This window comes from Apus apus, chromosome 2 (genome assembly GCF_020740795.1).
Source record: "Apus apus isolate bApuApu2 chromosome 2, bApuApu2.pri.cur, whole genome shotgun sequence".
In the NCBI taxonomy this organism is placed as follows: Eukaryota; Metazoa; Chordata; class Aves; order Apodiformes; family Apodidae; genus Apus; species Apus apus.
The window spans coordinates 148,998,400-149,069,939 of record NC_067283.1 but is presented as its reverse complement, the minus strand read 5'-3'; the positions used below and the strand labels follow the sequence as shown (position 1 = coordinate 149,069,939).

Below are 71,540 nucleotides of genomic sequence, written 5' to 3'. Positions count from 1 at the left end.
AATCACAGAATTGCTGGAGTTGGAAGGGACCTTTAGAGATCACCTAGTCCAACTCTCCCACTGAAGCAGGATAACTTAGGGCACTTTACACAGGACTGTATCCAGGCTGGTTTTGAATATCTTCAGAGAAGGGGACTCCACAAACTCCCTGGGCAGCCTGTCCCAGGGCTCTGTCACCCTCACTGAAAAGAAGTTTTTCTCATATTTAAATGGAACTTCCTATGTTCCAACTTGTGCCTGTTGCTCTTTGTTCTGATGATATCCCTCACAGAGGGACCCTGGCACAAGTGCCTGAGTGAGGATTCTTCTGTATGTCTGCATTGTGGAGGACACCTGCAAAGTTAATGATCTCAACAACCAGCCAACTCCATGCCAAGCCAGTCTGATGGCACTGGAGACTCTTTGACCAACATTTCCATGGACTTTCTATACCTATAAGCAAGGACATTGTCACAGGCAAAAATCAAGAAGTATGGAATCTGAAAATTTGGTTTGGAAAATAAATCATCTGGCAATAAAACAGGGCATTTCTCATCTTCAAGCCAAAACACTTTGCATTCTCCTCTCAGCTCCATGATGAACCTGACAGGAAGAGAAACAGTAGGCACAGACTAAAATGCAGGACACCCTATATGAACATCAAGAAGCACATTTTGCTGTGACGGTGAGCAAGCACTGGCACAGGTTTCCCAGGGAGGTGCTGGAGTTTCCCTCCTGTGAGATATAAAACCAAAACAACCCAACTAGACACAGTCGTGGGCAACTGTCTGTAGGTGGATCCACTTGAGCAGTGGGATTGGACCAGTGGGACCTCCAGAGGTCCATTCCAACCTGAACCATTACCTGTGATTCTGTGAATCCACTGGAAAGGTCCCTTCCCAGGTATCTTCCTGCATGCGGTGTGGTAGCAGGAGAGTGGTTGCTGGAGAGCTCAAGGTTAGCAGCAGCCCCTTTAGCAGTCTCTTAGGATGGAGACAGTTTTATGTGACCCAGTATGACTCACTGGACTTGCAGGTCAATGGCCAAATTCTTCTTTTTGTTACACCCATTTAATCTCGTGGGCTTCAGCGAGTGGGAGGGCAGTGGAATTGCTCCAGATCCATTTTATAAAGCAAAAACGCATTTTGGTCCAAGATATTTCAAAAGTGCTCACTAAACCAAGCACACTTTAAAATGTTGCCCTGAGAAGGTCACCCAAGTCTTACCCCTTTAGGAAGAGAATTAATTTTAAAAAGACTTTGTTAAGGAATAATACCATCCTAAGGAGGATTTTTCTTTTTCTTTCTTTTTTTTTTTTTTAGGCAGTATAGTGGCCATCAGTTGCTGAAGCCTTCCTTGCTTGCTCTATTTAATGATAAAAACAAAAAAAGCTATTATGTACTGGGCACTATTTACTCTGCTAATTCTTCTGAAATGAGGTTGTTATGCTAAGTGCTTCCACACTTCACTGGCGCTCTGTTTTTAAGAATTTAAATGTGAAGGCCTTTTTCTTCACCTCAGTTTTGATGATTTTATTTTATGTTATTTGCAGGTCATGAGCACTGCACTTATTAGGCCTGATGCAATATTAAAAAGCTTCTTCAGACCAACTTAAAACACCCTGAACAATTTTCCACATTTTAATTATATCCTTTGAAGGGTCTATGATGAATATTTTCCAGATTGAGAAAACAGTACATACAAAATACCCTCATCCCTCTCAAATAAAAACTCCAACCAAACAAAAAACCTGTATGGAAAGGAAGTTTCATTGTATGGTCTTTATTAAACTTTTCATAAAGAGGCAAGATACACGAATGACAGCAGATGAGTCTGAGCTGTAGTGTAGCTGGACTCTACTCTGTAAAGCACCAACATGGTAGGAAGAAGTGTCATTATTGTTACAAATGTTGCTACAAATTAACAAAAGTTAATTCCAAGCAGTAGTTTGTTATAATTGACTCTTTTTACGTGGAACTATTCTAGGGTGTTGCTGATTTTTTACAACCAATCTTATTTTTGAGAGTAAAAAAGAATATATTTGTGATTTGCAATTTTGATTGTATGAAGTGGACTATTCACACTGTTTAGATTTCTGATTTCTACTACCAAAGGGAAATCCTCCACTTTTAGAAAATAATAAAACATCCAGCTGCATTTATACAGAACCTAGACAACAATTCCATTTTTTTTTTTTTTGTCTGTTGGTTTTGTTGGTTGTGGGGTTTTTTTTTGTCTTTTGTTTTGTTTTGGTTTTTGTTTTTGGTTTTGGTTTTTTTTTTTGTTTTGTTTTGTTTTTTTGTTGTTGTTGTTTTTTTTTTTCTGGCTTATTCCTACCTGCTGCATAGTCTTCTTTGTCTACCAGCCCTGATTGCTGGGATTGTGTCTGGCATTAAAGACTTAACAGAGAGCTTTTGTTACTGACTGCATGTTTAGGACAAATAGCAGATTGTTAAAGAAGGAGCTGTGTTATCAAAAGTCAACCAAGAGTGTGCCGAAAGCTCTGGCTCCTTATGCAGAATTCAAATGTGGAACACATACCTCTGGCTTGGAGAAAGGGAAAATTCATAAATACCAACTAAATGCAAAACTTAGAACAGACTAGGAACACAAGGATGCAATTGGAACCAGCAAATGTGCCACCAAGTTTCTTCTTGTGTACTTGTTTTTGCTGGAAAAATCCTTACAAGATGAAAACTTTATAAGCTGAGCACAGTGAAGTGAGCCCTGAAGACACAGGGAGGGTGAGTGTCTGTCCACTTTTCACAGAATCACAGAATCTTAGGGGTTGGAAGGGACCTCGAAAGATCATCCAGTCCAACCCCCCCGCCAGAGCAGGATCACCCAGAGCACATCACACAGGAACGTGTCCAGGCGGGTTTGGAATGTCTCCAGAGAAGGAGACTCCACAGCCTCTCTGGGCAGCCTGTCCCAGGGCTCTGTCACTCTCACAGGAAAGAAGCTTTTTCTGATATTCACCTTTAAGAAGGTGGAAATGAAAAAGCAGAACAGATCCTAGGAATTCAGCTGAAATCTAAAGCTAATAGAACAACTTATGAAATGACCCCTGAGCACCTGGAAGATAATAGGGTGCTAAGAAATGGCCAGCAGAGTTTTGTCAAGGGTAAAGCTTGTTAAGGGAATTTAATTTCTTCTCTGACATGGTAGCTCATTGTACAAGGTCCATGTGGCAAGGTTTTGTTGGGGGGGGAGCTACAACAGTGGCTTCTGTGAGAAGATGCCAGAAGCTTCCCCCATGTCTGGTAGAGCCAATCCCATCTGGTTTCAAGACGAACCCACTAGTGGCCAAGACTGAGCCCATCAGCAGCAGTGGTGGCACCTCTTTGATAATATATTTAAGAAGGAGAGAAACTGCTGTGCAACAGCAGCAGGCAGAGAAGAGTAAGAAAATATGAGAGAAAAAGCCCTGCAGACACCAAGATCAGTGAAGAAGGAGGAGAAGGAGGTACTTCAGGCTCAGGAGGACAAATTCCTCTGCAGTCCATAGTAAAGACCATAGTGAATCAGGTTGTCTCCCTGAAGCAAATGAAGGTCCACAGTGGAGCAGATATCCTCATGCAGTCCATGGACTAACTCATGCAGTAGTAGGTGGTTTTGCCCTGAAGGAAGCTGCAGACCATGAAAAGCCCATGTTGGAGCAGACTCTGGTAGGATCTGTGGCCCATGGAGAGTAACCCACATAGGAGCAGGTTTTCTGGCAGGATCTGTGCCCTAGGTGAGACCCACAACAGAGCAGTCCATTCCTGAAGGACTGCAACCCATGGAAAGGACCCATGCTGAATCATTTAATGAAAGATGGTGTCATGTCCTGTGGCTGAGGTCCCATGCTGGAGCAGGGCAAAGGTGTAAGGAGGAAGCAGAGGTAGAGACAATGTGTGATGAACTGACCACAACCCCCATTTCCCTGCACTGCTTGAAGGGTGGACATAGAGGAGCTAAGAGTGAAGTTGAGTCTGGCAAGAACGGAGGATGGGGTGAAGGTGTTTTTAGTTTTGCTTTTATTTCTCACTGTTCTACTCTGTTACTAAATAGCAATACATTAAATTAATCTTCCCCAAGTTGAGTCTCTTTTGCCCATGGTGGTAACTGGTGAGTCATTTCCCTGTTCTCTCCACCCACAAGCTTTTCATCTCACTTTCTCTCCAAGTCCTGCTGAGAAGAGAGAGTGAAAGAGCATCTTGGTGGGCACCTGGCAGCCCACCAAGGTCAACCCACCACACTCACCCAGCTGATGACAGGGAAGTGACCAACATAATTTACTGCATTTTTAATAAAACTTTAGGTGACACTTTGCTAATACATTCACATAAGGAAAGCAGGGATATATGGTCTACCCAAAGAATTGCAAAGTAACCCCAAAATTCATTGTTATGGCTCAGAGCAGGTTGCAAAAACTACTCCCTGACAGGGATGATGCACAAAGAGCCCCTTTCAGTTTCTGATTTATATCACTGCAAAATAGAATTCAAATTTACACAAGCAACTGGCATCAACAGGCAGGTTCAACATTCAAAATGATAGAATTAAAGAGAAGACTTAATTAATTTATTTATTAAAAAAAAAGTAGAAATAGGAAAACATAGACCAAGTAGGAAAAGGAGAGGAGCTCACAAGGCAGCAATAGCACAGAATAGGCTCTACAAACTGAATATGAAAAAGTAACCTAAGGCAACTAATCACATGTCACCTTGGAATATATTAGTATGAAAACTCTAAGTCAAACTCAAGAGATAAACTTGACCACTCATTTAGCCCTGTTTGAGTAACAAATCTACAGCGAGACCCTCCAGCATCTCTGACTTCCAGGTTGCACTTCCAGCTTTGGATACTCCGTCTTGAAAAAGATGTAAAGAAAATAGAGACACTTGAGGGAAGAACTATGAACCTGGCAAGCACTTTAGGATACAAGATTTATGAGGACAAGTTTTAAAAATAAAATTTGTTTTGCTTTTCAAAAGACTAAAAGGGGAGGACAACCAGTAGAAGTGACACAGAAGCACACAGATAAGGAAAAGCCCAAAACTGTCAGCCTTCCTGTACATGGAAATGTTATCAAGATTGTTACCTATTAAAAAGAAAAATCATTCTCCAAATGTCTTCAGTCTATGATAAGGAAGAATTAACAGGAATAAAAAATATAATTTCTAAAATCAATGTATCTCAACATTACCTAGAAAACCCCTAAACTCTATTGCAGGACATTTTTAAAACAGGTTAAAAAAATTTGATAAGATATGCCTACATTGACTTATTTTTTCCAAAGAGGCAGAAAAAAATCCATTTTGAGTCCCCTTCAACTTTAATGGTCTATAATTTTGTATGAAAATACAGGTTCTGTTCTTTCCACTAGAAGCTGCTTGGCAGCCTTCTCACTTTAAGGGGAAAAAAAAGCAATATTTGGAAAATGCTGTGAAATTCTTTCCAGCTCTGGTTTCCTGTCAATAAAGCCTTGATTCTTTCTCCAAGCCTTGAGGCTAGTAGCCTCTTTTCTTAAATGGATCCAGTCAGTCAGAGCTTCCACTAGTATTTTCATCTAGTATCTTTTTTTACTCCCTTTTTATGCAGCACTGCAGTGCTTTAAGTACATCTTCTTTTGAAGTGTTGTACATTTAAATGTTTACAAGTACAAGAAACTGCCTGAGCTTCTCTAATCTTTCTTTAGGAAGCTGACTCAAAAACTTTCTTCTAGACTCTTGCAGGGTCACATCCGCTGCTTTCCAGGATGTCTGTGCCTCCCTCCTCCACGTGCTCCTGTGGTGTTTATGCTGACTTTTTCTCCAAATATTTACACCATCAGTAGACTGAGCACAAAACAGTAAACAGAAAAAGACATTGTTCAGTTTCCAGAGTTACTCAGCTTGTGTCTGCTTTGTACAGCAATATATACCCATCTTGAGCCCAAATTCTTTGTCATCTTGGCTACCTGCTTTCGCAGGAGAGTTTCCTAGGCTTAAAACCACCTTAAGTGTAGCTAAACTTTCTCAAATATAGCAGCTTCCATTGCATTTATGTTTTCAGCGGGAAAGAGTCCGAACAACAAAAAGTTGAATTCTGTGGTAGCTACCAAATCCTCCCTTCCCCTTTTTCTTTTGCTTCCTGCTACTACCAGTTCCGTCCCACTCTCCCCCTGGCTTGTGATCAAGAAAACAGGGAGCTGTCCCCATCCAGAATAAAGAAGGATTGAACAAAGTACCTGATGCAGTGTTCAGATTCTCCTCCTAACTGTAAGCACCTCAGGTATCTGGTAAATAATTCTGACTAATACAGATGTGTTGCTCCTGATTTACATTTAAACATTTAAACAGAAACAGATATCAATGAACACGATGAATCATTATTGTTATTTAACTCCAGGGTTAAACAGGATTTTAAAAGGGGAGTATTTTTGGTGTCAAAACATGACTGAATGTTTATCGTCCAAAGGTGTTTTAAAATAGTGGCTAATTCTAACCTTAAATATTTACCAGCTCTGCAGCTCAGTATCACACCCCTGTGCCCTAGCTCAGTGCTTCAGCAGTACCAGGGAACACACTGACTGAGGCCCCTTAAGATTATTCCAGGGAGGTTTGATACTTTGCCAGGAAAACTCTTGAGTACATAGTTGCTGGATGTTGGCAATGGGTATGCAGATAGTGTGGCTCTAAAAATGTCTTGTTCAGTGCTCTGCAGTTGCTGGGAAAAAAAAAAAATAAAAGACACTTCCCCTTTTGGTGAAGAAACTGTTTTCAGAAACTTCTAAGAAGAGGCACTGGCAGCTGCTGAACCTGGGACACATTTGGTACCAGGAGTTATAATGAGTTATTTTTAGGGTTTTAGGGTGCTGATGGCTCTGTGTGATCATCCAAGCAGACAGTACAAGTTACTCTGCAACACTGACAGTGGCTGGTCCCCAACAGCCAGACACTCCTTTGAAGCCACTGGAATGGTGGGGATTCATTTTCTGAAGCACCTTCACTAGACCAGCAATTCTGATAAACTGCTTTTGAGTATTCTTATGAAGGGTCCAAGTCAAGGCTTTGGATTCTTTTCTCTAGAAGAAACCCTGAAGGCTTTAACTTCACTATGACACTATTTTCCTGTAGCCAAGGTTTCAAATCTTGTCTTTTGGGAACAGAATCCACCACACTCCTCCATCACCCAACCAGTTAGCACCCAAGCTAGTCATTACATGAGCTCTTGCCAGAGTTTATGAAGAGGTGGTAGATCAGAACTGTCTGGGCTCCCTGCAGACAGTCCTTGGGAACCTTCCTGGAAAATCACCACACCCAAAAAAAGAAGGTCTGAGGTCTGGCACCAATAGGATGAGGGGTAATGGTTTTAAACTGGAGGAAGGTAGGTTTAAGTTAGACACTAGGAAGGCATTCTTTTCTGTGAGGATGGTGAGACATTGGCACAGGTTGCCCAGGGAAGTTGTGGTTGCCCCCTCCCTGGAAGTGCTCAAGGCCAGGCTGGAAGAAACTTTGAGCTACCTGGTCTAGTGGGAGGAAACCCTGTTCATGCAGGGGGGTTGGAACTAGGTTATCTTTAAGGTCCCTTCCAACCCAAACCATTTTATGATACTATGTCTACATCTGGAGCTTTCAGCTTGACCAAGAATGGAGTTAAGCTAAAAACACTGACTTGATGAAATGTCAATAAATAATGGATCTCAGGCAGCTCACATCTGCTTTCAGCCTTTGAATTGAGTTTCTAATAGTGACAGACAGAAAGGACCTAGAAAAACTTATTTCACCATTGAAAATTGCAGTAAAATAGCTCCACAGCTGCTGGGGGGGGGGGATGGAAATTTGTCCCTTCTCCCTGCCTACATCAAATGCTACAGTTAGAACATGAGGGGAAATTTGGCTCCTGAGGGTTTTTGTGTTTTGGAACTAATGACAGTGATGACCCAGCTGGAAGAATCAGATATGCCAATGGTTTTGTAGACAAGGAATCTACTTCAAAGTGGTTTGTTTTTTCCATGTTACCTAATACTGGTTTTTAAAACATTCCCTTATTTACTGCAATTCAGAGTTTTAAATACTGCTGCAGACAGGGTTTTGTGCTTTTCACAATGTGTTAACTAGTTGTAGTTAAGGCTTCCTTTCTAAGTTAATAATTATTATTTTTTTCAGGACCAATTTAAGTTTCTAACAAGATGGCTTTGAAGTTCTGTCCAAATAGGGCTCGAGATACAATATTTGAAAATTGATCATAAAAGCTGCAACAGATTTTTGTCCTCTTTTAAATTCTGATCGTCATGAAAGAGTTTCTTTTGAGATGAAAATAACCTATGACACGTGGGACAAACAAAGCAATAAATGCATTCCCATAGGGAAAGCATGCTAAACAGGAAATCTTACATTCAGTAACAAATGTTCTTCATCTCATCTCTTATCAGTTTGCTCAGGGCCTTTCAGAGCTGATGAGACACAAAGTGTTGTACAGGCAATCTTCTGAGATATGGAGCCACAGAGTTCAAAATGTTTTATTTCAGTACGTTCATAGTAGTGTCCCAGGGGGAAGTCAGTATTAATCACCCTGCTCACATTTCTGATCTGGTGGGTCAGATGTGCTTCTCACCAAAGGTGAAGCAATCCAGTGAAATCTTCATGGCACAGGATGCTGTTTACTGGTGGTTGGATTCTCCCTTGTTGCTGGGTACCACAGGCCATGCCCAGGGAGTTTACTACATTCAGGCCTTTCTACGAAGTGTGCACTTAAAATCTACTTATCCCACAAAACTAATATTTGGAGTTAGCTCCAAAACTTGTCATTACCAATAACTTTGAAGGGCTCAAGACTAAAACACTCGCCTTGGTCCTCTATGTAGAAGATGATAGGAAATGTCCTCACCATTTCAATAATCAACATTTTTTGCCACAAATTGTCTCTCAAGATTAATTTTTAACAAACTGTAGCAAAGTAGGGTTCCTAGCCTTAGCTCTAGCCATCAATGTAAAAATAATTGCCCACATTTGGAAAGCTTTGCAACCTGCTATTAAACACCTGTGGCTTTTCATCCATAGATGTTGTATCTCAGTGCAGGGTGATGAAAAGCTAAATTAAATCCTCAGTTATGCTGGCAGGCACTTAGAGAGTTCAAAGACATAACATGGCTAAACACAACCTTGCTGCCCAGCTTTTCTGAAAAGCTTCTTTTTCAATTTGATACTGCTGGTGATCAGCCCATCAGACTGAGGATATGGAAAGCAGCAGCCACAGGTGTATTTCACTGCAAGCTTTGGGATCTCATGTCCACAGAGCTGTCATCACTGCTGTGAATTACCAGCTCTGTGATGACCAAGTACTCTGGTGTCTACCACGGCTTTTTTAGGATAGAAACTAGAAGGACTTATGCATTCTAGCTAATAAACATAGCTAGACATTTAAGTTGCATTTTTTTTCCAGCTACTGTTAACAGTGGTTTTGATTGTTCTTTCTTACTCTGCTTGGCTTGTACTTTTTGTAAAAGTGGCAAGTCTTAGGATTTCTTGCAATCCCCATTCATTGTCCCAAGACAGCCTTCAAAGTCTTCAATGGTTGTGACATCCTTATCCTCAGCATATTCACCTAAATTCCTTCCTGCACCAGCTGGTGTTTCCTAGTCTGCTGCCTCTGACTCAAGTTCTCTTCACCAGTGAGCTCTTCCCTTTCCAATGACAACCGAAGCTGGAAATAGGCTGTGCAGCCACCCCCTACCAATAACTTTAATCAATGTTTTCTGATCTAAAGCCCACCCCTAGCTACAGCTCTGCCAATATTGATCACCTATTTGTCCAAAACAAAATACAATGTTTGCAGGTTTTAAGTGTGGTTGACTTTGTCACGTTAAATTTCAGGTGTTTGCTGTGTTAAATACTTGTGCTAAGCATTAAGATGTGTGTCAGCAATGACCGTTTTTGTTCCAGAATTACTTTTGATTTTTAATCCTGAAAATTATTCTCTGTATTTTTTGGCAGGGTCTAGTTCATTCAGCCTAGCAATGACAGTAAATGTCACACATAGTAGTTTCCTGCAGACAAAATCCTGGAATTTTCCACACCCAGAACTAAACCTAGATCATCCCTCTCTCATACTACCAAAACGCCATTTGTTCTTGCAAGATACAGCTTTGAGCATTTCTTTGAAGAGCACTAAATCAATCTGCCCTTTGGGCATGGAATAAATCCATTTACTGCTAACTGAAATACGATAGTAACTCAGATCTTATGCATCTTTAATTTCTGCCTTGGGTTTTTAAAACTCTCGGCCTACTTTCCGTATCTAGGGGACATGTTGCACAGTAGAATTTCAGACCAGCAACTGATTATTTTGGCTAGTTAGATGAAGTCTCCAGAGATCACTTTTTTAATCAGTCTGGCAACCTTTGTTGTCCACTCTGGTTTATGGTGGCAATCTGAAAGTTGCTGTGATTAACTCTATACCTTCCTATGTTGGTTTTCCTTCGGGCCTTCTGCTTCCACTGAGCAGAACTTACTTTTGTTTCCCTAGTTTTATGTTAGTGCCTTAAATTTCCATCTAATCTCAACTTCCCAAGCCACAGTTTGCAGCTGTTGTGCCATTATGTTCTCTGCTGCTCCTGAAAAGGGTTTGGCTTCATCATCCTTCTGATTTCCTTTCAAATAGACACAGGCTGCTATCAGACCACCCCAGAGTCTCTCCTTGCCAAGAACAAACAAGCCCAGCTCCCTTACCTTGTCCTTGAATATCATGTGTCCAACTCACATCTTTGAAGCTCTTTGCTGAGCTTTTTAACATTTTTGATAGTCCCCTGGATCTGCTGACCATGCTTCTCCTGATGTAAATCAATGTACATTTTGCTCTGCCTGTGATGAGAGGAGACCATTGTCTCTTACTCATTCTGGCATCAGCCACAAGCCCCAGATTCCCTTTCATCTACTCGAAGCTGATCAGTTCCCAACCTGTGTTGATGTGTGGGGTTCTTCTCTCCACTTCTTCCTGCTAAATTTCAAGAAGTTCTTGTTGGCACAGTTCTTGTGTTAATCAGTCCTCCTGGGTTACAGTCTTGTCACTTGATATATCAATCACTTTCCCTCACTGAGCATAATTTTCAATTTGCTGCAGGGTGCACACCCCTGGTCTCATCATCCAAATCACTGGTGAAGACACTGAACAACACCAGACCACTGGGGCACTGCACTTGTTCCTGGCAGCCAGCTGGATTGATTAACCAATCATCAATCACCAATCAATAATCAGTGTTGGTCAGCCATTGGTTATTGCACACTTGAACCCCATTTTTCAAGCCACACTCATGCATCCCATACTTTCTCAACTTTAACATCTCTGTTAAAAATACAATAGTTATGTTTTATTTAGGGGATTGTCTGTATATTACAAAAAGATAAACATCTTTCAGAGTTGCTCTTGAGTTAACTGAAAGCTGTTTGACACACCAAAAAATTCAGCTGATGAGAAAGAAGGCTACTGTCTTCATTTTGGCACCCAATTTCAGACAAAGAGAAGCTGAAATTTTGCAGTGTTTTCCAACTACCCAGACGTTTACAGTGGAGGTGGATCTTCACCTGCTACAATTCTTCACTTGTGTGAAGGTTTTGAGGAGCACTGAGGGCTTTCTATGTTTGCAGGGGATTTCCTCTGTTCAGTGTCTAACTCCAGTTGGATGCAGGTGATGATAAAATCTACAGTTCCTCTGGATATAGAATCACAGAATCATGGAATTGTTTTCATTGGAAAAAGACCTAAGATCTTCAAGTCCAACAGTTAACCCTTATGTGTAGGCTAAAAGGGGACAGGGTATGAGCAAGACACCCAGACCCTTGACTGTGCATGCACTTCATTGTTATTTTGCTCCCTGGCTCTGGTATGGCCTCCTTTCAGGTGCTGTCATTGGGCAGGATGGAGAAGACCACACTCCAGCCTACACAGTCCCCTAAGGCTGTCCCATCAAACTGCATCTTCCTGCATGCTCATACTCCTCATGCATACCCTGGGGTATACAACCTATCCCTTCAGCTTCATGCCATAAACACATCAGTCTTATGGGTTGCAACACCACCCTTAGAGTACATCAAAGCCTTTGAACTCAAAAACACATTAACAAAATCATTATCATATCTTAGGGCCACAGGGACAGCCCTTGTAGCCAAAGCCAGGGCCAAGTGCAACACGATGTGTGTGGGGTCAGTCTGATGCAGAGGGATGGTCCTAAAACATGAAGACTGAGCCAGGCCATGACACTTAGTGTTGGAGCCAGAGACTGGGTTTTGGCCCTTTTATATTTAGCTGTATGGACCCAGCATCTGTTTGAGATACAACTTGTACAGGCCAAAAATTAACACCAAAGTAGAATTTTTGTATGACTCATTTGATTTGCTAATCTGAAACAGATTTACCATGTCTTGTTTAACAGGGAACAGCCTTTAAAGCTATTAAATGAATGAATTGCTGATTTAGAGCTGGCTGCTTGATTCTGAGCAACTGTTTTGAAATGGCTGGCAAAAAGAGCATGTCCAGCTTTGCTGCAAGAGCTGTCATCACTTTACCTATTGTTCTCTTCTCTTGTTCCTACTCCCTCCATTATTTCATCTTAGGCTACACACACTGTGTTTGTCAAGTGATGTCTCAAGTGACCCCTTAACCCCACTGCAAAGACTGTTGTGTCCTACCTCCTCTGTGGCACCCTCTTCTTTAAAACTTCTGTAAGAAGTGAGACAACCTCCATCTTACCTGCTTGGACACAAGACAGGGGACAAACCTGAGCTATTTGTTTTATAGGAGTTTGTATTTTACACCTAGGAGCCCAAGACCATGAACAAGGGTCCAAGTGGTCCCAGGGCTGCTGGTGTGGTCAGCTCTGAGTACATGGTGCCAACCAGCAAAATCACTTTGTGCTTCTTTGATGGTGGGTTCAAAGCTGTAAGAGCAGCATTTACAACCAAAACAAATTTAGAAAACAGCAGTAACCATCTAAGTGATGGTTAGATGTCATTTAGTGTCTTGCAGAACCAGACTTTTTTTCAGTTAATTGCTTGGCTGTGTTATAGCTATGTAAATGTGTGTTCAGGGCAAAAGGACATACCTTTTTAAGTGCATTTTCAAGCACAGGGCACATGACATTATCACATTAGTAAAATTAGACAACGATCAGGCCTTTTACCAGCTTTTCCTTATCAGACATAATTGAGGACAGAGTTCTGACTTGTACTCACTTAGTTGCTTCTCAAACCGATAGGCACTCACCAGCCTATTTTACTTGAATTTAAGCTATCTCAGCCTTGGTGGGTTCAAAAGTTCAGCTGAGATGTGAGTTGGATGTTCCTTCTGAGAGGCTGTGAAAAAGGGAGAGGCTGTGAGAAAGGGAATGGGAAGGATTCTGGTACACACACATGTCCTTGTGCGTATGTACTTGTGTATATAGCAATGCCTCAGCCAGACTGAGTGGGAGGAAGAGGTGAGGGGGAGAGAAGTACTTTCCAGTTTCTTAGCTAGAAAAGGAACTTCTTTAAAATAAAAGAAGTAAAGATGGGGACTAAAGGGAGAGAGTGGAGCACTTGTATTTCAGTTTCGGAGCAACTTCGGTCAGCCAAATACCGACCAGCGAGAATCAAATAGATGTCAAATTGCATCTGGTGCATTCTGCCCTGGCCAGTACAGGAGTTGCAGGCACGTCAACTGATGTGATCTGCACCAAAGTGTTTAGAATCAGGAGATTTTCTAGTGACTTCCAAGTCCTGTGATCTCTTGCTTTGAAGGGTCTAATTTATCAGAGCACACACCCAGCATCTCCCTGGTCACCCCTTTCTGCTAAAAAGCAAGTTCCTGACAAGTCTGTATTATATAAATGAATTAAAGTCTCCTTTAGGTTGCTCGTGCAGCCACTAAATGAGTTCTGTCCCTAATGCTAGGGTGGATGTAAGCAGGGTTTTCTTTACAATGCTCAAGTATAGAAAATCCCAATGTTCTGGTATTTTAAAACAGGTTTTATGAAAAGACGTGTACAACTTTAAAGTATTCTTCAAATTTGCCTTGAAATTTGCAGCAGAGGACAGCAGTTGCAATTGATGGTCACGTTCTCCCCACTCATTGAATGGGGATAGAGAGTTCTGGTTCCCCAAGGCATTGGCCAGGCAGACTGAGGGAGGATTACAGATGAAAGAAGTTGTAGATGACCAGATGTGAGCATCAGTTGGGCTTTGTTAGACTCTTTACTCATCCAGTGTTTCAGAAATTGAATTAGTGACCCCTGTAGCTTGTGTTCTTGTAGGTAATTTTGGAAAGAACAATTCAAGAAAAAGAAATGTCAAAGGGTAGTTGTTAATGCTGAAGGCAGTACTGGTTTCCTTTAGACAGAGCAAACCCCTTCTGAGAAACACAAAGTTCCTTGTTGGGAGTGAGAAGGAAAAGGTCACCTGTCACTGAGATAGTTGAGGAAAATTCCCCCTCATATACAATATTTCAGTGTTTCATTTCTCCTGCCTCCAACTGCTGGGCAGGGTGATGGCAGTGCTTTTAGGTCACAGTCAAAATAGGTCTCTCTACTTCCTTGCCTGCTCATAGCTGACAGCAGAAAGAAACAACAAAAATTAAAAACAAATAATAATATCTCATGCCAGCTTGGTAAACTTGTTATGTTATCTGTATGTATAGCATAGATCCCTAAGGAAACAAGCGCTATACAATGGCACATAGAGGTGTGTGTATGTGTTTAACAGGTGGACAGGCCTGAAGGGTGCAATATTCCTCCAGCTGGAGAAAATAAACTTGTGCAAGGAGCTATCAGGCACCCATAAAACCAATTCTTTGGTCTGCCAGTAGGCCCAAATAGCTTTCTGTTTAGCTCATTGGGCAAACAAGAAGGCAGGTGAGTATCTAGTCACCACACACATCCTGCTGAGGCTGTGATACAGGGATCTTCATGGGCCATGGTGTGCTGAACTGTACTGCTGCTCCTGCCCAGTGGCAAGCAGGTGACAACCAAAACACAAAGAGTCCATCTAGGTAAACAAATTGAGACTACATCAGAACAGATAATCAGTAGCAGTGCATGACATTTTGGTTGTGGTGAACGTGCAAGCTGAATTCACCTGAATCTCCTCAGTTTGGAATGCAGGCACCACTGAGACCTTTCAAATGTTTGTTGAGCTGCCACTAGATCAGGAAGCACTTTACTATTTGATGTGTGTAAAACCGTTGTCAGCCCATGAAAAGCAATTTCTCTAGTTCCTAACTGAAACCCAAAGTGGGATGTTTTCCCTTTCATCTTACCCCATGCAAGGTTCAGAGAGTCCCCGCTGGTTTAATCTTTGCACAAAATATAACTTTGAAAATGAAGGCTCTCTTGGTGAGTTCTTGGTGCAAGAGACAGGTTTTAATTGCGAAATTGCAATGTGAACCTTTTCTGCTTGGAGGAGGAGTGGAAGTATGCCACAATTCCCAGTTCCCCTTCCTACCGTAGCAGGGATATGAATCTATCTCCCTGCCTTCACAATGGCATCTGTGAGCTGCAGAATCAAACTTCTTCCTCTTTCTGTCTGACTTGATAAATTTTCATTTTTTTTAACAAAACGCATCAGCTCCAACAGGAGAAATTGCAAGCAAAGAGTTGTGCAATGGGTATATAACTACCCTGTAGACTGTGGTTAAGACCTTTTCCTGGTAAGCAGAAGATACAACCAAGTGAGTATGAAACCAAGTTCCTCATCAGTCTGCATTATCTGTGGGTTATGGACTGTGAGGCAGTACCAGAGAAAGCACTCACTGACCATAGGTATTCATCACTTGGAGAGAATTCCCAGTCAGAAACCTTACGTGGAAACAAACATAAAATCTACTTTAAACCTTGTCTTTCTTGGCTTTTTCCCTTGTATAGCTTTAATATTTGCCACTCATTATTGTGGCTTCTCAGAATAACACACAGAATCTTAGGGGTTGGAAGGGACCTCGAAAGATCATCTAGTCCAACTCCCCTGCCAGAGCAGGATCACCAAGAGCACATCACACAGGAAGGTGTCCAGTCAGGTTTGGAATATCTCCGGAGAAGGAGACTCCACAACCTCTCTGGGCAGCCTATTCCGGTGCTCTGTCACTCTCACGGGAAATAAGTTCTTCCTGATATTCACATGGAACCTCTTATGTTCCAGTTTGCACCCACTGCCCCTTGTCCTATCACTGGATGTCACTGAAAAAAGCCTGGCTCTGTCCTCCTGACACTCACTCTTTACATATTTGTAAACATTGATGAGGTCATCCCTCAGTCTCCTCTTCTCCAGCCTAAAGAGACCCAGCTCCCTCAGCCTTTCCTCATAAGGGAGATGTTCCGCTCCCTTAATCATCCCAATTCCTAGGCACTTAGTTGTCCACATGCATTGGACCAAAATCCTGGGTGCTGGAAATGGGGCCAGGCAGCCCTGTCACTCAGTGGCTGAGTCCTGCTGTGAATTTAGCTCACAGATTCCACCTCAATTAACAGAACTTCCTGCAGAAATGTTCCTCTTGCTAAAACGCTCCATGCAAAACCTCCTAAAGGAACATACTTACTCAAAACAAACCCCCCATCCCCTCCATTTATCCAATGAACTTGCAGAAAACCCCTGGTTTTCTAAAATAAATTAAAAAAAGAAAAAAATCTACTTCATTGCAAATGGCAGGAAGTTCATATTGCAAGACCAAATAATGACTCACCCCACATCTATGCTTTTGCTGAAGCAGGTAAACCTGCCAAAAGCAGTTTCCAAACTGGAAATAAGTGCTTATGTGGGGGTATAAATAATATCATGCAAATCTCTGACAAGGGCATGTGAATCCACAATTGTTGGTGTTATTTATTTAATTTTTTTAATTGAGGTCAGCACCCCTGGTTCAAAGCTGCATTGAATGATTTTTGTAAGGACAGCTGATCCATCTGGCTACGTGTCATCCTCGTCAAGGCATCCAAAGGCAACAGCAAAAGGCTGTAGCAGAATAAAATTCCCAGTGGATGGGGTGTGATATTTGATGGGTCACATGGGGAATTCTTTCAACATGAACCAGCAAACATCAAGGATACTCTTCATAAAACATGTAGCTTAATCCAAAATTATCCGTGCTGTATTGTTTGTGAGTACAAGGGAACACCCAGTTACTTTTGCAGTGACTAATAATATCACCACTGCTTAAGTGTAAACTGCAGAGATATATCTAAAGAAATACACACTATTTTTGTAAGAAATAATGCTGTGCTCCTACTTTAGTCAACTTTTTTTCCTTCTTTGCTGCTGCAGTACAACCAGTGAAATTTCCTGTGTTAATGCTGGCATGGCAAGAAATAAAATGTCAAAGGAATGAAGAATATTCTCATAATTAAAATCTATTTCCATGGCATTGAAATAGACGCTACCCTTCAGTGGACTTTGGATCAGCTCTCTAGTCTGGTGGTTCTGCATTAGTACTACCCTCTTTCCCCTGGAGCCTGGTAAGCATTGATTAGTTAATGGCTTTAAAGTGCTGTTTAAATGCTGAAATATTGCTCCTGCCAGGTATTGGAACACACAGGCAGGTTTCTGCTCAGCACATATGGTTAGTCTTTCTCTAGCATGGAAGTGCCATTTCCCTTCTTTGTGCAAGAGTGTCTGTGTGTGCTTATACCTACAACAATCCACTTTAAAAAAAACACAACAAAATAAAAGAGTGAATCAAGGACTTGTTTAATTTTCTATTAAAAATCTTGGAGATTTATACTGTGATCTCAAGTGAAACTCACAGACAGCACTGGAAAGGGGTCATATTTCAGGCTGGTTTGAACAGCCTGTGCACTGGTACAGGAACGAACATCTGTGGCTGGGCAGCCACGGATGCTCTTTTGGAAAGGACAAGTGCATGCCAGCTGTGTAAAGCTGGTTTATTCAATACAATAATATTTACAGGAGAAGGACTCATTAGACTTTCAGTGTGTCCATGTGGGTGGCAGCTTGTCTTCTCTCCTTAGCACAGTTGTTCCTAAAGTACACTTGTCCATACACGTACGGATACTGGTACGTGAGCTGCTACGGGAATGCAGTGTGAGCAGTCGTGCAGCCCAGCACGGGGTGAAAACTCACTGAGGCTGTGGCTTTTGCATTGTCAGAGGTGCCACTCTGGCAAATTCCGCCTTGAAATTCCTGTTTTCCCTACCTGTCCTCTAAGCAGACTTTTTCAAACAAAGGGGAATGTTTCCCAAGCTTTCAGCTGTGCCGCTTTCTGGCACAGGGCAGGATTTGGCTCTCTGAGTACAAACTTTAGCAATATCTTCACATAGCAAAATACTTCCTAACTTGGATTTTTGGAATGACTTCATTTTCTTTTGCAATCCATCCATCACTCGCAAAAGAAACTGTAAATCACCGTGTTACTCTCAGTCATACCTAGCAAAATAGCTGGGAAGAGGGCTTCAGCTACTGAAGGGCCAGTTAGGATGCACACATTTCCAGGCTTTTCTGTTCACGTGGGCTAGCAACTACTGGCTGCTAGAGTCTTCTATCTGCCTATCTCCAGCATTTTTGAGAGTCCAACACTACATGTGATCTAAATAACAAACAAACTGCAAAGGTCAAATGAGAAGAAAACACTTCATTCCAGTTCTCCAGTTTGTTCCAGATTTGGTACTTGTTTTTACTGCAAAAGTTTGTGTTTAGTCACAGGGAACAGCTCATTCCATTTGAATCTCTGGAGATTTCAGCCCCTTCCCCAAAAAAGCAGCCAAGCACAGCAGACTGCAAAACTGCTTGAGGATGGGCCAAACCACACAGTCCAGACACTGACCCAGATCTGCCTTCTGAAGGACTGAATATTTCTGAGCTTGGGTTTTTTTTTTTTTCATGATCAGATGAAGGAAGGATTAATCCTTTGGAAAATTAGTCAATCCCATCTTCTTTTTCTAGCATTTGCACTTGTTCCATAACATTAGTACACTGAGCTAGACAGATCTTCCATAACAAACAGAGAAAGCAAGTGATTTATTGACATAAATGTAAAGATATGACCTCAAAATAGGCTCAGTCACAAACTAAATTATTTCTGGTGGTGTCATTGTTTTCCTGGCCTCACAGTTTAAAATGAGTATGAAAAAGGTTAGACCTTTTGTGATTCAAAAAACAAAGCAAACAGACACAGTGCAGCACTGTCATAACAAGTGCTTCTCTCATGCTGTTTTAGAAGTACTTTTCATCCTTGCAGACATCAACTAATCAAAGGCAAGAAAACATGATATTTCCTTTATTCTACACTTAGTAATAATTCAGGGTTACTGCTGCACAGCGTGGTCTCCTGTCACTTCATGGTGAAAAGGCTTCCAGGGTTCTTTCTGAAGGCAGCACTTTCTGATTCAGGTGCAGAAGCTGGGATAGAAGGAGAGAACCTGATATGCATTTGAACAGCAGCAAGCTTTTATAGGCTGGGCTTAATAAGCTTATTGTATAGCTGAGAAATCGGGGCAGTGATTTTAACAGAGTCTCAGAGTTTCAGAAATTTCTGATTTCCTCTTCAGGCCACTGCATGTAGGGAGAACGACGACGTGCTGTGGATTTCAACAGTTTGGGTCGCAGTAACCTGCCATAAAAGCAAGGTTGTTCAGTGAAATCACACACAGGGTGTAAGCGCGCTTTGCAGAAAAGCCACAGAAAAAGCAGTTCAGGCTGTCACAGTTTCACCCGCCCCTTAGAGGGTGGCTACACGCAGGGCTGTGTACATAGAGATAGTCTGTACTCAGCAGGCTAGGGCCTCTTTTGGGAATAAACGATTGGCTGCGCTTCTCGCCCAAAAGCCGTTTGCTGGGAAACTCACCCAGCACTCGCAGCACCCGCTGCACCCTCTGAACTTCGTCAGAAGTGTGTGAAGGCATTTTCCTTCTCCTGCAATTAGAGTTCCTTCCGAGTGCTGATGTTAATGTATGAGCAACCGATTTTGCAATTCAGGATCTGGTAAATGGACTTGTTTTTATACAGTCGTGCAGACACCCGCACGATTTGGACCACTCGTGCCAGGACCCCGCAGTTGCGGTCCTGTGCTCAGCCTTGCCCAAGACGGCTGTTCTTCCGATCCCCGGGCAAACCCCACGCACACACTCGCCACTCCTCACCAAACGGTGTGAAAACCTTTCCCCCCGGCACGCTACCGCTTCGGGAAGCAGGGCGGCAGGTCTCAGCTGTTCAGTGCTCCCAAAGCTTGCCCGGGAAGGGGATGTCAGAGACGAGCCTCTCCCCGGCTGGGTTGCGCCACCTGCAAGAACGCGGGACGCGGGCTCGCAGGTTTTGCGCCGGGCTTCCCCGCTGTTACGTACCGACCCCGTGCACACCGAGCCCCCCGGCGTGTAGCGCTGCAAACACCTGCGGGCGACCGGGGGGAGCCCTGGGGCGCGGGACGTGCGGGCGGAGCCCCGGAACCGGTGCTGTCCCGCCCCGTGCTCCGCTCGGGGAGGCGGCGGCGGCGGCGGCGGCGGGCAGCGCCGCCCGGCGGGCGGGGCGCGGGCTATAAATCCGCCCCGCGGCCGCGGGCGGGTGAGGATCGGAGCGCGGCGGCGGCAGCAGCGGCGAAGGGGGAAGCGGGACCGCAGCAGGTAAGGGAGGGGGTTCCCTCCGTCCACCTCCTTACCTATTCCCCCATCTGTCTAGCGAACTATTCGTTCGTCCATCCCTTCAGCTACCTATCCGTCCATGCACCTACCTGTCCATCCACCCACCCCCGCGAGCCTCGCAGCCCCTCCGAGAGCGCATCCTTACCACCCTGCTCCTTTTTGTTATCAATAACTCCCTTTCCGTTCACTCCTGCCGAGCAGGACTTCCCCGGCTGCCTGCGGAGAAGCAGGCTGCTTCGAGCAGGGTGGTGGCTGCGCCTTGGAGGGAGGGAGCGGTGGATGAGGTGTCCCGAGCCGTACCCCGGCCCTTCTCGGTGGCGGGGACTGCTGCTGGTTGCTTCTGCCACAGTCCGGGCTCCCCTGGCGCAGCAGCGGACTGGGCTGGGCTGGAAAACAGCTGTGAAACGAGGGCACATACTTCTCTGACGGAAGTTGACTGCTGGCGCTTGTTGCTTGTGTCTCTCTGCTCTCGCAGCTCTGTGTTGGATTTGGAGCAGAGGACAGACTTGACTGGTGTCCAGCTTGTACCGGTCAGTTGTTTTAGTGGGGTTTTTATCCTCACATGCGATGATTGGTGCAGTTTGTCCTCCGTGCATCTAAGCGCTGCTCAGATTCAGGGCACTTCACGGTACCGCTTGCAGGGGAGCCAAGAGCTCTGCGCTGGGGCTGATCAGTGATTTCACTTCTGCTAGGAAGGGTGTTTTGGTTAAGCCTTTCCACTGTCTTACGGTTTTCCTATGAAACACTTGCAAACTGGCATTGCTTGCTGTTTTACCCACGGCTGTATAAAGAACACTGTGCCCAATTTTGCACCCCATCCCCACAACTGGTCTCTCTTCAGGCTTCAGATAGATTCACCAGCTGTGTTATTTGGACGCTTGTCTTCTCAGTTGTTTGTTTAAATAGGAACTGTATTTTGAATCCAGAAAATGCAGTTGTAGAGGTGTGGAAGAGGTCAAAGATGACCTGAAGGCTCTCTGCAAGGTGTTCCACTGTTTTGACTTCTTCTGGCTTTTTGCCAACTTTTTTTTTTTTGAGTGTCCAACTGTCAAAGATACACAGCTGCTGAAAAGCTCACTGTTTGTGGCAAACAACAGAAACAGCCTGTAAACAGGAGCTATAAAATGCTTCAAGTAAACATGTGAGATGTCTGCCTTGCTGCAAAAACAGTCCTGGCTGTTACAGCCATAACTTAAATCAAAGCTTCAGCCAGTAGCATTAAGCTGGTGCACTTTGAACTTGGCTTTGGGAACATGTTTTCTAAAATTTTATGCACTTTTAACCAGAGTCTAATGTATTTTGACATAGAATGGCTGTGATTTTATCACAAGTATCTGAGCCAACAGCAGGCAGCTAATGGTGCACAATGTCCTGTGCACAGCAACAATTTAATGACTGGGTGAAATAGTAAAACTCAGGAGAAGATGCAGCAAAAGTAATAAATTGTTTCTTAGAGGTTTGTACAGTCCCTGGAGTACTAATAAGCTCTGTGCTCTTCAGGCAGACTAATTTATGAGCGTGTTCAGGAGGAACTTGTGTGTGTTTTGACATGGCAAATACAGATGCAGTGGAAACAGGCTTTAATGTAGTAATGAGAGACTACTTAGGGTGTGTATGTTTTCTGTATCTAATATTTTTCAGTATAAAATGAACAGATGCCATGGCATAACAGTTTGGGGAACTGGAGCCCACAACTTCTGAATCTGAGTTCCTTGCACTGCAATTCAGCAGTGGATTGAATCCCCCTGAATGGGTTGGACTGTGACTTTGAAAACTTTGAACCAAGATGTCTGCAAACAGTGAACTGAGAGATGAACTCATTCTCTTGAGAATGGGCACTGTAAAACTGACTACCCTTGAACCAGGCTGGGGGAGAGGGGTCTAGAAGGTCTTGACAAGCCACAGTTTTAATTTGCTTCCCTTAGGAAAAAGGGTTTGTATACTGATTCTCTACATTCCTTGCCCACTTTATTCAAGGCGACAGCAGGATAGAGACGTCAAAGTGTCAGGTGTTCACAGAGTTTGGCAGTAGCCAAAGAAGTTGCACCCACTGCCAAGGGAGCACTACCACATGTGCCTGCTGGTGTTTGGGAACCAGCATCTGCACCACCAAATAGCAGACTCTCAAAGTTTTTCTGTTTCTCCCCTGCACAATGGCTTTTTTGTTTTTGCCAAAATAAAAAGGAATGCTAAAACTGTGACAGATCATCTTGGGAGATTGTATGAATGCTCAGTAAAAACAGCAGGATTCCCTAATTTTCTTTACTCCAGTGGGAGATATTTTGCTCTTTGAATTTTTTTTTATTTTTTTATTTTTTTTTCACTATGGCAGTTCCATGGGGAGAACACAGTGCATCGTGGGAAGCATTTTGGCATGAGAGTCTGGCCCTTAAAATTACTTATAAGGCAGCTGAGTAATTTGCTCTTGTAGTTCAGGTGGGATTAGCAGTGAACTGTTGTGAGAAAATTTCTTTGAGTCCAATTTTTAAACCTAAGTGATTAATTTGTTTGATTGAAGTACAACATACATCTTCTCATGACCAGCTTAAGGGATTTTGGCAAACTTCTGACTTCCCACAGAAAATACTGGTTGTTTGGGCTGTTTCACTTAACTTTATTAGAGCCTGAGAATGCATTGCACAAAATGCGGATCATACATGTAAAGAGACATTTCCTGCATTTATTGTTTCAACCTAGACAAAAAGTGAGAGACACAGAAGGAGTGAAGCTGGCTTGAAACTCTTTAGAAACTCTCAAAAATAATACAGGTTCTCATTGTGGTGGATCAGCAATGGTTACATCACGCATAAAGCTGGATACTTGAGGCAGCAAAATCCTGTTTGGAAAGTCTGGGAAACCAAAGGCCTGAATCATTTCAGTCCCAGCAGTACACAGCAAGAGTGACTTTCTCTAGCTGTTCTGGTTTGACCTCTAGAAAGGAGAACCTTCCAAAACCCAGGACATGCAACTGCTTGATAATAATAAGGACGAACTGATGGTTCTTGAGTCAAAATATGACTTTGAGCTGACTGTTTACTACTGACTTGGAGGTGTTCTGTCACAATACTTATAATTCACAGGCAGAAGTGCAGAAGAGCCCGCTTTGTCCTGTCACTGGTTCACTAAGCAAGTGAAACTGTATGTAGACCACCCTTTAGCTTCAGCTTTTAGGTATAAATTTGTAAATTTTGCATGGTGGTGCTGCCCCTGCAGTCTTGGCAGTGAAGAACTTTCCTGAACTGCTGCATGGGGAGTGGATCTCTAGCTGTCAACAGGTCAAGGTGGTTACTTTGTAGTTACTCTACTGCTTTCTGTCAAAATCTCTTTCCCAAAAGTTGCAAGTAAATTACTCACTAGTACTGGAAAGTCACTGGAAATAATCTGCAACTGCAGAAGGCTGAGAGTAAGGCAGCCCCATTTTCAGATTTGCTGGTGTGTGTTGCTACAGATGGCTAAAATCCTCTTGGAAATCGATGCCTATGAATATAATGGCCATTGAACTTGGTCTTTCTTTCCAATGGTAGTGTGTTTTTTTTTCTATCCAAGTCACTTCCAGAGCCCTGGGTGAGTTCAGTGGGACCAGTCAGCATGAGCTAATCCCTGTTGTGAATTCCCTTTGGCTGCAGAGGTGAAGCAGCAGTAAGGAACCATTCAGAGCTTCTCCTGAATATGTGATCATGTATTGTTGAAGTGTTGTTATGAAATAGTTAAACTCAGTGCTGCGTGTCCATGAGAATCAGTAACATTATTTGTCAATTGATCTAGCACAAATGTGAAGTAAAGGTGAAAAGTAAAGCCTGCAATTATCCAAGTGACAGACTCAAATGTGCAAGCTCCTGTGTTGGATGATGAGGGAGATGAGATTAGTTTTACTTTTAGCTAAGGGCTACTGTAGGATCAAACTTGTTTTGTTTCCCAACTGGCATAAGAGTGTTGTCTTTGGATGGTGCCCAGCACTTTGTTGTCAAATGGAGTGTTCTCCAAGCAGAGGACCTCTGCAATGTGCTTGCTGATGCACAGCTGGACTGCCTGTGCTGATGAAATTTTCCACAGCTTTATCTGTTTGTACAAAGCAGGATGTATATCAGTTTTACTGTTCTTATTTTGCGTGGCTGATCATGTTTCCTATGTTTCTTTTGGGTTTTGCACTACTTCCTTTCAGATAATTGTCACAAATTTAATAAATCTTTTTCATCTGTCAGTCAGGGTTTTTCTCTTGGTAGCTGGGAATTGGTCAATGCAGATCTTCCCTTTGAACCCTGTTTTTAAAACTGGATAGTTACTACCTTTCCAAGACTTTAACTGGCTGCTTCCTTTCTGAACTAAGTATAGCTTCAAAAGTGTAGCTCTGCTAGCTTCTTTTCTACCATGGATGTGTAAGGCCAGTCTGCTAGTACTGTATGGATGATGTAAAAATCAATGGAAGGAGCAAACCTTAGGACCTAGTACAGCATGAAAACCTAACTGACTCAAACAAATCTCTCCATGTGCTTTCAACCATCCCTTTTTGTATGTGGGTGTTTTTTGTCCTTGCCATTTCACCACTTTTACATCACACATTACATCACTTACTGTAAGAAATTCTGATTTTTTAGGAAGCAGAAAGTGATAAATATCTTAATCTGTAATGCCCTTTACAAAGACTCTGTAGGTGGAGGCACTGGTGTTCTAAGCAAAAGAGTGATAATATATTTTATATGTATACGTGTATGTTTATTGGTAGGCATAAGGTATAGTGAAGATGTAATCAGCAAAATAGAAAGCAACTTTGAAAGGAACCTTTCAAATATGCAGAAACCCAGGCAGGAAATACAGTATTAGAGGAGGGAAGGGTTGCTCTTGATGTGGGTTTTTGGTCGTTTCCCTCAGGAAGCTCATGTACACCTTCTCAAACTACTGATGTCACTTTCCAACTACTATAATTCTAGAGTGCTCTAAACTTATTTTGTATCCATTTCATGGAACACATGCCTGCTAAATTTTAGGATGTGTTTGTGTCCTAGGACAAAGTTGTGACACTGAGTTTTGTGACTAGTCTATGAAGCAGATGCACTACAGAGTTTTATGATGACCCTTTATATTAATGGCAAATTCAAAATGCTATTCTTTTTCCTAGATGATTCAATTTAAGAGCATTTCATATTTTTGCCATGTGAGACATACTGAATTTTATGAAGTTGTGCATAAAATCCCAATCTTACATAAAAGCTTGGCATTCATAACTCCAACCCCTCTTATAAAGAAAGCCAGGGAAGTGCTAACTCTAAGTTCTCTGCCTGATGTAATATATGCTAACCTGGAGCATGGACGGGTAAAGTTTTGAAAAAAAGTCAGTTGAGAATGAAGAATTACTTCTTGCCCACTTTGAATGATTTTGAAAAGCCATCTTTTGAGAAGCAAGGAGTATCCTGGTACTAGATGGTGCTGACTTAGTCATTCCTTCACCAGTCTGTCTGTTGTGATACAGACATGAGTGTGCTCAGCCCTTAGGAAGATCCCTTTGTATCTCTAGGTGCTGAGGCTTGCAAGTGATGGAAAACTGTTACCCATATCTAGCCCTGAGTATTTCAGCATGTCCAAATGCTTACATCTGGGTAGTTTTATAGTGACACTTTTTTGGGAAAAATTAAAGATGTGTCCTTAACATAATGGCTAGTTGTGCAAAGTTTGAGTCCAGATTAAGGTCTAGAATGTTGAGTTCATCATAGAAAGGGGGCCAGGAACTCTCAGGAACAAAGTAACATCTATGAATTATACTTTTCTCCTTAGACACTTGTCATCAAAAACTTCAACCCAGTCATTTTGGCAGGGTTATGAAAAGAACTTGTCACAGCGATGAGCAAGGAATTTTAATAGATAGTAGAACAAGTTGTATATGTACGCAGAAGCTGTAACCCATATAGTATGGCCTCATGAATAAATGTATATTAACATACATCATCAACCTTAGCTATGATGTCTTGTAACTTAAGTACTTGTCTTTGCCTCATCAACATGAAAATGCAAAACATAGGAAAAGAAACCACTATATACTTGCAAGGGTGCAACCTAGAGAGCTAGATAACATTCCTCATTTCAGAGTATACTTCGAGCCTGTCCCTTCTGGAATAATCTCAGTATGTTTTTGCTTTTTACTTGCACAGAACCACCCACTTTTTGAAGCCGTTGCAGCTGGGCAGAGGCTATGAACTATTAAAGCATGGCAGATTGAGAATAGGAGGGGGTGGGGAGCATGGCCTGGCACTGGTGAGCTGCAAGAACAATAGCTTGATTCTTGTCTGTTGAGACTGCAATCTTTGTGGCAGAAGCCATCTTTTCCATGTTATGAAATGCCTAATGCGTCTTTGCAGTATTCATTATTTAATCTGCCCCTAAACCCAGCCTAGCATCCAGGTGCAAGGCAGGAGTCAGGTTCTACACCAATGCATCACCTTTAATCTTTGCTTAAGACCTTTTGTTTGCAGCCAGTTGAAGGAGGAGTGGGACAGATGCAGAGGAGGGTGTTGGGGTGTTAGAGCAGTAGAAAGAGACAGGCTGGCTTGGTGGGTTAAGAAATAAAGCCTGGGAAGGCAGCTGATTGCTCTTCACTCTTTCCACCCTGCAGTGCTGCCACCCACAGCGTGGAGCTGCTTAAAGCTGAAGGACAATATTGCCACCAGTACAAATGGGCACAATGCATTTCTGAATAAACTTAGGCTGCCACTCAGATGTAGGATTTCTTACAAAAGCCCCAGGTTCCACTACCTCCACCCTGCAAGAACTGTGTGCAGCAACATCAGCAATGAGTGGGGGCTGCTTGAGGAGGGAGGTTGGGGTGACAATAACCTTCATAGCCAGAGAGTCCTTGGAGTCACTTAGTGTTTTTAATCTCCTTAAAGAAACTTCATATTATTGGAGATAACCACTCTTCACAGAGTTATGACCAGACCCAGTTTCAGGTGCCACATGCTAAAGAAACCTGAATTTCAGATAACTTTGTTAGGATTTGTAAAATGTCCCTTATGGAGTTGTGATATTATAGTTTAGGTGGTATTGGGGATTGCTACACCAGGAAAAAAGCCCTAAGATATTACAAGCTGTCCATTCCCCTGTTAGCTAGGAGCTGAATAGCTGCACATTATACTGGGTGGGGCAGGCACAACAAGGGAGATGAGGACAGTAAGCATCTCCTTTGGCTAGCACACCATCCCTTCCCTCAGCCAGTTTCTACTCCCATGAAAAATGGGAGGATCCTGAGCTTTCCAAGGAACATTCTTCTTTGCATCCCACAGCGAGAGGATTGTGCAAGTCACATTGCAACAGTTTTCTTGCTCAATATCTGCAGAGTAGACAGAAGGGTTGCTTCCAGCTGGCTTTGTTTTGGTGCTACTATCAATGTGCAGCTGCCAGAACGTATCATGCATGTGAAGAATAACCAGTCCCTGCTCTGAGGAATTGGAAGTTTAAAGGCTGTGTCTGATACTGGAGCGTTTGCAGCTGAACGACTCTGTGCCCGTCCAGGCACAGGCGCCAGTCACACAAGTGAAAAACAAACAGAAGAAAAGGCCTGGAGACGAGCCTGGAGGTCTTGTCTTTCTAACTGCATGAGTACACCAAAGCCATGGGCAAGCCTCGCTGTGGGAGACACTGCAGACCTGCACCTGTGCATTGCTTCTGGAAGCCTTGTGGGAGCAGCTGCTGGCGCTGTCCTCACCATCATCTATCTGCCTTCACCATCCTGTTACTTGGCACAGAGCTCAAGGGCTTGGCTATAATGTTTCAGTTCCCTAATCAAACTGATTAGCACACAGCATAAGTCTAAACTTCAAAATTTCTAAAACTTTAAGCCCTTCTTGTTTTTTTTGGCTTTGAAAATCACTCTTATGTTATATTATGCTCCTACAAGAAAGCTGAGGGACAACCTTTTACAAGGGCGTGTAGCAATAGAACATGGTGTAATGGCTTTAGACTGGAAGAAGGTAGGTTTAGGTCAGACATTAGGAAAAAATTCTTCACTGTGAGGGTGGTGAGACACTGGAACAAGTTACCCAAGGAAGTTGTGGATGCCCCATCACTGGAAGTGATAAAGACCAGTTTGGATGGGGCTTTGAGCAGCCTGATCTAATGCAACGTATCCCTGCCCATGGTAGGGGAGTTGGAACTAGATGATGTTTAAGGTCCCTTCCAACCCAAACCATTCTATGATTCTATGAAAAACCCACCTTTTTTTTATTTTCCTTTTTTTTTTCTTTTTTTTTTTTTTCCCCCAGAATGCCAGCTCTTATTTTCAACCAGAGCCGTCACTAAAGTATGCTCATGAAGTAGCTCACAGAGGAGGCTGAAAGGAAATAAAAGCAAACTGGTTAGAAAGAAACTAAATCATTCAACTGAGTATTGGCAGTGTGCTATGCTTGAAGAGGGCTGGGTGCTGGTGAATCATAGGATGCCCGTGAACTGAAGACCCACCAGGCAGCATAGTTTTCAGTTCCCTCAGTTCCCACATCTGTCTTTCAGTTCACTTGAATTTAATGCTTTGGATTCTGACTTTTCTGATTTTAAAATGTAGTTTATTTAAGGGTTGCACTACCAAGCTTTCTTAGTGTCAGGTTATTAACTTTTAGTTACAAATTGAGATGGTCTAGGAAAACCCAGAGAGTCCCAAGCAGTCAAGTGTCTTCAGCTTTTGATGTTGCTTAAGCTGTTTAGTGAGATGCTACTTAACTGTCAAAAGTAATCTGCTTGGTTTTTGTTGTTTGTTTGTTTGTTTCCTTATAAATAGAAAGAACTTCTGTTAAAACCTCTTTCTTGATTTATTGTGTGGAACTATGTCAGAGAAAACCAGTAACTCAGTACACAAAGGACCTCGTGACAGCAGTGCCTGTAACAAAGAGTAGCTTAAACAGGGCATGGTGTGGGCAGATGCTTATGCATGAACTACTTGGGATGCTTGAAAAATGAATCATTTTCAAATTAATCACAAACAGGAATATTAGGTTTGTCAGGTTTATAATAAAATATCTGACACCTATACTGCATTTAATGAGAATGTACATTGTCAACCATACATAGGTGCTAGTAACTGATGTCCACTTGTCTCTGCACAGTGGAGACAAGTTTTTTCAAGCTTCTCTCCAGTTTACAGTAATAACACATATACATATATATATATATTTTAGGGCCAATCAGACTAGTTTACAAAATTTGTTGTTAATGACTGGAAGAGGTCTATCTGACCTCTTCAGGTTGGATGGGGCTCTGAGCAACTTGATCTATTTGAAGATGTTCCTGCTCACTCCAGGGTGGTGGGACTAGATGCCCTTTAAAGGTCCCATCCAACCCAAACCATTCTATGATTCTATGACTCTATGTGAAGCTAAAATGCTGTTTAAGCGTCACAATAACTTTCCTTGCTTCACTGTCAGAGGCCTGAGCCACCTACTTATTTTTCTGACTTGGAACTGATGGGGATCTTTGCTAATCAATTTCACTTCTCCAACTTTGTCTCACCCCTGCTTCTTTAATAGTGCTTTGAGCTGCTGCAGATACATAAAGCCCCAAATTGCCACCCCTGTCCTGTCTACCTGCTTAGGAGCCTGAGCTCTGAAGACACTTGAGACTTTCAGGGGATAAAGTGCAGAGTGATGTGGCTGGTTTGGAAACACCACTCACGTGTGGTCCAGGAGCCCAAGTCTTGTGTAGTCCCTCTTCTCCAAATAGAAAAACACCAATGCTTGGGAGCAGTGGCTATCAGTGCCCATGGTCTTCTTCCTCTTCCCTTTGCAATTATAGCCCCATAAGTATTTAAACCCATGTGTAGAGTGATTGCTGTCCCTCCTGCTTGCTCAGCCTGAAAAAGTGGAAATGCCATGGGCTGCTCTGGTCAGGTTGCCCTTCTGTGTATCAATACTCAAAAGGAGAATAATATCTGCTGACAGTATTTAAATGAGGTGTTTTGAGGAAATTGCCTTCTTTATGAAACTTTCAGGCAGGAGTCTTTTCCTGTTATTTTATTTCTGTGATAGCGTGTAGATAAAAAACATTTGGGCATGAGGACAGAGGTAAATTCTGTAGCACTAGTAGCAGTTCCCCCAAGCCTGTATGGACAGGAGGCTGTAATGCTTGATGATGCCACCCTTGGCACAATCTTGGGCAGCCATACACGCGTCTTCAGCATAATAAAGTTTGAAAGGAGGGATCTTTGAACTTGTTTAGCTTCTGTGCTTGGAAGGAATTCAGTCACGTACATTAGGATTACTTAATGTTTGGTACTTGGGATTGCAACATTGCTGGTATCTGAGGATGGCTGGCCTAATGTGTGGCTTCTTAGCTCCTTTGTTGATATCCCTGTTGTGCAAAGCCAGGCTGCAAATTCATCCTGTACCCCCTGCTGCCAAAACAAGGCTCCAGCCATGACTGTCCCTCCAGTGATGATGCAGAGGGACAGGGGATATATTCTGAACATTTAAGAGCAAAATAATCAGGCTCAGTAAAATTATTCCTGAGCTATTAGCCCTGGTTATGACACCTGCTTTGGTGGTTTTGGAGCAGTAAGTTTGGACTGGAATGTGTACTGAAAAGTGTCTTTGAATTAAATTAGTGAACATAGTATTGCACAGATGACACCACCCTTCCCCATGCCCCTTTTGCTTCCTTGAGCCTGGTTTGATGCCTTTCCGACTAGCTGGCAAAGGTAAACATGGCATCACTTTTAAAACACTTGCCATTTGCAAAGGGGCCTTAAACACTTATTTTATTTTTTTTTTTAAGTTGAGAGCATGATGGTTTTAAAACTTCATCCTCTGAGTGGTGATTTTAACAGATACCTAGGTGCAGTGTGGGATGTGTCTGCTGGATGGAGGGGGCTTGTCCCAGAGACAACTTGGGACCTCTTAGCAGTCTGAGTTGGCCAAGTGGAGTGAAAAAGAAGTTGTTTTTCTCCAAGTTGGCAACTTTACACTACTGCTTGCAGTTATAAATGAACTTTGTGTTTTGAAGACTTCTGTGTGACAAGTGCTTTGAAATGTGTATAAAGGAATGTTTGTAGGGTTATCTATTTAGGAGAGTTATGCAGTTAAATTACCTTCAAGCTGCCTGTAAAGGATGGGGAGCACAAAGCATCTATTTAGAGATTATAAAATTTGTGCTGAACATGGGTGGTACAAAACCACTTCCCCAGCATCTTTCTCTTTGGAAAATAAGATGCTTTTTGCAGCTCTGTCAGATAGCAGGGCTTTGTTTGCCAGTTCTTGTGAACAAATAGCTTGTTGTTGTGCTGCCTTATCACAAAGATGTTTCTTGGTATGAATGTTTCAGGTATTCCCAATGCAGAGAAGGAAAACCCAGAGCTTGGAAATGCCTGATCTGAAAACATTACGTGGCTTCAAGATCTGGTATCTTTCCAAAAGTGAGAACTTGGTACACGTTGGGCTTTTGTTCAGCAGACTTTATTGCAGTCGTGTAATCTGCTGGTCAGCACTTCCTAGTGCTGGTTCTTTAGGAAACATAGAGCAACAACTTTGAACTACTGTGAAAACAGGATTGTTTTTTAAAGTTATAAAAGGCATCCATCTTGTTCTTCTTGGTCATTTGTAGTCAATGCCCTGAGTCCCTGAAAATCTGAAACTATCCCGTGTAAACAGATTTCTTCCACAAACACTAGCTGTGGCTTTGCTCCCTGAGCTGCTTCTTACTGGAAAGCTGCAGGGGACCTGGCTTCTTCCTTTCGTCCCCTACTGGCAAAACATAGAAAAACCTCTTGCACTTGCAGCATCTATCGCAGAATTAGGTGCAGCATTAAGGTGTCACTTTTGTCTTCACAGAACTGGTTGGGAAAACAAAACAAAACAAAGCAAAACAAAACAAACCAGCCATTTGAGTTAGGTGAAGTTGCGTGTAAATATTTCCACCCTTCAAATATTGCAGCAACATTCATTCTCCCTCTCTGCCATGCACAACTGCTCACTGTGTAGAATGACAGATTACATAGATGGCTGTAATTACAAAAATATGAAGTGCTATTTCTCAAATGTCCCTTACAGTTGCTTGAAACTTTGTCAGACTTGTTTTTTGCTTGTTCTTTGTGATCAAAACCTAAAAGGGCCAAAGCTTACTGGAAAATGTGGAGAAAAAGAGTGAATCAGAGTGACTACTAGGGAATTAACTGCCTTGACTCTTCTGACTATTCAAGTATCTCTGATGCCTTGTAAATTTGGATTACGAATTACTGGCAATGGGATCAATTTTGTTCCTATCCACCATGCCTCAGTTTATGAGGTTAAATATGAATGAAGTACTTCTCTAAGCTTAAAATCCCCAGCCTAATTCTTTACCAAAAATACATCCAACTCCCAACTACATCACTCTCAAGGATTCCTAAAATCTGAAGCTGTTTGCATGTTCATGGACTCCAGTGTTTTTTCAGCATTAATTCTGTTAATCTGTGTGTACCACTCCACAGCTTCTTGTAGCATCCAGCCATCTTGCAAGCTTTCCCACTTGAGCATCTTTGCCCAGGGAAAAGTGCATTAAGTTAACCCCTAGGGCAGAGTAAAAAGGCTTCTGTTTCCACTTCCAACTCTTGAATAATCTTGTGGGTTTCACAGCTCTGCTTGTGCACCAGGTCATTTATGTAGACATTGTTGATTGGCTTAAATCCAATTAAAGTCAGGAGGTGGGAAATCATGGCTTAAAGAATTGACTTTAATTTTGTTCAGTAGTTTTATTTTTGTCTTCAGGAAAATTGTTAATAATTAAAATATTTGCCATTACACTTAGTCAATAATTCCTAAATGTGTTTCAGCCTTTTGGCCTGGGTTATGAGTACACTTACTCATATGCCTCACTTTCTACAGTTCTTAAATCTTGTTAAAAAGTAAATAACTGATTTGTTTTATAGTTGGGTAGTTAGTAAATTTCCAGTCTTGTCAAAAAATGTCCGAAACAAACATGGCATGCCTTTCTTCAGCAGGCCAGGGGATATGTAAAAAACATTCTTTGAATCTTTTATTTGTCATCCTGCAGTTAAAACAGTTTCAGTATCTCTTCTAAGAGCTGTTTACTGTCTTTGATTAGAGCCTTGCAGGGAACAGCCCTCTGCCTCTTGCACCTTATCTTCATCCAGATAATGAAAACATGTTGTTCTTCTTTTCAACTCCCTGTTTGGAGTCATGTGGGTACTGAAATGAGGTGATTTTTGGTCCCAATGTAGAAGGCACACAGCACCTGCCACACAACCTGCTGCTTTGTCTGCCTCAGCAGTCACCTCTGCTGGGCTTTGGCCATATCCTTGTTCCCAGTTGTCATGGAAGAGACTTAACTGAAAAGCAAAATTACTAGAAAGAATATTGGTTTTATCCTGGCTCAAATCAGGACACCAGTTAAGCTTCCTACAGGTGAGGGCTGGGTATCATGATGCTGGTCCTTTCCTAGAGCAGGATACAGCAATCTTGCTCTTTTTGGAGTTTTGAAAATATAACATTATTGCATGCACCTTGTTGGTGTCCACTTAAAGGAATATCTGTTTTACTTGGTACCATTTATTTGTTTGCTCCGATCAAGGAAGGTGTGTCTGTCCCAAAGAATTGAGCACAATGATTTGGGAGTAAAACGGTGCTGCCAGTGAGTCTCTGTTCAGTTCTCTTACAATAGAGAGGTGGACATTGGAGAGGGAGCCTGCATTATTCAAAAGAAACAAACAAACAACGACAACAAAAAGTAACAGAAGTGCCAAAAAAAAAAAAAAAAGCCCAAACAACTAATCAAGCAGAAAGAAACCACAAACAACCCATAACAAAACAAACAAAATAGAACAAACAAAAAATAAACAAAATAAAGAAGAGGGAAAAAAAAAAAAGAAAAAAAAATCTGAGACTAGTGTTCAAGGTAATTTCAGAAGGTGGTTGTGCAGATCTGGCTGTCTCCTTTCACCTGTGAAATGCCAGTTTCTATGTCTCTCTCTGTACTGGCCCCTGCCCAGTTTCCTTTAGCACTCCTGTTTAGAAGCTACCAAACTTCTATTTGATGTTGCAGCCTTAACATATCTTTAATCTCATATTGTGCAGGAGTCTGTCTATAAATAAACCAGGGAGGCGTTTTACAAGAGATTCATAACCTTCTTGCAAAGATCTTTTAAAATATAACCTGTGATAGTGGGTCATTGGCAGGGGGTTGGGTGGAACAGGATCTTTATTTGTTCCTGTATTTAATCTTTGATGGAAGCTGAGAACAATTCTTTTTTTTTTTTTCCATCTTTCCAGATACCAGCTACTGAACATGTCAACAGAGTTCCAGGATGCTCACCTTGCAGAGGTGAAACCTCTGGTGGAAAAGGAGGAGGTAATGATTTTAGAGCTCTTCAGTGCTTGTGTTTTATTGCAGGGCTGCTGTTGGAACTGCACATGTATTCTTAGATTAATTCTAACGTATTGTATAGAAGAAAAAAGTAAGAGTAACTGGAGATGGAATAAGAGGCTGGTTGTTTTAATAATGCAAAATTGAATTTTAATTATTTTCTCTTTCTTGGTCTTCGGTTTTACTACTTTAGTGCTAATCTGGCAGTGGCATTTATTGTTTTCTAAATAATGACAGCTCTGGGTGTCTTCAGCAATTCTGAACTATACTGGGCAATCTCATATAGATCCATCTATACCTAAAGACTTCTCAAGGTAGAGATACAAGCTCTACTCCATTAGCTACCTTACAAGGAGCCACAGAGAGTCTTTACTTTTCTTCTGGGCACGTCTTAGTCCAGAGGTACAACTATGCCCCATCAAATCCTCTCTGACTGCACTGAGCTGTGAGTTACATGCTCAGCATGCACAAGCTGCAGCCATTCCTCTGGGGTTGCATAATAGAAACAACTTCAGCCTTTTTTTTTTTTTTTTTTTTTTTTTTTTGCTTAACCCTGTGGTACTTCTTTCCATTTGTTTTTGCACCATTTTTCTCCAAAAATCTGCACAGAGTCTGCATTCAGTAACTAGGTGATTCTGTTCAATGTTAGCAATACTCTTTGTTTTGGTACAGCAAATGATTCACTGTACCATGTTGAGGAACATCTCAGCTTTTTTGTTGAATAAGAAGCTAAGATTTATTTTTTGTTTTCTTTCATTACCAATTATTGTAATTATTGACAATGATGGATAAATGTGTTGGGCTTCTTTTCTGGTTTTGTTGTTTGGAATTTCTTTGCTTGTTTTTTCTTTTATAGAATCACAGAATGTTTGGGGTTGGAAGAGACCTTACAGATGATTTAGTTCCTATCCCCCTGCATGACACGGACACCTCCCACTAGACCACATTGCTCAAAGCCCCCTCCAACCTGCCCTTGAACACTTCCAGGGAGGGAGCATTAGAACTTTACACTAGAACTCTTCATTGCTCTATCTGCTACTTTCTTTTTGACTCCCTACCTCTTTTCTGTAAACACTTTAGAAAAGCATTTCCACTTGTGACTGCAGTGAAATGGCTAAAACAACTTGAAACACAGCTCCTTTGCCAAGGACATTGCATGAAAGCAGAGCTTGTTTGGATACCAGTGAATGCAGCACTTAAACTTTTCAGAAACTAAGATCCCTTTTTAATGTCAATATTATTCGGTAGTAGCAAAGTGTAGCGGATACTAAGCAGAAGTCTTATGGGAACTGCAATGCCTTTGCTTCAAAGTTCAGAAATACCTTAAAACACTGATCAACTTCCTGGCTTTCTGTAGCACGCAGATGAAAATTCGGTATCTTGACAATTAAACCTATATGCGTTTATTCATGATGCTAGTTTTTTGTCTGCATGGGGAAACTAGCAGAGAGTTTGATTTCCTCTGTGGCCATTCTTAACACGAAGTGAACTTATTTAATATATTTTGAGAAAGTGGAAAATATGTCCTGAAGGACACTGAGCACATACTAAGTTAACAGTCACATCTTGGCTGGTTGTGCCTTGGTTTCTTCCACAGCTGAGTCTTTGTTCTTAGAGAATGATGGAGCCTTTTTTCATATGCTGTCTAAATAGACGCCATATCTACGTATTCCTTTAATCTCTAGACCCCATTAGAACACCAGTGTATGTTTAAAATATCATGAGACCAACAGTATAGTAAGATTTTTAAAAAGCAGATTGTCTAAAGCTAAGGCTGTGTAAAATTACTTCCACAAACACAGTCAGCTCTTTATGAACCTGTTTGTCTATACAAAACATTGCCTAATCACCTAAAGATCACAGTTCTAGAGTGCTGCCATAATTATAGGTTGGACTGCAATCCTTTCAGGTCCACCACCTGTGACAGTATTGCCCAAGAGAGCAGCTGTATTGCTTCCTACATCTTCCATCCTTGATTTACCTGGGCTGCAGGGACTGCCAAGATCCTAACCTTTTTATCTCTATACTACTTTTTCAAGCTTTGGCTTCTCTGTCATTCTCTGCAGCATAACAATGTTGGTTTGGCTGCTCTTCCCACTGTTTTCAGCCCCTCAGTGGAAAAATGAGCTTGATTTCTTCCTTGTCTCTGCATGAAAGGGGATAACTGTGAGACACTTCTTCCTTTGAAGTTGTGAGCCTTTTAGACTATTGGAGATGGGAGGATGTCACCTTAATCCTTTGCTGAAGGGGATCCTTGACAGACAGGAGAGACTGTCAGTAGCAGCAATGGCTGGTCACAGGTGGGAACAGACCTCTCCCTGTCCAGACAGCCTCCCAGACATATCAAGGCCTATTTTTGGCTAGGATAAAACCTTTCCCACCTTTCCCATCCTGTAACCAAAGCTCAGTGTTAACTGCTTAGCTGTGTTGCAAGTGCTCATTGCTTGCCCAACCAGTGCTGTCCATCCTAGGCAGGACTGAGGTGGGTTGTTGGCTGTTCCATGGCTGCAGTAAGCAATGGAAAAAAGTTCAGTGTTTCTGTCCTCTGAAATAACAATCCTAATAGCAGTCCTAACAATAATGGAAGCGTTTGTCCTCTGTTTTTCTTGTCTGTAATCTAGTATTTTACTACTTTCTTGTTCTCACTGAAGATTAGTGGATAAAAAGCTTTTGGGTGAATTTTGCTATTCAGCAAGAGCTTTCATTGAATAAAGGTTTCAGGACAGAGCTCTTAGCTGCAGAACCAGTGGGTTAGAGCACATGTATCCCAACGCAGATTTCTGTAGCTGCCCAAGTTACCTTAATTAATGCTTTAAAATCTCTCCACAGGCCATCACTCGCCTCCTTCCAGACTTTGATGTTCAGGCAAGTAAAATTATTCTTCTCTTTTTCTTTTTGGTAAATGGGGAAACTGAATTGTCATTTGACAAGACAGCAAAATGTGATCAGAAATGACTGACTGCTCGCCAAAAATACTGTGACTGTGGGAGAGGGGCCTGAATGGGGCTCTGAGGGAGCAATGTGAAGGGGACTGCAGGAGGTCTTTTCAGACTGAGGCTGAGAAAGTTTCATCCAAAAGAGATGGCCGGGTTGCAAGAAGCTCTGTTCTTGCTAAGAGAATGAGATTCTTCAGCAGTGGCAGTGAAAGCAAAATATTCCCCTCCCCCATGGACACACACACTTTCCTCAATTAATTTGCTTTCATTAGCAGAGTGTGTGCATTTCCTCAGAGGAAATGTTCTTGATGTATCCCATTAAGCTGTTGAAAGTTTCCAAAACATTCCTGAAGCCTGTGGAGTGGTGGAAGGTACTAAGCAATCAGTTTTGCTCCTTATGAGAGTGATGGTAATTTCTATATGTGTATTTACAGCCAGAACAAAAGAGTTCATAAAGCACACCATGAGGTCAAATGGGGGCTTTCCACTTTCTCTGTGTGTCATGATTTTGAGAGGTGACTTTGTGTTATTTTATCATTATTTGGGACTGAGAAATTTGTCCTTGCTGATTCTTAAACTGAGACTAAGGCAATGCAGAGCTGCTGGATTCAGGCTGGGTCAAACTGGGAGGGGGACCAGGGAGCTTGTACCTGCCTCTGCAAAGAGTGAGTGGTAAATTCCCACCACTGAGGACAGGAAGGAGTATGTGTTGGAAAAAGAGACTTGCTGGATGTTTTATTTTTATCAAGGGGGTGTAACAAGGGAGGGAGATTGTGCAGGGATAAGGAAAGCTATTAAATTGTTCTAGTGTCTTGAATGTGCAGGAGGAGGAGGTAACCCTCCTGTAGGTTGTGGTGTGTTGCACTTTATTTGCACTTGTCTATATTTTTATTCAGTGCTGTACAAACTGGTTAAAAATCCAGCACAAACTCAGCAGTCTTTTCCCTGAAAATTGAGACAGTTTTCTCAAACCTCTTTATAATCTTTCAGTGGCTCTTACTTCTATAGTAAAACTGTAACTGACATTTTTGTGTCTACCCCCTCATCCTTTCTAAGGATGAAATCTACTACCTGAAGTCTTGATAAATGTAAGTTAAAGTTGTTACCATGCACTGCCTGCAGGACTGTGCACAGCATGGGGGAAGCTTTGTTTGAGTTCAGATTGATCACTTGGTCTAAGTAAATCTGAATCCCAGATTAACACTGCTAACAGGAATTCTGCAGTATTTTGATTAAGAATCCAGAACTGGCCCATATTTTATTTCTATTCTTGGAATAAATTTGCTTGGTTTGTAAACAGTATGTATATATAGATTTTTTTTTTTTTAACTTGCAAGATCAAATACTCTAAGCCTTTTTGTTTTTTTTCTATGTTTTGGATTAACTGTCGCTAATCCAGAGCAGTGGTTCTTGTCATTTAGCCCTGTTCTGCCATCTTCTGCTTTTTTAATGATCTTTTTTTTTCTTTGAGTTTAATCTTTGGTTGTTCTAGGTCAGGAAGGAAAAATGCAGAACAGTCTCAATCCATTATGTTAAGAGCTTATGCTCCCCAGAAGGCCCAACTTCGGTCCTTAAAACCACAAATATCCTACCTATGTGTCTTGAAGTTCTTTTGGTTTATGAAAAAGTGATTTGTAGGTGTTAAGAGAGTTTTGATTACTGAGTTCATTAGAGGAGGTCATGTGTGGCCCTGGAGGATGCACTTCTGACACTGAAGCTCATGTGTGCTCTTAATAAAAAACCTGTCCCTTGAGCCATAGTTGGGAGGAGGATGGACCTGGCCCAGGAAGGAGGTGAGCAGTGCTTGGCAGGATGGACCCCTTTATTTGGAGTGCCTTTGTATGGCTGTGGGTGTCCACCATATCCCTTGAAACTTGCTCTGCCTGTCTGGGGACAAGTTAGGCAGTGTTCAGTTTAAAACTTAATTTGTGCCACTAGTGAAAAAGTGGTTACTACATGTGAGGTGTGTTGATTCCAAGAATAAATTATATCTACTTATTCAGGTTTGGAAAGAGAGAGACTCTTATTTCATATGCTGGTTTAGATGGAATTGAGTTGGACATGCTGCTCCATTTTTTAAGTAAGCTACTGTAATAGTGAGGTATCTCCCTTTTGAAAGCACACATTGCCAAACATGTCTGTGGTTATTCTATGGAGGAAAGATTTCATGAAATCACCAGGGGATGGCCAAGGCAAGAGATGGAAGAACGGGCAGCTCTGAAGTACCTGCAGTCAGCACTATATGCCCGTCTGTGTATCCAGTCTGTGGCACCTACCTGAAATTTTAAATGAATTTCCCCTGCCTCCCAGAAACAGAAGTGTTCTTGGCCAAACCTGTTTTAGCACAATGAATGATAAACTGGTGCAGGGCAGTGTGCCCTAAGCTGCTCGATGCTGGCTAAATGCCAAACACATTTTAATTGTATTTCCAGTTTGATGTATTTGCCTATTCTCTAGTTCAGCAGCAATGGAGCTGATGGAAACCTGGCTCCATGCCACTTTGTGTAAGTCTCTCAGCTTTGTGTTGCAGAAGTGAGCAGTCCATCAGGAGGCTGCTTTCTCAATAACGAAGTAAAACTTTCCAGGCTGTGCATCAGCTCTAGGTATGCTCGTGGCCATCTGTATCCACTGGCATGAAAGGATCATTTCTATCTTTCCTCCTCCTCCTGCCTACAGAAGAGAAGGAAAGAGCTGCCTTGCAGCAGGAGACAAATCATCTGGTTCTTGTGGTGTGATGGGTTTCACATTGGCATCAGTGGATGCAGTTTGGGGCTTTGGAGTTTATATCACAAATTTCCTCATCCTTTAGGTGTCTAAAGGAAAGGAATACTTTAGGTTAGAAACTACCTTTAAGATGATCAGGTCCAACCGTTAACCCAGCACTGCCAAATCTACCACTAAACCACATCCCTAAGCACCACATCTACATGTCACTTCTAAATACCTCCAGGTGCAGTGCTTCCACCACTTCCCAGGGCAGCCTGTTGCAGTGCCTGACAACCCTTTCAGGAAATAATTTTTTCCTGATAGCCAAGAAAAAGTTCCCCTGGCACAACTTGAGGCCATTTCCTCTTGTCCTGTCACTTGCTACTTTAGAGAAGAGATTGATCCCTCCTCACTACAACCTCCTTTCAGGTAGTTATAGAGAGTTATAGGGTCTCTCCTCAGTCTCCTTTTCTCCAGACTCAACAATCCAAATTCCCTCAGATGCTCCTCATAAGACTTGTCCTCTAGACCCTTCACCAGCTTTGTTGCCCTTTTCTGGACATGCCTCAGCACCTCCATGTCCTTCTTCACAAAATCACAGAGAGGGGCCCAAAACAGAGCACAGGATTTGAGATGTGGCCTCACCAGGGCCAAGTACAGGGGGATGATCACTGCCCTGGTCCTGCTGGCCTCACTATCCCTGACACAAGCCAGGATGCCACTGGGGTGGGACTCGTTCTGGTTTTGTGCTTTTGCAGAGCAGTGTGACCCAGGAGTAATCAGACTAGAGAGAATCCCTGGGCAGAACTGTGGCAATAATCTGCCTCAGTTCCAGCACCAGTTTTTGTTACTGGCTCCCACCTTAACAGAATCATTTACATGTAAATGTGTTCTGTAATTTAGATCTTAAAAGCTTATTAATGTACCCAACTCACAACTTGAATTAGGGAACCTTTTTCTTAATACTACTAATTTAAAATAGTCTTTTACCAAAAAAAAAAAAAAAAAAAGAAAAAGAAAAAAAAAAAAAGAAAAATCCATGAAATGGTGAGTATTTGATTTTTAGAAGAATGTTAAAATGGATTGAAATAACTATTTGAGAGTAGAAAAACCTAAGGGAAAAAGGCTAAATAACTTCAGGGCAAAGGAGATTTGAAATCCAACATTGTAATACCACATTAAAAGCTCACATATTTTTGACCTTCAATATATTGAAAAAAAGAATTGAAAAATAGCATAAGCAGGTATTAGTATATTTAATTTCTGAAATAGTATGAACTTAAAATATACTATCTCCTAGCAATTTAAAAGTGATTTAAATCCCCTTTGAAAACTCTGAAGCTTTTCCATCGGTTCTGAGGCAAGAGCTGGAGGTGTATTTAACAAGTATAATATTATAAATTAAAATAAAAGCATGAGTTGGTAATTGAGGATTAAGTATATTTGAAAGCTTTAAAATAATATTGATGGAATGTAGTATTTTACTTAAAATATACAATATGGGAGTTTTTTTAGTAAAATATGAAGTGTGTGTGTGCTTTTCCTCTTTGAATATCTAAATGATCTTGATTGCTCATCACATACTTGAGAAAACAACCACTTGTTTGTAAATATGTCCCTCAATTCATACCTTCCTTAGCCAGGGTAGAGTGGGGAAGGAGTGAAAATACTCTCCTGTGTTATTGGCTTAGAAATTGCCTCGACCTTCTAACCTCATGAAAAAATGTCAAAAAATGTCACTTGACCATCCCCTCAAAAAATCTGCTTTAGAATGGATCAGCTCCTTCACGCTAATGTAGCTTCTCTAAAACTGCGTGTATTGAGACTGTTTTCATGTGTGTTTTTAGGGAACTAAGATAAGACTGCACCTCTGTTCAAGTGAGAGATGTGAACAGATGGTGTGTTTGTCTTTATCCTTCTATCGGATTACTGTACCTTGGATTTTTTTCCAAGATAGTGTTTTAATACAAATCAGTTGGTGAAGAGCCTCTTACTATAACGTTGACGTTGATTGGGATGTGCTGCCATCTGTTTTCAGTGCTCTGCATTTTGAAAACATCCATCCCTACATCACGTAGACAAATCTCCTGATCTTTAATAGGATCAATAGGGATGTGAAATTGTTGGTTTGATGTCACCAAATAAACTGGTTTGAATCGATTGTTTTTTAGGAAAAACGTTTGGGTATTTGCTGTTAAGATTTCATGTGAATGGAAAATAATACAAACCCTCTTTAATTAGGGGAGTCTTACTGTGAAGATAATGAGGAATTAAACCAATTGTTAAACTGACTGTGATTTATGCCAGCAATTAGGAGTATGATTGCCTGTTGTCTCTGAACTATTTTTAGTTGACACTGAGTTTGAACTAGACTCAGAGTTCTAGTTCCAGAAGTATTAGCTGTGGAGGTCAGTGGGATGGCCAGGTTCAAGGGTCTGGCATTATCTACCATGGGCAATTTTTTGTCTTTCATGCATGAAGGAGAAAGATCCAAAATCTTGAAAGGTTGTCCCTCCTAAGAAAACACATTCTAGGTTTTCACAGGATCTGGCAACAAAAATATGATTATATTAAATGCCTATTAATCTCTAACTGAGGAGGAAATTATTTCTATGTTCCACACTCAGCAGGAGGTGCCTTACACAATATTGCTTACACTCATTGCTGGTGTTAAGTTTGCCAAACAATTGATTTTTATGCTTTGTGTTGAAAATTATCAAAGTACAGAAAGAAAGTAGGATGTGAAAAATACTTATTTCAGTTACTATTAATTAGTAATGTTGTTAATTGCTATCTATTACTACTGAAAATCTCTTCTGGAATATTGAATTATGACTATATCTATAATACCCAATTTTCTGCAAAAATGATTGTACAGTAACATTATGACTCAAGTAGGAATACTATAAAGAAATGTAGTTTATCTACTTGGAAAATACTAGGTTTCAGACATTTAAAATCCTCATGTTGTGAAGTATCATTCTGACTTACACTGATTTTTCAAAATCTTTCGTGTTTTCACTGAAAACTTTAATCCTGGCTTCTAGGAAAGAAAATGCTTCTAATTTTATTTAGAATGAGTTTGTAGTATTCTAGCATTTGATATAACAAAACCTGAAATGAAGCTAAACTTAGAAAAACCTAATGGGAACAGCCACAGGAAATATTGTACTAATTCCCAGGTTTGAACTTTGGCACTTTGTACACTGTGTGGCAGAGACTTAGTGCATCTTTGATGTCTGAGCTGTACTGAGTATGTACTTCTCCTGGTCAAACCTGACTCAAATCCTATTTAGGAATGACGTCCTCTTTAGTCTGTTTTGGTTTTTCTAGCTGGGTATTGTGGGAGTCATAAGCCTATGCAGGATAACAGCTTGTCTATATAACCCAGTCTCCTACTTGGAGAAAGTAAAAACTAACTCCTGTCCTCTGCCTGACTTGCTGAATTTATCACCCTGTTTTGCCTAAAGATGGTGCTGGATGTGGAGGATACAACTTACCTGCTAAATAATGCAGTGAGTATGCAGAGGAATGAATCTCTAGAGAGACATGAATGCTGCAAATCAGTATTTCAATGAAGTACATAGTTCAGATAGCAGCTATGCTTAGCTCACCCCATGTACAAGGGGGGAGGAATCTTGATTCATTGCGTGAATGTGTAATTACTAGGAAAAAGGAAGAAATGTGGGATGGTGTTGCCTAGCATCCTTATTTTCAAACAAAAGTGTGTCCTATTCCATCTATTGAATTAAGAAGCTGAGTTTTAAATGAAATGACTACCTTGAATCTCTGAAGAGCTTTTGGGTTTTGCTCTGTAAAGGTTTTCACAGAGGCTGTACACTCGTGATGTCATCATAATTTTTCATAGATTTGAGTTTAACTTGGACTTGGGCATTACTGTATAGGGCAAGTCAAGAAAGCCTGGCAGCAGCAGACAGTACACTGCACTGAATGACATGGACATGTGTCCTGTGCAGTAAATAAAGTATTCTGGTGGAATGTTAAGACTGGCTGCTGACTGGACTGCCTTGACTGTGATGTGTACTGTAAATATGTGTCATAAATAACCTGTTTTTTGATTCTCTTTATACATGTTGTCAAAATAACAAATTGTTTATACTCATCTGAAGTTCAAGTGCAAATGAAACTTTTTTTTTTCCATATGTTGTGGGTGTGAATGCGATCCAAGTCACATCTAACTTACATAGACACCTGATAAATAAAAGATGGTACTCAGCAGGTCTTTTACTTGTTAATTAAGGTAACCTTAGCTTTAATATCATTAAATATTGTTATATCGTGTTGTGTTACAATATGTTATGTTAAAAACCAGCAGTATGCTTCTTAACATTGTTGCTCCAATAATCACCACAACAAGGTTGTAGATATGTTGCTCCATAGCAAAGTTTAGACAGTTGGGTATACATAGCAAGGCATAAAATTAACGTGTGGCTCTCATGTTTATGGGGAAGGGGCTACTGTAATCTCAAGGCCCCACAGTGTGATAAGTCTTCTTGATTAATACAGGCTACTTAATACTGTTTTCTTTGGGGCATGGTAGTTACTTGCTGAGTTAAAGTCCATTGCCTAGAAAACAGAAGTATTTTATCTGGGCAGCTTGCACTTTTGTAAAAGTCAACAGTCATCGTTGTAAACCTTTGTTGTTTTAGGTGTCATTGCACAGAACTGCTTTTTTCTTTTTTTCTTTTGCTGCCTTCTAATGAAGTTATAAACCATTCAACCCTTAGCATCTCACTAGAGCTTGAGGCTTTAAGTGCTTCTGTAGTTGTCTGTGGACTGGAGTATGTGACAGCCAAATGTAAAATCTTAGAAGAGAGACCTCTCTGTGGGGGAGAAGGGGGTACTGTGCAGACCCCCAGGGCTGTGGGCAGATCCTGGGCTGAGGCCGGTCTTGTGCTCTTGGTCACCTAGAGCTCTGCTGCAGCAGGTGTTCAGCGGAGCCTTTGGACAAGCCCATAACAGGTTCCTCCTGTCCTTTACCAGGAGCAAGATGTAGAGACTGTGCATGGGTCGGTCCATGTCACCATGTGTGGGACTCCCAGAGGGAACCGGCCAGCCATCCTCACCTACCATGACATCGGGCTGAACCGTACGTAGACTTTTTCTTTAATAGCACAGGTTCCTTAACTTTAATAGCACAGGTGTGGAAGCAACAATGGTTAGAAAACCTTCCCCGGGTCCTTGCCTGCTTATGTGTGTTGCAACCTGTTAGATGGTACCTAATTCCTCTCCTATGTCAAGTATAATTTTCTGATTTCTCTTTTTTATTTTTACCTTGCAAAGTGAATACAAGGAATATTTCACTTAAAGGAACAAAGGGTCTCTGGTAGCTCACAGTGACCACAATCAAATGCTGTAAAAACATCTGTAGGGGATGGCTGAGGGTATGTTTTCAGAAGAATTGAAAACAACATTGCTAGTGCTTTGTCTGAGATTCCTGTCTGATAACCAGTCTTAAGCTGCTGTGGGTTTAAGTGAATTACATGTCAAATCAGCATGATGAAAGAAGTTGTGTCCTCAACTATTATTAATAAAATAGCTTTGATAAGCACCTTTTATCTTATCTGTTGTATCCGAGAATATAAGAACCTAATATCCAGATCTGCTCTAAGTTGTTCTTTTCACCAGTACTGTTAACTTCATACAATTTACTGTTTCTTAATCAGTTATCAATATTTACATTTTAAAACACCTGCATATCTTTAAAGTCTGTCTCTTGCTGGGGTGCAGATATTACTCATTAGAAAAAAAAATGTTTTCTTGCTTGTTTTTTGAGGAAGTATCTTTATTTTGGACTTTCAGTGTGTCAGGGCAGAGCTTAATCTGGATCCCATCTTTGACAAAGACTTTTTTGCTTTCTAGAGTTACAAATTCTATCTTTATGGTGAAAATCTTTCTCTCCCTTTAAAGGAGGAGGAACCTCTTCCCAAATTTCCATATTCTCCTAAAAATGTAGCTAAAAATATTTTATATTCTGCAATGATTTTCCTTTATGTTGTATTGTGAGGACATTCACACACAGAATATGGAACTATTTTCTAGACATCTCAAAGAAGGTGCTACAGAACGTATGCTTTGTGCTGCAGGAGGAAATTATGCTCACTCTCTCCCACATTCATATTGCTTAAAAATCATAAATCAAATCATCTTGGAGTTGGGAGCCTACGGCATTGAGTATCCCAGAAGATACTTGTCTTGAGCTGCTTGCAGCAGCCCATCGTGTGATGCTTGTCTTGTTATATTTGGCACAAAAAAGCACAAGTCACAGTTTCAACCTTAGACAGTTTTTTCCTCTATCTGTTCTGGCACAATCCAAAGAAAAATGACTGGACAGGTAAATAGATAATTTCACCTGAGCCAAAGCCTGGCATGAAAACTTGTGGCTGTGTTTTATTAGTATTTTCATAGAATCATAGAGCTATTCAGGCTGGAAAAGACCCTTGGGATCACCGAGTCCAACCATCACCCCTACTCTACAAAGTTCTCCCCTAAACCATCTCCACCAACACCACATCCAAACAACCCTTAAGCACATCCAGGGATGGTGACTCAACCACCTCCCTGGGCAGCCTGTTCCAGTGTCTAACCACTCTTTCTGTGAAAAAAAAAAAAATCCTAATGTCCAGTCTAAACCTCCCCTGTTGCAGCTTGAAGCCATTCCCTCTTGTTCTGTTGCTAATTACCTGTGAGAAGAGACCAGCACCAACCTCTCTACAATGACCTTTCAGGTCGTTGTAGAGACTGATGAGGTCTCCCCTCAGCCTCCTCTTCCTCAAACTAAACATTCCCAGCTCCTTCAAACATTCTTCATAAGATTTATTTTCTAGGCCCTTCACCAGCTTCATTGCCCTCCACTGTCCTCGCTCCAGCACCTCAATATCTCTCTTGAATTGAGGTGCCCAAAATTGGACACAATACTCCAGGTGTGGCCTCACCAGTGCTGAGTACAGGGGGACAATCGCCTTAACTTTCACTTTGCATAAATAATATTTTTTTATATATTTTGGTATACCAAGAAAATACTTCTGGCAGGTACCAAAATAACATGGATCAGCTTTAGCTGGCCACAAGGAAGGAGGTATTCAGGGCTTTTGCTTCAAGGAATGAAAGCAAGTTGGCACAGGGTGCTTTGTAGCGGGGCTTTACTCTTTTTACCTCCTTAGGAATAAAGGACTGCCACTTTTCCCAGGCTATAACATAGCTCACCTGATTGAACCAACTTTTCATTAACTTGCAGAACAAGTTAATAAATTGTTTTATTATAACTGCTATTTCCCTTCAGCATAATGATTCCATGTTTTCTTTTCCTTCTCAAGATAAAACTTGCTTCAATCCCCTCTTCAACTTTGAGGATATGCAGGAAATCACACAACACTTTGCAGTCTGCCACGTGGATGCACCTGGTCAGCAGGATGGAGCACCATCTTTCCAAGCTGGGTGAGTTGCCAGGGAAACAGCCCATGCTTTCAGACTAACACTCTTTCTGGAAAAAGAGTTTTGATCTGCAGTTTAATTAAAAAGCACTTGCAGCACACCCAGTACTTGGCTTTTGAACCTAAATCCTGACACACTGTTTCTAAGGTACCAGCACCCTGGGAGCTCTGTTGGGCTGAGGCAGTTCACATTAGATTTTGATGCTGTCATTTTGTGCTTTATCTCTGATAACTTGAGTGCTTATAAAGCGGTTCCTTGACAGATGTCTACACCTGTCTGTCTGAGTATCAAGTCACCTTGTTTTGTACTGACATCCTGAACAGAAATACCATAAACAAGGCAGATATTAGCCAATATATCATGTCCTTCCTAAATCCATTTTTTTTTTAATTAAATGGCAGTATTGTAGATGTTGGTAAGTTGACTTGATAACCCAGGTGGAAAATCCAACTTGTTGTACAATAACAAAGTGATGTATCATGCACCAGTACAGACTAGGAGCTGATCTTCTAGAAAGCACCTCCATAGAGAAAGACCTTGGAGTCCTGGTGGACAACAAGTTATCCATGGGACAGCAAAGTCCCCTTGTGGCCAAGAAGGCCAATGGTATCGTGGGATGCATTAAGAATAGTGTGTCCAGCACGTTGAGGGAGGTACTGCTCAAAAGCAGAGGTTTTGCTCTGCCCTAGTGAGACCACATCTGGAGTATTGTGTCGCATTCTTTGCTCCCTGGTTCAAGAGGGACAGGGATATGCCGGAAAGAGCCTGACAGAGGCTACGAGGATAATTAAGGGGCTGGAACACCCACCTTAACGAGGAAAGGATGAGAGACCTGGGGCTGTTTAGTCTAGAGACTCTCTAGAGAAGACTGAGAGGGGATCTTTTTAATGTATATAAATATCTGAAAGGTGGGTGTCAAGAAGGAAGGGTCAATATAATTTCAGTTGCGCCCCATGGTAGGACAAGGGGCAATGGATGAAAACTAGAGCACAGGAAGTTCCACCTCAACATGAGAAAAGTCTTCTTTACTGTAAGGGTTACAGAACACTCGAACAGGCTGCTCAGAAGTGTTGTGGAATATCCTTCTCTGTAGACTTTCAAGACCTGCCTAGATGCACTTCTGTGTGACCTGCCCTAGATTCTGTGGTGGTCCTGCTCTGGCATTGCTGGACTCAATGATCTCCAAAGGTCTCTTCCAACCCCTAATTTTCTATGATTCTGTGATTTTGTGTATCTAATATCATAGATAGTTGCAAACTCGTGACTGGAAGGCAGCAGCCAACATGCCAAGGGGAGGGTACAAGACGAGGAATGGTTGTTGTCTAAGAACTAAGTATTAAGGAGCTTATATGTACCCTTATGGCATGAGCCAGTCTATTTCCCTTCTTAATTTTTAAGCTGGTCTGATGCTGAGGAGGTCATGATGGGCCAGGTTCTCAGCAAGCGTTAACTGCAACAGCCCAGTTGCCTACCAGAGCAGCCTACAAAGCTATTTCAGTCACCCCCCTTTGTATTTGTTTTAAAGATGAGCTTTTAAGTCTCTTAGACCTTGTGTCCTGAACAACCACTAACGCTTCTTAGTTGTCAGCTGCATCATGATCTATGCCAGTAAAGACCACTGCTTATGACCAAGTCACGATGACAGCACAGGAAGCTGTATTATCTCTCCCAGCCCTTCAGCTGGGAGACCAACATGCTCAAGTTAACATATTTGTCATGGTGACATGAGTTTTTTGTCATGACAAGGCTTAGTTTCCCAACAAGAAAATTGAAGAAAATATCTTTGAGTAGTTTTGCACTGAGAAGTTGGTTTTTTTGTTTGGTTGGCTTTATTTTGGAGACTAAACCAGATAGATGTAGTCCTGATGGAAAGCAGAGATCTGGATACACCCTGGGCAGATTTTCTCCAGCTGCTTTGCGGGGATTCTTTTATGTGCTGTTCAGTTGAGATTTTGCTCAGAATTTCCTTCCCTCAAAATTTTGCTTCTGCTCTGCAGGACACCAGGAGCACTAACTGACAGCTATTGTTATTGAACTTCCTTAGCAGCTCTGTAGCTCTTCCTATGCCTTCATTGTCATAAATATTAATAGAAATCAATATTAATAGAAAGCTCTCCTCATGTATCCTATGGTAATTTTTATGTCCCTGAAAGCAAGCATGCAAATTATTTGCCAAAGATCTAGATCTCATTGCTGAAGTCCGTGATTCTGCAGCACAGGGAAAATTTCATGGTGGAGCAGAAGTACAAATGTGGGGAATGTGGTTGGAAACTATGCTCAAGTTCAAACTTTTTCATAAATTTTACGTGCTAACTGTTCTTGGAAGAGATTCATTATGGTCTGTTTTGCTCTCAGCCAGACCATAATCCTGTTACTCACATAAAGTACCATATAGATTATGCTCATATTTCTGCTAAATTACTTATTTGTGCTTGCTCCTGATTTAAATTCAGCTCATACTTTCAATGATCTTGTAATGAGCACATTCAGTATTAAATCTACAGTGACTGCTGTGTCTCTGAATATTCCAGCCTACTCTTCTGAGAGTGTTGTGTAGTAACTCCACAAACACGTATTTGTTGTAGGTACATGTATCCCTCCATGGATCAGCTGGCCGAAATGCTTCCTGGAATCCTAAAACAGTTCGGGTGAGTGCAGAATTATTTACTTGTTTTCCACATTCTTCTCTCTACGTGGCACATCAGAAGAGCAGGGCAAAGCAGATGTTCTCCTGTGATGTCCCTGAAGCTTTGGTCTCTATCTGGCATTTTGTTTGCTAGAATTCCGGTTGTGGTTGGTTATTTTTTTTTTTTAATTCCTCTGGTGTAGATGGATCACTTTTGCCTTTGTTTCTGAAAGAGCTTAGTTTTTGGCCTTTTTTGAAATGTCTGTTTATTTTTAAACAGGAAGCAACTTGGAGTGAAATCCCATGTGCCTAATTCAGGGGCTTCCTCCAGTATTTTCTCTGCGTCGCCCTCACAGGGGCAGGGCACAATCTGTTCTTCCCACCGTAACAACCCACGTTTTCCTGTGTGGTTAGCAGTAAAAAAAAAAAAAAAAAAAGAAGTCCACGGTCTCATCTGAAGGCACTATTATTTTTCTGGGCTTAAAGTGTCTTTAGGGAGTCAGTTCAACCTCCTTAAGCTTCTTCTGCTACCAAAGTGTAGATGCCAGGTTGGTGCCTAGTGGCAGTGTTCATCCGTTGTCTCCCCACAGCATGTTTAGGTGTGTGTCCTCCCTTAAAACTTAGCTTTAGCAGGAGCTGTAGCTGAGAAAAGTACTTTCTCTGTGGAGCTGTTGCTCCTGGTACACAATGAAGGGTAGAGGTAGACACCTCCAAGGGGTTTTAAGGTCAAGCAGAGAAAGAAAACCTGGCCTTTAGGGTTAGGCAGTCTTGGAGGGCTGGACTGCTGGAGGGGGCAGTTAGTGTCCAACCAACACCCCAGTTTAGGCATTGCTTAGCTGTTGTAACCAGCTGTTACATTACCTTGGACCAGTTTACCTCACTGTCTTCTTAAGAGGTGTGATTTTTGAAAGTCCTAATGTAAGGCACAGGGTTGACAGTTCTGCACTTGCACTAAAAAAAATGCCAACAAAATGTCAGTACCTTGAAAATCAATTAAACAAAGCCTCGATTTAATAATGCTAATGAGAATGAATCTTGTCCTCAGGTATTTTCCTAAAAACATTGTATAACCTGTTTTTCTGTCTGGTTTTGCCTAGTCTTTCCTTCCATGTATTTTCTAAGACCTTGAAGGTGATGCTTTAAAACCCAGTTTCAGTTAATGCAAATATTTGGTTTGTCTCTGCCCTATTTAGTTATGAAGTTTAAACTGAATCACCCCAGTGGCTGGATAGCATGAGAGGTTTCCCTGCCAGCCCCCTGTTAAAGAGGAATCAGCATCCCAGCTGGATAGCTGAACTGAGGAGGGCTTTGGGAGGGGGGAGCTTTGTATTTAGGCTGCAGATTTCAGGGCTGTATCTTAAAAGTTTTTCTGGCAGAGGCTATTTCCTTCCAGAATCAGAACAATGCTATGGTTGCTCAGTGTATTTACTTAAAGATAAGTGAGAATTGCTGCTGCTTTGCAATGCATGAGGACCAGTGTCCTGCAAATCTGCTGGAAAACAAACCAGCTGCTCTTTTGAGCTCCTTACTGGGGCCAGTGGCATTGCAGGGGATCCATGGTTTGCCCGAGCTGCAACCACCCTTCTGTAAAACCACACTGGCATGTGAAAGAGGAAGGCTGCTGATGTGGGTTGATTTATTTTTGTTGCTGTCTTACTCATTTGTCTCTTCCGTTTTACTGCTGTGCAGGCTGAAGAGCATTATAGGAATGGGAACTGGAGCTGGTGCCTACATCTTAACCAGATTTGCTGTAAGTTTTGTGGATCTTCCCTAAAGCCTCCAACCTGATTTCCCTGACATCTTTTTGCCCCCATAGTGTGCAGAGAATTCCTGCTCTGCCATGCCCATTTAAGTAAGCAGTTAGGCTTTTAAATGAAATACCACGATCTGCAGGATAGCTAATCCAGCAGACTGAGATTTTCCATTTTAAGGCCTGGGCTCTACCCAGTTAATTTGCAGAAGATTTTTTTAATGGGAGTTCTCTATTTAAACTGAGGGTGGAGAAGAAGTTAAAACTTAATGTTCTCCAGCTGCTCAGCTGAATTGCTGTAATGATTTTATTTCTTTTTTCCCCATACATACGCTTGTTTTCTGCAAGATAAAACTAGACCTACTGCTTTTCTCCCCAGGAGATAATTTGCTAATTTAGATTTTATGCTGACTGCCAAGTTGCAAATGATACGTGATGAATCTTAAACCTTTTATTTTGCAGCTAAACCACCCAGAGATGGTGGAGGGATTAGTTCTTATTAATGTAAACCCTTGTGCTGAAGGTTGGATGGACTGGGCAGCAACTAAGGTAAACATCTTTAAGTCAGAAAAATAAATGATGCTGTGAGCCTGTCAGGCATGAGGAGCTGGGCAAGCTTGTGTGTTAGGGCATGGATACAGACACAAAATATCCCAGGCTAATCCTGTGGGGTTTATTCTTCCGTTGGCAAACATAACTCCTGCAGGACTAGTGATAAAAATGAGTACATTGAAGCAACAGATACCTGTGATATAATGGGGCTACTGGTATGAATAATCCTTAAGAACTAGTAACTGCTGGGGAAAAGCTGGTTTAACCTGAAAACTGGGTAGTTTTGGAAACAGTTTTCTTTCCAGCAAACTTCAAGAGTAGTGTAACATTCAGTTCTTTCTTGTCCATGGCTTAATTTACCAGCCCAGTCCAAAATGTGAACTAGAGCACAGAAAAATGTTCAGAACAACATATTCCAGGTTTCGATCATCTAACTGAATTTTAGATGCCAAAAAAAATCAGAAAAGGGCATTAGCTGTGGTAACTGTGTACAAATTGTCCATCCAACCAGACTTTTAAGTTAAAATGTTCACATACAGAGAAGCTCCTGTTAACTGTATTCTTTTGTAGTTGTAAGAAAGATTGCAATGTGGTTAAACAGGAGCTAAGAACTAGTTTCAAAAATCTTCCTGGAAGAAATACATAGAAATAAGTAGAAATGTTACATTACAGGTCACTCAGATTTAACTTGTTAAAACATTTGTCAGGCTAAACTAATGGAAGGCACTTTGTATCATTCAGGGTCATGTTTAAATGAATAGCTGTTGTTATAAACACTCTGAGAAGTACAAAAAAAAAGTGTGTAATCTTTTAACCACACAGAGTCAACCCTCTGTAAGTGTCTAGACTGATAATAAATGTAATGACAACCTTGTAATACTGGGAGAAACTTTCCAGAATTGGGATGTAACATTCTTTTAAGGCTTAGTTACTCATGTTTGTAAAATAACTTTGCATGTCGGTTTATTTTTATAAGTTTGATCTCAAAGTGTATTTAGTAACTCCTCTACATTGAGTTGTACCAGTTGACCCATTTTGATGATCTCACTCAGTGTCTCTTTAATGAAATTCTTTAATTTCTGTGCCCCTGCCTTTTGCCTCTCAAGTATTGCTGACATTAAGAGCACAGTGGGTGCCCTGTATCCTTCCATCCTTCTAAAGCTAACTAACTGTGTTAGTGAAGATATCTTACTAGATTGACCCAAACATAAACAACCTCTAATGGGGTTTTAGGAGGCTTGAGGGGTGAAAAAAAAAAGTAATCAGTCCAGGATATTGTACGTATAAGGACAGCAGAGAAACATCCAGTGGTCTACTTATGGGTAACTGAAAGGTTTAAATTGTTCAAGAACTGTTTTAATATCAGATACTTAGATAATCTTGCTATTAAGATTTCAGGTTGGACAAATGCTTTACCAGACATGGTCATTTCACATCTTTTTGGAAAGGTAAGGATGTTCAAAAGATTCCTCTTATGTATTCAGTCACCTGTATTTACCTTGTGGAGCTGGGAGGGGGAGAGAAGCCTTCACTTAAAAACCGAAGTACAAAGTTAACCTGTGAGATAGGATTCATACTAGTGTTCCCAGTATTTTGTAGGTTATATACTGCCATGGGGTGTGCCCGTGATGCAAGAGCACCTCAGTCATGACAGCTTTAGAAGGGGCAGCTCCCTGTTTAGGCAGCTGACACTTGAGTACAGGCGTTGATGTGCTCATGTTCTGAGCAGAATTATCCCACAGATTTATTTATTTTTTTAATATACCATAATATATTTGTACCTCTGGGACAGGTGGTTGTTAGTAGTAATGATGCTCTTCAGTGAAAGCCAACTTCAATGGAAAGTGCTATGCTGTTTTCTGTAGCTCCTTCAATGTGCTTGAAACTATTAGTGAATGCAGTGGAAAACTCCGTTCCAGCAGAACAAGGAAGTAATCTATAAAGACCTTAGAACCAAACTGTTTGAAAATGTTAGTGATTGAAGTCCTTGAAGCTTACTTATTTACTATTGTGAAATTGAGTTCCACGTTACATATGTTTGTAAGCTTTCAACATCTGCTTTACCCTGGAAACATTTATTTAGCTTCTTAGCCTGATTCTTTTTTTGTTTTAAAACTTCACACTTCTCTGACTGTAACCATCTGCACTACAGCTACAAGTTTTGCAATTGTAAGATCTTGATGTTACAATATACTGAAGTTTTAAAGCAAGAAATGTGGTGCGGCAGTCATAGGCTAATGTTAATTCTGGGTGACACCCCTGGCTGCTAGAAGTTGTCCTGTCCTTAAAGGTACACTCCTATTGTGCAGTTATGAGTCTGATACACGACTGCTGTGTCATGTCTTCAGATCCTTTCAGAACATAGCCCTATTCTGAATGATTCTGTCTCCACTGTAGGAAGAGATTCACAGCAACCATGACCTGATCCATACTTACCGTCAGCATATTATTAATGATATGAATCAAACCAACCTTCATCTCTTTGTCAACTCTTACAACAGGTAAATACATTTACCTGATTTTTAACTGGAAACTGTTTTAAGAGGCTGTCCAGCTCTTAGAGCCAGTATTACTTGTGTGGTGGAGTTACTTGTGTTGCCCTAGTATAAAATTCTGCTTGACAGTGATTTAGAGATCTTAGGTGGTTTGCTTATGGGAGAAGAACCTTGTGCATTTGTGAGGAGAAAGACAATACCCTGGGACTGAACTAAGACATTGATACTTGAGTCTAAGCGCAGTTCTCCATCCATCGTGGAGGCTACAACATGTACCAGATTAAAATAATTTGTGTCTGTGCTTTCTCTAAATTAGAAAAGTATGGAAGTGTCTGTAAAACTTCAGTGTAGCAAGAGCTTTTGTCTTCATTTTTTTTAGTCGTCGAGACCTGGAGATTGAGCGCCCTATTCCTGGAATAAATGTTGTCACCCTTCAGTAAGTATTTTATTTCCTACCAGTCCACCTGTACATGATGTGAGCTAAGAGGTGTGATCCCTGGGTACATCACATATGTGCTAAAAACTGATCTTGTAGCTTTGTGTGTGAGATAAGAGGTTACTGCAAGTCAGGGACCATCATTAGGAAGACTTCCCCTCTTCAAACCTCCAAACCATGTTAGCTGAAATTGAAAGCTAAGTAGTTCCTGTCACTGGGTATCTGCACACTTGAGCTTACAAAGTACTTGAAAAGCAATTGGTACCTAGTTTCACCTGGATTCTGGTTAGTAAAAACTATAGCTCTGAATGCACTTTAGCTGTGCCTGTGCAAGCAAGAGAACACAAACGAAACTGATTAAAACCAAAAATAAACTTTCAGAAAGATGGAGCAGGTATGAGAATTACTATCTGCCAGATATTCTTCTAAAAGCTTTTCACTTATGTTGCAACTTGTGCCACAAAAAAGTTGCCAAGTACTTCTCTGCCCAGCTGCTGATGTTTACATGCAGGAGATTTTCAGACTCTGCTCTTCTGTCAGTCTGCCTGAAATTGGATGACAGGTCCAAAAGATGAAGCTCAAGGGGTAAGGGAGTGGGGGTGAGACTTTGATGCTGATAACCACATTCAATCTCTCATTAAACAAGAAATAAGAGCACTGGGAAGAGGTGAAGGCTACAAGGTGGGGAAAAGGAGAGGTTCTCGGGCAAGGTATCAGAGCACGTCAGCAGATCTGCAGCTAATACAGTGGATTTGATGTGTGCTTAAGCTGTCTGGAACGCAAACCAAATTACTTTCACACACGTAACTGTCTCATCCTTCTAGTGACACAAAATGCAGGTTAGGGCAAGTCTGGGGCAGATCACAGAGATAATATGGCTTCTGTGTGCTTCCTTGCAGGTGCCCTGTCCTGCTGGTCGTTGGTGACAGTTCCCCAGCGGTGGATGCTGTGGTGGGTATTTCCAGCTGCTTTTGCTGCCATGGTGGTGGCCAGGCCAGCCCAGCTCATGCCTGCACAGCAGCTTTGCTGGCTGTTGATCCAGCCCAGCTGGCTCTCTTGCAGACCACGGGAGAGCTGCCATTAATTCCTCCCTGTTTGTCCCCTCTGTCTGTGCACCATTATTTCATAGCTGCTGCCTTAGGAACAATTGCCACAGCAGTTCCAGTGAACCGCAAATATTTTCCTTTGGAGAGGAATCAGCTGCTGGTTTTTTAGCCTGTTGGAGCTTTGCCCTGGGTCACTATGGAAGCAAGGACCTTCATTTTGACCATTATAACTTGCCCCAGCTGACTGGGTGACTTCAAATGTTGTGCCTTAACAGGCATGCCCAGCCTGCTGGCCTCTGGCCATATGGCTGCTCAACACTTGGGACGCTACCAGATGACCCCAAATCACAAGATAAATAACACTTGTTGCCACTGGAGTCCCAGAAACAGATTAAAAAAAGAAAAATAAATCTATTTTCAACTAATGGGTTTGTTTGTACATGGAAAAGAATAGAGTCAGAAATGCGAACTGACCTACTTGGGTTTAAAGGTGTATATATGTATACAAAGAGTTTTTGTACAGAAGTCTAAGATACACAGTTTAGTCTGTACTAAGCCAGAAAACAAGATATTTAATCTGTTTTTGTCCAGCAGTTCATAATTAAAATCTTATGTACAATGCCTTATGCTGCTGTTCTTTAACATAGGTTGAATGCAACTCAAAGCTGGACCCAACAAGGACCACACTTCTGAAGGTAATAACAAAAGCTATTTTCAAAAATAAACATTATCCTCATTTTAAATCAACTGGATTAACTAAAAAAGCAGAATCAAGGGAATGTGGTGCAGTACAGATAACACAACGAGAATCCAGTTCTGATGTGGAAGGACAGTTACTTCAGGGTAAGACTAGTTTAGTGGGATAAACCAGAATAGGGGCTTTTTGTCAAGGCTGACAACAGGGAATTTCTCATCTCCTCCATTTTAAAACACGCAGGTTGAGACTTGAAATGCTCAGTATTTCACATACTCATAATGAATTTGACTAGAGCTGGCAAAGCTGATCTTGAGCTATTGGGGAAAGTTTGAAAAAAAGCCATCAGCAGAGTGGAAACCAACTCATTCTGTTTCTGTGCTTGCCTGACCCCCAACAGTAGTGTCCGATGAACAGACAGCTGATCTATCAGCCATGGTTTTGTCATCCTGTCATCATGTGGCCACAGTCCAGGACATCTTACTGTTGGAAAGGACTCTCCCATTTTCCAAAAGCTGGTTAAAATGCACTTCCAAACAGCAAAACATTGTGCAAAGGCTTTGGCTGATAGTTAGCATTCAGAGTATGGGTGTAATCCTCAGTTTGTTATTGATCAAGTAAAATGCAATGAGTGCAATAGCATGCAAATGGTGAAACAAGTTTGCTTGGGCTTCTGCTGAGAACTTTGACTGGATCTCTCTCTTTAGTGAAATGGTCAATGAAAATTATAACAAACATTGATTTTTAAATCCTTTTTCCTCCTATTGTTGAGGAGTTACAATGCTGACCTACTACGTGGACATGGCAGACTCACCCTAAAAAAAAAATCTGACAGTATCTCAGATCCTCTATTGGTGGCCAACCTTCACTCAGTCCAGGGATACAGCTGATGCCAGATCCTCCTATGGGCCTGTTTTGCTGCTAACTAATCCTAGATAGGATTTGGGGTTTCCTGTAATTCACAACTCAACTGTTTTCAGCTTGTGGTGTTCCTTGGAACAGGGCTGTTTTTGTTGGGTTTGCTTTGAGGGGTGGAGTGGCAGGAAAAATGAAGTGCTCCAAAAATATTGCCTGCACTCAAGATAGCTTTTCTAATTTGGCTTTCTCTGCTTCCCTTGGCCAGTCAGGCTGATGCTTGCCATCCGCAATCTCAGCAAATCGTTTTTCCCTCTCACCTCTGAGATTTAGGTGTTTGTTCTCTCTCCCCTGTTTGTCATCCAGATCAAAACCAAGTCACTTTAGTGTAATTCAGAGCTGAACTAATAGGCTAGTTTCTAAGAAGCTGGTAACCATTGCCTAGCAAAAAAACCCCATTTGTTTGTAGCTTCAACTGCTGCTTTGCCTGTTGTGGTTTTCTGGGGTGCAGTTGTGACTTTCATAAACATTTAAATGCTTGCTTTGGGGCTTTCATCTACATGTACATTGCTTCTGCAACAAAAGGAAATGTTTTTCTGCCAGATAGCTACAGAGGTCATTTTAATGTATCCTGAGCATAAATGAGTTCCTCTGGCATTACACTAACTGGCTGTTCTCCTCTCTGTTTCAGATGGCTGACTGTGGTGGGCTGCCTCAAGTTTCCCAGGTAGGATTTGGCTGACAAAAATCCTACTAATGCTGTTCAGCAGCGTGTCAGACTGCAACAAATGGGTGTTTTCCTGTAGGGTACTTGCTGTTCCCAAATGTCAGCCAAAAGGACGGTTATGATTTCATGAATAATGATGTCAGTCGGTCATCTGAGCTTTCTTTTTCTTTAAAGACCAATGAAGCACAAAATTAAGATTGGGAGGGGATATTACTTCTGCTAATTAAGTCTTAACTAAGGAAAGGTCTGAGGTGGGAATGAGGAGGTATTATTTTATGCCTATCTGCTAAGATAACATGAATTTAAGCTTGAGCACTTGTGTTTTAAAAAAACATATTCTTCTTTGGACTATTTATAGTATAGATCAGGAAAGTGGGAGGCAGGAAATAACAATGCTGTGTTCTTGCATACAGTGACCCAGCTTGACTGAGAATGAGCTGGAGTGTCTGAAATATATTTAGGCATAAATCCCAAGGTGGCTAACAGAACCGTGCTGGGAAAGTTAAATTTTACCTATGCTCTAGCATTGCTTCACAAAAACCTGTGAATCAGCTTTAGGTTGTGATGTTTTCTAAACAGACTTCTAAGCAATATAGTGTGATGTTCTCAGCCTTAAGGAAAAAAAGCTGCATTTGTAATGACCTGCAGCTGAGAAGCCCCTGAGCAGGCAGTGTGTGCTCTAACAGAGGGAGTGGGGAAAAGGCTTTTTAAAGCCACAGAGGAATATGTGCATTGCTCCTCTCTAGGTGGACTCCATTGCCTAAACTGATTCAGATAAAAGTATAACAAAAATGTAGGAATCATTTGCAAGGCCAATGATTGAGGCTGAGGCTTACTTGGCTACTGTGTCAGCAGCAGAGAAAAGCTGTGAGTGCCTCATGGCAAGAATGTGCTGTTGTGCTTGTGTATTCCTGACAAGCTTTTTTTGGCCTGTAAACAGAACCATCAGCTCTTTCTAGCTGAATTTATTTTCTGCTGAACTGGAATTGCTGAATTACCAATGCTGTATGAACTGTCTTGTGTGTTTTATGAGGTCAGTTGTTTTACTTTGGCTCATCTGTCTCAATAACTGCATGAGCAAAGTTTGGGCCAGGCCTAGACCACTTGCAGTCACTTTCTGGAAATCTCAAATGCACACACCCATTTGGTAAAATAATAGGGTAGGGGATCAGAGGGAGGGGAATGGTGGAATTTTATCACATAAGTGAAAATTTCAGACATTCAATAGAACCCAGAGAATATTTAAGATGTCCCTGTTCAGATAGGGCATCTCTGGTATCTACAACATTGTAATGTAACTAACTCATTGAGCACTGCATACAATAATATTCTCTTTCTTTTCTAGCCTGCCAAGCTTGCAGAAGCTTTCAAATACTTTGTTCAGGGAATGGGATACAGTAAGTATCAGTTCTATGGAATTATTTGCTTGGCTACCAAAGTCTGTTGGGCATCTAAGCAACCAGACAGTCTTATTATCCCAGATGCATTATCTTTTTCCTGTTGAATACACATTTGCAAAGGAAAATAACAACACTTATGGAGTCTGGAAGAAGGGTTTTCAGACCAAATTATGTTACTAAGTGGTAGAGAGCTTTGTAGACAGCTTTCACCCACAAATATCTGCTTTATCTTGATCTTTTTAAGGTCACTATATGTAATAGTGTCCCCTTGCTGTATCACAGAGATGATTCATATGCTGCACACAACATATAAAGCCTTGTTAGTTTAGAGACTTATTCGTAGCTGTTTGTCCTTCATGTGCTTCTGACAGCTGCTGATGCATAGTACATTGATAGCAAAGATTAAACATCTTAAAGTAGTGGGAGGTCTGATGAGTCTCCTCAGGTTTCGTCTGGCATGTCACAGCCACGGCAGCATGCCATAAAGCTCTGTCTTGAAGCCTTCAGCCCTGGCCACCAGTTTTGGGCTCCTTAACTGTATGCCTGGAGCAGTGGTTTTTCTTCCACACTTGAAGCTACCATGAAGAGCATGTGTTCAAGCCTGAAGGCTTCTCCAAGGGTGGTTAGGGCTTGAGAGGAAGGCAAGGGCTTCCTTCCAAACCCACAGAACAAGGCATTAATGAAAGACTCTTCTTCCAGTGCCCTCTGCTAGCATGACCAGGCTGATGAGGTCCCGCACTGCATCTGGCTCCAGCGTAACCTCTTTGGAAGGACAGAGGAGCCGGTCTCACACCGGAGAAGGCACGAGGAGCCGGTCTCACACCGGGGAGGGAACGAGGAGCCGATCCCACACTGGGGACGGTGCCAGGAACCGCTCCCACACAGACACGCGCATTGAGCTGACGCCGAACTCGGCAAGCAACGCTGAACAATCAAGCCCCAAGTCCATGGAAGTGTCTTGTTAGATGGCTGTGGGAGGTTTAAACTGGCCACAGTGTGAAAAAGTAATGGATGACCCCTGTGTATCACAAAAAAACATAACTGGTATTAATCTCAAGCTATTCTGTAAGATGAACTCTGTTCACCAGGGTCTGACAGGGACCAAAGAAAAGAAGCATCTCATTTGCTCTGTCATTATTCTTGTAACTCAGACAGTTGCTGCTATTGTGCCCTCCTTCAATGGATGCCAAATTCTAAAGGATATTTGCCAAAAGCTGATGTGGTTGTAAACACTTCAGAGTCAGACCAGACTTGCTTAATATCCTGCTTTAAAATCAAAGCTGTTACATGCCCCTTTATCTCTTATTCTCTTGAAGTAAACTGGCACAATTTGAGATGAGTTTCAAAGAGGGGGAGAAAAAAAATCACTATTATGGATGGCTTTTATAGAAGGAAAAAAACAAATGTGTTATGGCCTCTTATTGAAGCTGGAGTTGAATTCATTGTAAATAGCTTGACTTCAAATGATAGAGATGTTAATGTATTGTGCATTTATAGGCCTTTTAATGCATTAGTACTCAAGCCTGTTTTCCTACATACAATAATATACTACTAAAATAGGCAATTTCAATGTGACTTTGAGACAAACTAAATCTTTAAGCTTTTTTATTTCACTTTTTTGAGATTTAGTTCCAGTCTTCCTTTCCTTCCCCCCTCCTAGACCCTAAAACCCACTTAGCCAAATGAGGACAGGATTTAAATTTAATAAGCATTTCCTCTTTGGTATTTTGGGCCAAAGGGTTTACCATACCACAAAAGCTGGTGTGGTTGTAACAAGTAGGGTAGCCATACATGCCAGCAAAGCAGAAAGAGCTTGATTTTTTCCTTCAGACAGCTTCTTATCTTTGCAGCTCAAGTTTTTGTGTCCGGGACAATTGTGATAAGTTCGGAATTCTGTAAGTGAAGCCAGATCCAGCTGTTCTTTGTCAGGAGAGATGAATAACTGTGGGATGGCATGTAATTAGATACTGTACATTCAACTGCCACTAATTACTAGATTTGAAACTCTGATGAGATCTCACTGGTGCTGAGAAGTGTATTCAACAAAGTGATGGAGCAGCAACACTGTATGTGAAATACAGTGTTTAATGAGTGCATAAATGTAGTGATCTGCTGGTTCTGTATCTTGATGAAGCCTCCTGATACATTGGGTTGCTTTCTTTGATGCTAGTGGCTTGATACCTTTTCACCAGTCAGATTTTCACAGTTGGGTGTTCTTAAGTTAGTCCTTCGGCAGGTAGTGGGGCAGGATTTCCTGACCTCCAGTGCACACCTGCTGCATTGCAGTCCTGACACACAAGAAAACTCAAGTGCTGAGAAGTTAAATAGCAAATGTTAATACTTTGAGATTGCTTGTTCAGAAGAACACCATCTAGGTTACTTGATATTGACTAACTTCAGCTCTTGTGTAGAATATCCATAACAGTTTGTGGGAAGAAAAGACAATTTTCAGAAAGAATAAAGCTATTGTGTAAAGTCTATCAAGAAAAGTTCCTTAATTAAGTATTTGTATTTATTTCAAAACAAATAAATTTGTAACTTTGCAATGTCTGGTGTCTTCCTGTTTTGCCAGAAGTGCAGCACTTTTTCTCAGGGAGAATATGTTCTTGTCACCCCTTTGTACCAATGAGCACTTTTTTTCTTTTGCTCATGTCTCTGTCCTCCCTTACTTTTGTACTTAGAGCTTTTTTTTTTTTTTCTACTCCAGATTACTATTTATACTGAGAAAACACAAGATATTTCAGTAGTAGGTGTTAGCGGGTATTCAAAGTACTACAAGATAATTTTGCTCTAACAAATACGTAAGAAGATTGAGCTTTGATACCGAGTAGTATTTATCTGCTGTTTGAATTTTTATTTTCTACCTAGATACAGCACTGTCTAGTACACAAATCTGTGGTCTGTACACTGACTTCCTCGCTGGAGTTGGTGCCACGCTTGTTGCATTCTTTCTGTTCCTGATACAATCTGTAAATCTATTGACATGCAACATGTTCCTAGCCGATCTCCAGAGGTATTTAGGCCCCTTGAGTGAAATTATAGATGTTGCTTTGAGTTTCTAAAAACTGTTCTTCTTGGATGTCTTGCTAGAATCCAATTTCAGAAAAGGACAGAAAAAAATTAACCCATCACAAGTAATTTTTGAAAAGACTGCCCAGATACAAGGGGAAAGGTATCTAAAGGTGCAGGATTTCAGTCCTTACAGAAGTACACTTGTCCTTTTTCACTTTAAGCTTCTCTTTATCTCAGTGGTTTCCCATTGAAATATTGGGGCTTTTTGAAACTTGAGCAGTATCTGCCCTTCATGGGGAAACATTCACCTGTGTGTTTGGAGGGTCCCTTCCATGTGATGCAGGGGAGCTGAAAGCACTGATCCAGTTTAACATTGGGGGTGGTTAGGAAAGATGGCTCTGCTGTGCTTTCTGCATTGGGACCTCAAAGAGGATGTGGTGCTCTTCCTTTGTGACTGATTGATCATGCTGGGGTTTTCAGAGTCAGCTGGATTTGTGGCTTTCCTTGAACTATTTTGGGCTGCTCCTTCCACCTGTATGACAAAAAATCCTGCAATAGGAAGAGGCAAAAGCAAATATTTGGCATGTCTGAGCCAAGGCTCTGCTAGATGTGATGATTCAGCAGTCATAATTGGACTGATTCCAGCAAAGGGCTTGATTTGGTTAACCACAGCCTGTGCCAGTGCCAGCGAAAATGGGTGAACCTGTGCCAACTCATCTTACAAAAGAAGGGCAAAGTTACATTCTTTGCTGAGCTTTTCTGGGAACAGTTAATCGTTCCTTCCACAAGGACACCATGGTAAGCCTGTCAAGCCTAGGCAGTTTGTTTGTGTTTAACAGGGAGGAATGCATCCAAACGTTCTTGCAGCACAAAGGGATCTGCGAACACTTCTCAGCAGTGAGGAGTTGCTAGGACCGCTTTAAATGTCAGCTTTGCAACAAAAAAGTATTAATTTGGCAAGGAACAGTGTGTACCTGTACAGAAAAGCTGGAGGACAGTATAGAGAAGTGGTGTCTTAACTTCTACAAGGAGTTACAGCCCCTTTATCCCTGCAGTACTGATCTCCTGGCATCCTTCATTTATGCTGTAACTGAAAAGATGCAAGTCACTTGCAGATTTGTTAGAATTTTTTATAAAATCCCTTCCTAGACCTGAATTCCACATTATTCTTGGAGGTACTGTTGTGTCATTAAACCCAAAAAGATGAAGTGAGGTTCAGCCTTCTCTCAGAGGATGAATGACCACCATGGAGCAAGGTGTAGAGGAAATTCAGATGGGATAAAGGGAGGTTTCCAGAAAATAAACAGTTCACCCCACACAGTGCTTTTGGGGTTATAAAGGGTGGAAGAGCAGAGATTGGGCTCTCAGGGACCAAGAGGATTCCTGATTTCATTAATGTATCCCAATAGCAAATCTTTGCTGTAGTGGTGCTTTTCAAAACCACTGCTAGAAAGGAGATCACTACTGAAAGCTGAGTTCTTTCCACTTCTGCCTGGGCCTCAGACATCTACTGCACAAAAATCTGGCTAAGCTTCAAGATGGCTTTTCCCCTCCCTGTTCTTGCAGAGGAGGAGGGAGGAAGGATGTGCCAATACCATGTCATCTCAGCATGACTTTTGTGCTGAAGGATGTTGCTTTCCTCTTTAAAGGTCTCTAGAGACTAAGCAGCTGGAAACTTTAACCTAGATGTGTTTGGGGGGGTTATGATTAATGTCATGTGTTGCAAGCAATGGACTGAGCTGGAGAGAAAACAACTTATAGCAAAGCTGCTTATTTTTTCCCTCCAGTGCTGGAATCCTCTTCCTGTCTGTTTTTGCATCTTGGGCAGTGTCTGTAGTCATCCTCAATGTGCTGGTAACATGGTCTGTTGTTTCTACCAACACAAAACGTTGAGCAGTGTCTCACAAGTGCTGCTTGCAATTTGGTCCTCCCCCTTTCCCACATGCTGTCTGCTTTTATTTTTCCACTGTTTTACACTATTTCCTGTTCACTGGGACTGGTCTCTCCTGGTCTGTATATATGAATAGCTGGTTGGATGTGTGGATTTAGTGTTTCCACTGAGCCAAATATAGGTTTTATGCTGATAGCTGATCACTGCTATACCTAATGTTTAAATAACTGAGAGAAAGGATGTCAGGGTATTTCAAGTGCTCAACCCTCCCCCCTCAGCCCTTTGTAAAAGACAAAAACAGCCTCTCACTGTTTCTATCTATTGCTTCATTAAGGGCTCCATTCATTTTATAAACAACACAGCTGCTGACCAGTGCTGGAGACAAAAAAAAAAAAAAAGACAAAAAAAGACTTCTGATTTCAACTGCCAAACAGCTCAGTGTCTGTTCCCTGCAACTCAGCATGGGGATGGTTTGCTCACCCAGCACCTCCTGGAGCCTGGAGGGGAGTTGTTCTTTGGTTGTAATTAAAGAGGCAGCCCCCCCACCCCATATGCCCTGCATATTTTTGTTGCTGGTGGCTGTAACATGTATCAGACACTGGATGTAGACACCACTGGGTATATCCAGAAGAGCCCAAGAGTTGTGAAAGGGGATAGCAGGCATCCCTTCCCAAGCAGCAGCACCATGTTGAGCTGTGACCTGCAGCAGAACTGGAAAAAAATATCCTTGTGTGACCCACCACTCTCAGCAATTGCTTATGGCTGAAGTAGATTATGGTATTTGGATCAAGGTCAGCTCATGAAGGGGACTCAGGGGGAAGGGCTGTTTGGTGGGCACTTGCTGTCAGGGAAGGTCTGGGAAACTCCAGGCAGAGCCAACATGAGGAATGGCACTTGGAAAAGAGCAGGAGCCACCAGCAGTCTGGACTTTGCAGCTCTTGGCTCCGTGTGTGTTTGTGCATATGTGTGTTCACAGGTCCCTGCGAGGCTCAGCACCCTGTATACAGCTAGATGGGAAGGGGAGATGAGGGTGCTGAGCTGTGGTTTCACCCCACACAGTGGACCTGGCATCAGGGCATGGCTGTCCTGTCTGTAGAGCTTGGCAAGCTTGGCACCCAGCCCTTCCCACAGGGATAAGATGCATGCAGACCCCCCTCACCTCAGGCCTGTGTGTGCATCTCAGGCTGGAAGGCAAACTTGCTCTGTGGGAAAAATCTACACGTATTTTTTGCCTAGAATTACCATGGTAGAATCCTTACTGAGGTTGGTTCTAAGAATATGTAAATGCAGGGATATGGAATAATGATTCTTCAATCTCAGTGCTTTTCCCCACATCTTTAATACCCCTGTTTGAACTGTTCCTTTGTGTATATTGGTGCTGCAAACAAGTTGCTCCTGCAGCCTCTCAAGAGAGCTGAGAAAGCAGCCATGCTTATGCAGGTTGGCTAGTACACTCCACTTTGCTCAAAACCTCTACATAGGTTATCCCAAGTCCAGTAAAAGTGCTGGGGTCGGGGAGGAGGAGTCCCAAACCTAGAGCCATAACAGACTGTCAAAAATAGACGTGAGTTGAGGAACACCTGGCTTTCCCAAGCTGCCAAAATATTCACATAGAAGGAAATTCTCTCAGACCACCCTTTTTCACCATGTTACTGGCATTGTGTTTTTGTGTGTCCTTCAAGGTCAGGGCTTTGTCACAGGTTGCAAATGCTCGCTTGGACGTTGGCCAGGCAAGGAGACTGAAAAAGGAAATGTCAGTGGCAAACATATTTCCTTTGTTTGCCTAATCTTCTAAATGAGGTGTCAGTCACAGATTCAATAATCATTTACCACTTTTAAGGTTATTTAATGTCTTTAAACTATAGCAGCAGCATGCCACATATAAAACCTCATCATGATGCTGTATGAAGAAGTAATACATGTTACATAGTTGATGTAACACAGAGTGACACTGCCAAACCAATCTGTATTTCCCAACAATTTCTCATATATTTCAACATATGAAGCTTACAGAAATAACTCTGTAGAACTGCTTAAACTGGAAAGTCACAGTTTGAAAAGGTATGTGTATGGACACATGTCTGTGATTCATGTGAACAGTCTCCATCAATTTAATGAACTACTTATCTTAAAATTCTTTCAAGAAACTGGGAGGAAAAAAAATATCACAGGGCTTAATTTACAAGATGACACACTGTTTCTGAATACTGTGGTCTTCCTGGAGTATGACATACACAGAGCACAATCCTAGTGAGTGTGCCAAAAACAAAGCAACTGCACTATACTCAGTTTCCAGTTGCATGCACACTGAAATGGTTTTAAATACTTGTAAATGTATCTTTATAAGTCACATGCTTGCTCCTTTCATCCTGCAGTGAGTGGCTATATTGCTTTCTGGGGTTCTGAAACAAGGCAGCTTGAGCCACCAGAGTATCTCTAGTAAAGCTCCTGTGGAGGTGTAATGACTATGGCCACTGAAGCTAACTGGAGCATCAGCTGACCTTCAAAATCCCATCCTCCATCCTTGTTCCAGCCTGCAAGATCAACAGGATGACTGTAATGATCAAGGTGTGTCAAAACTGCCCCAGCTTAGCCTGGATTGGAAAACTTTCACTCTTATCCTTTTTTAAGACTTTTTCTGGACTGCTGTACCAGCTTGGAGCTTGGTGTCTCTTCAGTGGTATTATTGTTGGTTTCCTGGATGATGGTACTACTTTCAGGTCCCAGCAGAGACCTGGGCCTACTGTACAAGGCACTGTACAAATGTACAGTGGGCATCACTTCCTTCTGGAGGGGTTTTCACTTTCAGGAGAGGCAACAAACAGTAGGGCCTTGTTGTTCTCTCTGAAGAACTAAGGAGAAGCAAAGCAAAAGACAGGCTCTGTGGAAGCTTTTGAGAATCTAGGTCTTTTATATATTTAAACAGTAACCATAAGGGTGCTTTTGTAAAGATACATGATTTGCTCAAGCACACAGGGAGCCAGGGAACTGAAGCCAAAAGCTATTGACTTAGTCTTAATCTTCTTGTAAACATCCATTAGAACAAGGATCTTTAATGCTTCACCAACTGCAAGTTGAGTTCACTGGCTACAAGTGTTGCTCCTCCCCTTTTGGTGTCACCAGACAGACCAGCAGTTGCACAAGTTGTGGAGCTAATGAGGTTTGGTTTTCTCTAGGTTTGTGCCCAGTGCCCCCAGAAACTCCTCTACAGCAGTGAAACAATCACTATTGCCCATCTATGATACCTTCAGCTCTCCCTCCTCCATGGCTGCTCTTTTCCAACTGGTGAATTTGTTCAAAATCTCTTGAGGCTGCTGTTCTGGTAGCACCGTGCTGCAGATGTGTTGGATGTGTTGGCTGCCTGACAGATATGTATGGGCTTCAAAAGGGCAATATGGGGGGGTCCTCCTTTGTCCAGGCATTTAATCTTAATTTTTATTTCAGGAACTGCAGTGCTCCTGGGATCTTTTCTCTCTCCTTAGTTTGGCATTTGCCACAAAAGGACTTACTGACAGACAGACGTATGGTACGGTTGCACACGCCTTGTTCCCTTAGGAAATCAGGCTAGAAACAGAAACATCTTGGGTGCAACTGGGTGAGATCTGTGGTTTCCGGGCATTCACTTCACTAAAAACTGTCACGCACTGAAGCTGCTGGTCGTGCATTAGCTTACAATAGCTTCTTTTATCATCCAAATGAAAGCTGTGTGTTTCAGCCTCGGCAGCATTTGATTATGGTGGTTACAGCATTAGCTAATTGCAAAGCAAAGCAAGACTCTTCAAGTGTCACAGTTCTATGTGTGTCTTTTGATCCTGTTTTCTGGTTTCCTTATGTAAGACAGAGAAAGACTTATTTTACATATAAACACACATTATATATGTGCTTTTATGCACCATAGACTGCACCACAGGGATATGTATATGCAAATATAACCATACCAATTCATGCTCATGTATGTTTTATATATAGTATTATATACAATCTTACATAAATGCATGCACATAATATTTTTGATATGTGCATACATATACATAAACTTATTTACATATACATATGTATAAATACATACAAAGACGGTGTGCTTGTGTGTGTACACACATACATAGTGTTTTCAGATGTGCCAGAACTAGAATGCTGGATTCCAAATCATACTTAAGGGATCTCATTAAGAAAGAGATCCTAGTGGGGTTGTACTACCAAGCATCTCAATACAAACCATTTTCCTTTTTGGAAAACCACAGTCAGTTTCTTGACTAAGGTCTCTTTTTCTTGTGACCCTGTGGTCTTTTTTTTAAACAAGTGATGGAGTTGAAATTTAACATTCTCAGTCTTGCAACTACTGAGCTCTCATTTGGGTTGAGGTGGATAAGTCGGATGTGACCTCTCCTGTCACATTATCCAGGCCAAAAGCAGCCATGAGGATGAATCTTGCAAAGTGCTGGTGTGCTCAAGTTCCTTATCACCAGAGGAACAAACAGTAGAGGTGCTTTGCACCTGAACTAGAGCATGCAGACAGGGATCACCCTTCTTTCTGTGATGGAAGATTTCAGGGAAGCTTCTAAAGAAAAAAACATAGTAAAAGTTTTGAACTGAGGAATGACCTACCTGAATGGAAAATTAATGGGCTAAATCCTTGTGTGTAGACAAAGATGTAATTGAAGTTAGCAGCTTTTGAAGATATATAGCATATATAGATATAGATATAGATATAGATACTCTCCTAGATGTTTTTACATAGGGATTGCATTATTTTCAGCCTGCTCACAAGAAGCTTTGATTTATTGTAGCCAGAAAGATTTCTCTCTCCTGGGAACTTGTCTAGCTTCCTCTGGGTTGTCAAGATGAGAACTGACAACTTGCCAACTGGAACTAAAGCAAATTAAGTGACTGATTTAAAACAGTCACATCACCCTAAAATCAACTCTGTACTGGTCCAGTCTCCAGTCCTTGTGTCACTCACCAGTTCTGCTGTGCCACTGGGGATTTTGCAAGCTGATTAAGGGGGTGGAACATCTCCCTTACGAGGAAAGGCTGAGGGAGCTGGATCTTTTTAGCTTGGAGGAGACTGAGGAGTGACCCCATTAATGTTTACAAATATGTAAAAGGTGAGTGTCAGGAGGATGGAGCCAGGCTTTTCTCAGTGATGTGCAATGATAGGACAAGGGACAACTGGTGTAAAATGGAGCATAGGAGATTCCATGTAAATGTCAGGCAAACATTATTCACTGTGAGGATGACAGAGCACTGGAACAGGCTGCCCAGAATGGTTGTGGAGTCTCCTTCTCTGGACACTTTCAAAACCCTCCTGGATGCATTCCTGTGTAACCTACTCTAGCGGATCCTGCTCTGGCAGGAAGTTGGACTGGATGATCTTCAGAGGTCCCTTCCAACCCCTACCATTCTGCGATTCTGTGATACTACAGTTCCACATCCAGAAACACTTTCCTACCCCTCAGCTCTCCCAGCTGAAGCAACAGTGAACCTGTCATGATGCATGAGGGCTCTATTAACAACTCATTGGAGAGGAACTGGATTCAGTATCACAGAGTCACAGACTGATGCAACAGATGCATCAGAAGCTATGCCAAAGGTTGTCTTCTTTTGCATCCAGTCATCCACAAAGCTGATGGGAAGCCTAGTACCTGTTTTCTTGTTTAGCACGTGTACTTTGCTCTGTCCCAGCCATGCAAAACTAAGGTATGTGTTCTTGGCAAGATGGAAGTGGGAAGCAGAATCTGTGTGCTGGTAATGCCATGGGGAGGAGGAGGTTGTGGTCCCCAGACACAGACTACAGCATTTCTGTGTGAATAAGTGGACACGTGAGATATTGTTCTTCATCTCTCATCTGCCTCTCTGCAATTTGTCCTTCAGTTCTACAGAGCAATATATAATCCATGGACAAGTGGATCTATTCTGAAAATAGGAACTCTGGGGTGGCCATTTTGGATTTGGAGTATTGAGGTTGCTCAAGACCAGTAGAGAAACTGTGAAAATGTCCCTGGCACAAGATACTCTAAAGGACTGAAGTGAGTTCAAGGAGATCAGAACACAGAGCTTCTTTGACCCAGCCTAGTGCAGTG

The 71,540-nt window shown here is 41.7% G+C and overlaps 2 protein-coding genes across 8 annotated transcripts; one reads left to right on the top strand and one right to left on the bottom strand.

Annotated features, from left to right (window-relative positions):
- Positions 1-18,906: 18,906 nt before the first annotated feature.
- Positions 18,907-34,865, bottom strand: LOC127381585 (ubiquitin carboxyl-terminal hydrolase 51-like). 7 transcript variants are annotated; one of them, XM_051612113.1, is made up of 3 exons: positions 34,786-34,865; positions 20,057-20,533; positions 18,907-19,895 (listed from the first exon to the last, which is right to left on the bottom strand). In XM_051612113.1, exons 1-3 carry the CDS (start codon positions 34,801-34,803, stop codon positions 19,836-19,838), a joined length of 555 nt encoding a protein of 184 aa, XP_051468073.1. In that variant the 5' UTR covers positions 34,804-34,865; the 3' UTR covers positions 18,907-19,835. The 7 variants fall into 7 exon arrangements, 6 of the variants coding, with proteins under 6 accessions (XP_051468073.1, XP_051468071.1, XP_051468072.1 ...); XM_051612111.1 differs by having other exon boundaries at positions 18,907-19,527; XM_051612112.1 differs by having other exon boundaries at positions 18,907-19,316.
- NDRG1 (N-myc downstream regulated 1) lies at positions 20,455-63,103 on the top strand. Its single transcript, XM_051612109.1, has 16 exons — positions 20,455-20,533; positions 34,786-34,864; positions 37,709-37,744; positions 45,526-45,631; positions 47,859-47,979; positions 50,562-50,624; positions 52,292-52,352; positions 52,815-52,901; positions 54,296-54,352; positions 55,302-55,405; positions 55,779-55,835; positions 56,735-56,786; positions 57,529-57,576; positions 59,122-59,157; positions 60,503-60,554; positions 61,257-63,103. The coding sequence occupies exons 2-16, from the start codon at positions 34,802-34,804 to the stop codon at positions 61,520-61,522; spliced, it is 1,209 nt and encodes a 402-aa protein (XP_051468069.1). The 5' UTR covers positions 20,455-20,533; positions 34,786-34,801; the 3' UTR covers positions 61,523-63,103.
- The last annotated feature ends 8,437 nt before the right edge of the window (positions 63,104-71,540 follow it).

What these genes read in the sequence shown, in the direction of transcription:
- NDRG1 (XM_051612109.1), top strand. Translation starts at nt 34,802, where the DNA reads ATGTCAACAGAGTTCCAGGATGCTCACCTTGCAGAGGTGAAACCTCTG. An exon ending in GGAATCCTAAAACAGTTCGG is followed by an intron (nt 50,625 to 52,291) that starts GTGAGTGCAGAA and finishes ACTGCTGTGCAG; the next exon opens with GCTGAAGAGCATTATAGGAA. An exon ending in GGCTGCCTCAAGTTTCCCAG is followed by an intron (nt 59,158 to 60,502) that starts GTAGGATTTGGC and finishes TTTCTTTTCTAG; the next exon opens with CCTGCCAAGCTTGCAGAAGC.